The sequence below is a fragment of the Melospiza georgiana genome, chromosome 14, assembly GCF_028018845.1.
Source record: "Melospiza georgiana isolate bMelGeo1 chromosome 14, bMelGeo1.pri, whole genome shotgun sequence".
In the NCBI taxonomy this organism is placed as follows: domain Eukaryota; kingdom Metazoa; phylum Chordata; class Aves; order Passeriformes; family Passerellidae; genus Melospiza; species Melospiza georgiana.
The window spans coordinates 3,798,520-3,870,608 of NC_080443.1; positions in this window are offsets into that span (position 1 = coordinate 3,798,520).

The following is a 72,089-nucleotide window of genomic DNA, read 5'->3' on the forward strand; positions in this document are numbered from 1 at the left end:
TGCCCATAATTAATTTTAAATTAATTTAAACAATATATAATGATCTAACTGATCTCTAGTGATCTAAAGGATCATGAAACAGAGTTTTACTGGTGCCTAACCCTGTGTGACTGATATGAAGTATGCCAGTGCCGCTGATAAAACCAGACACAGAAAATAGATTTAAGCAGTTCTAAAACCATCATTTGTTCTTCTTAATATATTGAAAATGCTTCAACAAGAATTCTACATATATTCAGAATCTGCAGAAAGCAACTTATAAATTTTTAACAGATTCTTAATTTTAAATTCTTTAAATTAAAAAAATGATTTTTAAGCATAGAACCACACTCTTGACTGTGTCATATTAGACAACAACACTGTGAAATATGAGAAGGCATCATGAAATTTGATGATATCAGTGATTCCTAGTGGAAAACAGTAAATTCTCCTTGAACAAAGATAACCTGGATTTACAGCAGAACAACAAAAGACCATCAGATATTGTAGAGACATCCAGGAGTAGCACTTACAATACAAAGATACTACAAAAGCATGGTCACTTGCTAATCCCACATGATATGTTCAGAGAATGTGAAATATTACTCATGCATTTTCACAATGTTTGTATTTTTACAGTGCCCTTGCATAAAACATTGGCAAAACTGAAGGCAACTGAAATTTACCACTGACTTGGAAAAAAATGGGAACCCCATTCTATGTCTAAAACCCACAACATCAAAATATTTCTGTGTTTCTACTTGCATGTTTATTTTAAATTACCCTTATTGAACGTTTCTGCACAGAAGAAATGCTGCAATAATCTCTTCAATAATGATGAACTTTTCCAAGGCCAGTGGAGAATTCAGAGTGGCTGAAGTGGCACTGACCTTCCATCTGCCTCCAGAAGGGCACACCCACTCTGGAGCTGCCACCCATTCACCATGCCAGAACTCATGGCATGAAGGGCCACTTGTGCAAATAATAGATAATATTGGGGATTTCAGTGTGATAATGATTCTTCTGAAGCATATGGTTCAAATGAATTAAATATTCAGAATAATTAGACACTCTAAATTGGAATTTTGATTCTTAGCAGCTTCCTACATTAAGTTTGTAATTCTTTGGGTTTGACATGTGCAAAGTTAAATAAAAAAATTAAAAGTAAAAATAAATTTAAATTAAAAAATAAAAAAATAAAAGTTAAATAAAAATTAAATGGAAATAATGAATGTTTCCATTTTATATTTTCCGTATAAAATGGAAATATTTATTATTTTAGAAATAAAGCATTATACAGATAAGAGTTTCAGCTTTGCTCTATATTTTCATACTCTGTGTAAGTTGGAGAAATGGAGAGTTGGCATCAAGTGACAGAAAAAGTCTTAAGGAAATCTGTATACCCTTTGTGCCATGAAGCATGAAGTAATTGCACTGAAAATAGAGTGTCTGATCCTGCAGACCTTCCATTTCCCCAGCACAACTTCCAAATAATTTGCTTTCACGTGAGTGAAAACCAAAGGAGCTTGGAAATGAAAGTTCACCCAGCCAGTCTGGGAAGTGGATTTCATGAGAACTGCTCACCACACAGATTATCCAGTTTCATTTCTGGTTTTATAGTGAAAATAGAAAACTAGCTTTGATCAAATACCATAATTTGATAATCTGCATAAAAATGCTTCAGGTATAAAATGTGTCTGGAAGTATCTGTGATCATGGGACATCAACATCCTTTAATCCAAAGGCAATTTATCTGTCAGGTGTAAAGAAACTTTGTCTCCATCAAGGTGATTCCTTCTGTCAGTTTTTGTTGTGGGTCTGAGCTGTGACTGCTGCAGGAATTTCCAATGGACATTGCCATGTAATACTGTATGCCCTAAACTACAATTGCTAAAGACAATTATCCCATTTTACCACTCCTATATTATTAATTCCACACAGAGGCAAAAATATCTGAAGGAGGGGATAAGAGTGTGTCAGAGGGATGAAAAACCAAACAAGTTCTTTGCTTCCCCTCAGTGGTGCAGGCAGATGGATGTCACGCTGCCTTCAGAATTCCAAAGAATCTCAGTTATTAGCAGGAATATGGGGGTTTTTTTTAAGTTTTATCTTTCTCCTCACACAGCATGGTTTATTTAAAGTTAATTTAAATTATAGCTTCTGTTGTAGTGGAAGAACAAGAAGGAAAATCCCAGGTACAGACCAGCAATGGGCTGTGAATTCATTCACATAGGAGAGAAGTCAAACCCTGTTTGTTCCTCACGTGGTGCTGCCACTGCCTGGAAGAGCAGGGGTGGGGGTCCCAGTTGTGGGTTTCTCTGGGTCTGGATTGAAGGCACTTGAGGTAGTTCATGTTCACACTCAGGTGGTCATTATTTCTAATCAGTAAAACAGTCTCACTACCGTGAGTTCAGCAGCTTTTCATTAGCAGGCACAAAATGGCCAACAGTCTCTTGTTCCAAGGTCTTTTCAGACTAAACTATCCAACTAAGAACTGACATCTGGATTATTTTCCCTTTTAACTCAATAACTGATGCCACAGAGCCCCCAGTGGGGACTTTTCTGCCCAATTTCAAAATGCCACCCAAACTCATGGAGAAGAAGGAAGAAGAAGCATGAAGAAACCCAGGATGACACCCTGTGTTCTCCATTTTGCTTCCATCCACAACATACTAAAAATCCCAAACCCTCAATTTCTCCCCAAGTGATGCACCTACACTACTCTCTATAATCTATTTCACACTTTTGTGGATTCCAGTCTATCCTCAAGTCTAGGAAACTTTCTCCATGAGGGAGGGTCAGTGTCAGCGCTGCCCTGGGGGTCAGGGCTCCCCAGAGCAGACACAGAAATATTCCTGGTGCCCTGGGTTTGCACAAGCAGGCACAGGGATTCTACTTCATGGAATAACAGTTAAATACATCTTTGCTGATCCTGCCAAAGACCAAGTGCACTCAGCAAGAGCTGAGCTAGAAGTTCTAAATGGCAATAATATTGTTCCCAGGGAGCAAACACATCATCATCCTCCAGCTATGCTGCCTCTTGCTTTCTTTCCAAGCTTTGCTTTCTGTCAGGCTGATGTGAGTACAGCTACATTGCAGCAAGAGCAGTCACTTAGCAACTTCACTGTGCCCACTTGGGAGAGGAGTGTTTCCAGGGAAAAGTTGCTTATTGATCCAAAAGAACTCCCTGCGACTCTGCTGTGCACGCAGATAAGGGCGAGCTTGGCATGGTGATTTATACAGATGATTGATAGATATGCCTGGAATGGATGTGAACGTGTCACTTAAACCCTCTAAAAATAGAGTCATTAAAAATGAAAACCAAACATTTTTGACACTTCTTCAGCATTTAAATAAGTTGATAAGAGACGAAGTACTCAAGGGACAGGAAATTTTGAGGGATGGCACATTTCTCATTGTAGAATCACAGAATGGTGGGGGTTAGAAGGGACCTTAAAGCCCATCCAGTGCCACCCCTGCCATGGCAGGGACACCTTCCCCTACTCCAGCCCCAGTGTCCAGCCTGGCCTTGGGCACTGCCAGGGATCCAGGGGCAGCCCCAGCTGCTCTGGGCACCCTGTGCCAGGGCTGTGCAGTGCTCCCATTCCAAACAGGCACAAATTTGATTTGACCCTCCCTGTGTTGATAATAACTCCTCCCTTGACCCAAACCCTGAACTCCACCCCTGTGATACCCAATAAAAGCCCCACGACCCTGCCTTTACCCATCTTTTGTCTTCATCCCTCTCCTCATCCCCAGAGGTGATAAATGGATTCTGGAGCTTTATAAGATGAAGACTCATTTTGTTCCCATGCCCAGCACCAGCAGCTGCACTCTGCCTGGACATGATGGACTCTGTTGCAATGTGACACAACACAGGGCCTGCCCACCCTGCCAGGGAACAATTCCTCATTGCCAAGATCCCACCCAGCCCTTCCCTCTGGCACTGGGAGCCATTCCTTGGCTCCTGTCCCTCCACTGTCTGATGAAAAATCTCTCAGTCGCTTCCTTCTAGACCCTGGAAGGAGCTGTGGGGTCTCCACACAACTTCTCTCCAGGCTGAGCATCCCCAGCTCTCCCAGCATTTCCTTCCACAGGGGAGGGGCTCCATCCCCTCAGAAACTTCACGGCCTCCTCTGGGTTCTCTGAGCAGCTCCAGGTCCCTTCTGTGCTGGGGTTCCCAGGGCAGCTCTGCAGGTGGGAAATCACTGAGGGGCAAAATCCCCTCTCTAATGTGCTGCTCACACTGCCTTTAATGCTCCCATTTCAATCCTTCCTGAGCATCAAGATCCAGCCATGGCCCCAGAGCCACGGGCAGGGCCTGAGCCCAGCCCAGTCTGTCCCTGTCTGTCTGTCCCTGTGTCCCCCTGTCTGTCCCTGTGTGCAGAGGGCAGAGCAGGCCCAGGCTCTGCTCCAGGCCCAGCCATGGCCCCAGAGCCACGGGCAGGGCCTGAGCCCAGGAGCTGCCCCTGCCCATGCCCAGAGCTCCTGCCCTGGCAGTGCCCAGCCCTGAGCAGATGGGGCACAGAGGCTGTGCAGGCTCCTGCCTGGGGACACTGCAGAGCCACACGGACACACTGCTGTGCCCTGGGCTCTGGGATGGCCCTGCTGGAGCAGGGAGGTGCCACCACAGCAGCCCCTCCAGCCTCACCCAGCCTGGGATTCATGAGATGTGTCTCATCTACCTAGAGGGCAGAATGACATGCAGAGGATAAACCCCAAAATAAAGTTGAGAAAACTCAATTTTTCAATGCTGTGTAAGCAACAGCTGCTGCTGGGGAAGCTGAACAAGGCAGTGTGATCCACTGCCAACATTCTGGTATAGAGCTGTGGTGGAATTGCAGTCATGGAAGGGCTTTAGGTAAGTCAGGATTCATGTGGGAAAAGCCAAACAGAACTATGTCCATGCCATGCTTACTTGGCTTTCCTCATTATCTCTACAGAATACAAGAACCCCCTTTGCCTCTGCGCATGTACAATTTTATACATTCACTTCTACATGGGTATTTTATAACATAAAATCACATAACATTACATATTATATAAAATAAATAAAAAGCAAAGCACCATGACTGAAATCTGACAAACAGAAGTGACTGCATTAACAGCACCATGCTTTTGCACCCTGTGGTATTTCTATTTGCATATTGATGAAGTTGAAGGTCAGATGCCACTAATTACAACCTGTTCACTCTGTCCAACATCCCACCACCAAATAACTCAGGAGTGGACCTCTTAATGCCATTATGCAAATGATACTTAAGTACAGAAATAAATTCAAAATAGTGGCATCAAAAGCAGCATATTAGCAGGAGGTAAATTAATAAATATATTCAAGAAATTGAAATTAAAAATTATTATGCAACATGAGATTAATCATTACTGGATGATATGTAAAAAATAATGATTTTTTTCTCCCTGGTGTAACAGAATAAAACATTCAGTATCTTGGCAGGATGTATTACTCAACATTGCAGCATGGGTCTGATAGAGAATATGTTGAAGCAAAGAGTAAAGAACTATCTTGATATGTAGAAAAGTGAAGAATGGATTTCAAATTATTTGAAAATTGATTGCATTTACGTAAAAAACCTCTAAGAAACCACCCAAAAGAAATGGCCCAAAAAACCCAAAATTCCACAACATCCCACAGTATAGCAGCCTGGTACTGGAGAGAATCAATAATATGATTTCTGCAAATAATCGCTAATATAAATAATAGGTAAATTATTGTTTACCACCAAAAATTAGGTAACTTTCTGATGTAACTCCATGTCATAAAAAAAGTGATTATTATTCCTTTGGTGTAGAATGTGAAAATAAATGGACCTTTTTTTCTACCATCCCTTTTTCTATAAAGAATGAGAGTGTAAACAACTGCACAACTTGAAAGAGAAGATCCCATATGAAAAACATCCCTGGAAACAAGCCCTGAATTTAGACAACCCAGCATTTCCAGCACTTGCTGAGAAGGAGAAAGGAGGGAACACACTTTTTGTCTGATGAAGAGCAATGATGAATACAAAGCTGTGTGGGAAGGAAGCCCTGAAGTCATGGGTGAGATTTCCACTGTGGGGAATGTGATGGAGATGGAAGGAAAGGCACAGGTCAGCATCTGTAGGATGAAGAACAGATTTATCCTGTGGCAAAACCCCAGAAGGAACTTTAGTGATGTGCAGGATGGGGTTAGGGAAGGGTGCAGGGTGTCTGTGCTGCTGGATTCAATCATACAGGAAGGGAAAAATGAGTTACAGCTGGGAACTGGCAAAAACCAGAGAAGCAGAACAGAGACTGGGAGATCATGAAGGAGAAAACAGTGGAACTGCAAAGTGGTGATTGGGTAAAACACTCAGGGAAGAGAGCCTGAAGGCAGCTGAGGGAAAAAATAGATTGCCAGGAGAAAAACAAGTGTGAAGTTAGAGAGTAATGCAAAGAGTCAGGCCACAAAGTAAAAGGATTGATCTGCAGCAGATCAATCTGGCCTTAGTCCTTTGCCCCAGTGTAAAATATAAAGGAGAGCAAACCAAAACAACAAAAATATAAAGGATAGTTCCCCCAAAAAACAACTGTCAGTCAAACCAGCAGAAATATCCACTCTGTTTACATAAATTAAAGCCCAATTGTGCAAGAGCTGTACCTGCTATGAAAACATTAGGCTTTAAAAATTTTATCTCCTGTTCCAATGTCTTTCATAAGAAAGTTTTATTCATTCTCTGGCACCAAGGCTTTCTTCTTTGGTTGTTTGTAAACAAATGTTCAATAAATGTTCAAAATAAACCTTTAAAATGATGAAAGTTGTCAGCAGAACAGAAGCCAAGTGCCATGACAAGAGACCTATGGACTGAAGGGTGGGAGGGGGAATATCACCACAGCTGGAATTCACCATATATCAAACTATTTTTAACATTTGTGTTAAAGCAAAGGGAAAGGCAAATGCTACAGGAAAAGCCTGGGACAATACAAAAATGCCCTCAGCATCTTGATACATGTCAAGAAAGATCACCAGCATTTCTTGAGGATAAATTTCTCCCAGAGTAGAAATCTGTCAAGCAGTTTCCAAAATCAGGAAGGGCACACAGTGCTATGTAAATCTTTGTTTCTAAAGGTAGGAAGCAAAGCAGATTATTTTAGAGTTTCCTGCAGAGGATGGTGGAATAATAAATCACCATCTCAGGATCCTGAATTCTGTAATATTTACCCAAGCAGTCTTACATCTATTTCTCAAAAATACTTTATGAGTAAGAAAAAAAACCCAAAAACCCCACCCCACACTAAGATTTCACCTTAGTCTATGAACTCAACAATTTAGCCAATAATGACTTTGTCCATTTCCCACTTGATATTTCAGTCTTACACCTGTTTTGTCTTTTATCAGTTCCTTTGGATGGAAGACTCAGCAAAGTCCTTAGGAACTAACTACAATTTGTATTCTCCTTCCCTACTATGTTTGCCTTTCTGTAGTATGTAAAACCTTTTAAGTTAATGAAATTATTCTTGCTTTGTTTTTGTCTTTCATTTTATTCAGTGCAAGACAACTAGACAGGCACACTTAATGTAATTCCTTTTATAATAATCAAGGGAAAAAAGTGAAAATTTATTTCCATGTGTTTTGTTTTCATAAGTTTGTTGTATTAAATAGCTGTTATTTTGTTATCAGGCTATCAGAATAAAGTAGAAAAAGTGTTTAATTAACAAATATGATGAACATTTTAGGACTGATAATTTGGAGGCTTTAAAATAATAAGCAAAAATAAAAGCACAAAGTCTTAAAAGATAAGACTTAGCAGTATGGTTTTAATAAAATAGACTTTTCTGGTTTTCATCTAATTCCATCTGCTTTGAATCTTAAGAGGTATCACTGCAGCAATACATTAGATTGAATATCATGGTACAAAAATCTGTCAGAGGAAAGATTTCCCCTCTTGCTGTAAGAGAACTGAATAATCAAGCACTTCTAGACCTGCAATAATAATTTCAACATTTGTTCTTTACTGAGCAAGGACTCATTTCCAAAACCTTTAGCAGTGAATTTTACCTGCACCAGCCCTTTCCAGCCCTTTGCTTTGGTTTACCCTGGGCAGTGATGTTTGAGCTGCTCCCCTGCAGCACACACACGTTTGCCTGTGCTAAGATGAACAACAATCAAATAAATGTGAACAGGCTTTGTCTTCCCTGGCAGAACAGATTAATGTTAGCAAAAGTCACCTTTGCTACAGAAGGTTTGAGTCTCTCGAAGCTTTACATGGACTTCAGAATGATCTGAATGCCTGCAGCTGCTTTCCCCATATTTTTGCATGATTTTCCCACAATCATAAGGCTGCTTCTACTCCAAAACCCTCAGGAAGGAAAATTTTGCCAATATTTGTAAATATTCCTGTGGCTTATTAGAAATTATCACAAGCAATTAAGTAAGGATTTTTTTTAAAGACTTCTGGACACAAGAGTGGCTGAACATACCCAAAACACCTCTAATTAATATGTTGAGACAGAGAAATCCTTTGATGAAATCCCAGTCCCTGAAAGAAGCCTGCAAGAGAAATGGAGTGAGACTATTTACAAGGAACTGCAGTGGCAGGACAAGGGGGAAAAGCTCCCAGTGCCAGAGGGCAGGGCTGGATGGGATACTGGGAATGAGGAATTGTTCCCTGGCAGGGTGGGCAGGCCCTGGCACAGGGTGCCCAGAGCAGCTGGGGCTGCCCCTGGATCCCTGGCAGTGCCCAAGGCCAGGCTGGACACTGGGGCTGGAGCAGCCTGGGACAGGGGAAGGTGTCCCTGCCATGGCTGGGGTGGCACTGGATGGGCTTTGAGGCTTCTCCCCCCTCAAACCATTCTGTGATTCCATGAAAACACATCATGTCCCTCCCAACTGCAGAACCAAGGCAGATCTGAGTATATTTGTGTATTTGGAACTACAAATATACTGTCCTAGCCCAAACCTGATGAGCACAGACTTATTCAAGAGTTGCACCCCCAAACGTGTGACCTGCTTTGTGTTTCATTTCCTTTTCTTTTGCCATCCAAGTACCTCCACTTTACCATGTCCACCCTTTCTAAATCAACCAACCAACCAACCAACCAACCAACCAACCAACGCTACTGCCTTGCTGGTGCCCCAGTGGAGCCCACCCACCCAGACACTTCAGGAGTTCCTCAGTAACTCCCCTCATAATCCAGCAGTTTTTAGTACAGCTTTTTTCCTGCTTGTTTAACAATTCATTCCCACTGTACATAAAGCAGAAAAGAGGAAAGAGGAAGTAGCTGGAATCTTGAAGTGTGAGTGTGCTGGTGTTAGAGCACAAAGTTGCTGTGCTGAGCCCTAATGAATACCCAAGGCAACAAACTTAATCTGTAACAAGAAAGCACTAGAATATTCACTAGAATATTTAAAGAACTAATCCACTGACATGCAATTCATTAATTCTCTCTATTTGATCTTTTCAGACCCTGTGATTGTCTACAGATGGAATGTCACAGTGAGGCACAAGGGAAAGGCAAAGTTACACCTGAGAGCTGGTTGTGCCAGCTGACAACCACAACAACCACAGAGGCACTGAGGCTGCAAACACCTCCAGCAGCAGAATGCAGCCTTTGAGCCAGCAGCACTTTGTTCCCAGCCCTGAGTGCCACATCCAGCCCTTCCTGGGACACCTCCAGGGATGGGCACTCCAAACCTCCCTGGGCACCCCCTGCCCAAGCCTGACCCCCATTTCCACTGTTAAGAGCACACAAACATTAACACAATCTCTCTTTTTCTTGGTAACTCTGGCAGCTCACACTATTATTTCAAACCACAGTTGAAGTAATGCAGAATAAATTTCCATGCATCAGCTGGAAGCAGCCTAAGCAGACTGATTTCAGAAAGCTTAGTAAGGACTTTTATTTGGTGGTAATAACAGAAATGTAGGCCTTGGAGGCTTAGCACTGAAAGAAGGTAGAAAGTGTTTTCTGGTGTATAACAGGATCATTTAAAGCAGCATTGTGATGGCCTCAGTGAGTAACACTTTGCAAAGGTCTCATGGTGTAAAAATATCAAAGATACTGATTATATGAGCTGAAAAGCACTAAAGGACCAAGCTCACTTGAGGAGCATACAAAGAACACTACAACTACCCATAACTGAAACAGCTCTGTTACTATTCTCCTGGGCCTTTGAAATTGAAATTATTTACATAACATTTAAGACTGCCACTTTTATAACAGGGCTAACAAGAAGCACACAGGCATTACACCATTATCCAACAATGCCAGCTGCAAATTAGCACTACAAGCTCCAAGAAAGCTAAAAAGGAACCCTTTCTTTTAGCTTGGAAGTAAAATGTTCATTTGACTTTACACTTTCTGATTGAAGACACTCTCTGTTCTCAAGTGGATATAAGGGTACAAAATGATTTGAAGAGGTGATGTTAGGTACTAAACATAAGCAAGTGCACTGGAATAGGAGAGGCAAGGCTGGGGGATTTTTTTTTAAGTTTGCTAGATAATTTTTTTTTTTTTTTAATGGTGTAATTACATGTCTTTGGTATGAATGTACAGGCCACCCAGTCCAGTTGTTTAACAGAACTCCCTCAGCTGTTACAGAGCTCAGAGTAAGCTGCAGATCCCATTATAAACAAGCTGCCTTGTATTAAATTGCCACACTGAGATGGGAGCTACCAGGTTACCTCACTAGCAAAATAAGGACTTGCTTAACCAGGATAATTAGTTGGATTAGTTGGGTAACACTCTTCATTAAATCTGTTTTGGAGCTTGTGATATTGCTGACATTAGTGGTACTCACAGTCATTAGACACTGTATTTCTATTTTCATCCAAAATAAAAATCCTGCTGTTCAAAACCTTAAACTCTGCCATCCCAGTTCATGGCCAGGATTATACCTGTCTTTTTTAGATTTTAACTGATAAAAGAGAAAATTTATTTTTCACCCAAATGAGCAACTTAAGAGCAAGGGAACAGATGACAATATTTCCTAACCTTGTTTGGCCTAATTATAGATACAGGTACAATAGATATAGATATAGGTACAAAAGATCATAGATTCAAAGCTCATCTCATTCCAATCCCTGCCCTGTGCAGGGCCACCTTCCACTGCCCCAGGTTGCTGCTCAAATCCTGTTAAATATTATGAAATTTCATCTCATCAATCAGAGCAAGAAATTTCTTGCAGCATAAGGTCCTAATCAGATTTTTATTCCAATATTTAAATCATTGTCCTTTGCATTTGAAGTAGAGCAGACAAATACAGGGAGTACCAAATCAACTTGCTTATGACTAATTGCTGAGGCTGATTATGTTGCTTTAAACCTAATTAATTGTACTGACAGGGGTTCACAGAGGCTCCACACTTCCAACAGGCACTGAGGACAAGGTGAGCACAGGGTTCTCAATATCCTGAGGATCCATTGCTGAAACAAATGTTCTTCTCATCTTGGAAGTTATAATTTCAAGAAAAAAGTAACATTTCTTGTTTCCTCAGCAAGAGCACATTTAGTGCTAATATACTAAGAGCCATAACACAGTGAACACAGGTTTTTGGTTTTTTTTAATGTGAAGAAATTAGCTAGCCCCACCATCTGAATAGAAGATATATAAAAATATATAAAATATTGTTTATGTGAGTGAACACTCCAAGTTGTGTTTAAGCCCAGAAGCTGGGCACCCTTCCTGTGCTCCAAAGGTGAAATGCTCCTGTGTTGTAATAAGCCTTTTAGAAACAAAAATAGATGTATTTGAAACAAAAATACCCTCAATGCTACTGTATAGGGGAATAAGGAGAAATCCAATCTCAAGACAATTTTATGAAAGCAGAAAGAAAACAATGGGATTGCTAAGAAAGCAATCAGACACTTTTTTTATGCTGCCTGTCTTGATTTTTAATAGCAATAGCTCTATCTCTCAAGATGCAATTTGATACTGAATATAATTTATTTTTTCCTGAGTTCAAAGAACTTAAATTGTTTCTTATGGAATGTAAAACAAAACAAAAGCCCAAACAAACAAAAAAAGAAAAACATAATTTACATTTAAGCTATGCAAGGAAGAATAAAAACACATGTATTGAAATTGTAAACTCTATTTTCTCTTTTCTGCACACACAAAATGGATGGTGATAATATGTCTCTGGAATCTGCACCCATAATTATTCACACTGTGGTTTAGCAATCTCTTTACTGGAAATCATAGAAATACTGGGTTTTGATTTGATTTTGCATCTTCCTTGGAAGATAACTATTAATCATGGAATCATGATTAACATCCCTGAGCTGGAAGGGACACAGAAGGGTCATCCAAGTTCAGCTCCTGTCCCTGCACTGGTGTAAACCACCAGTGGCTGACATTTCTGGAGAAGAATATTCAATTTGCAAACTACAGAAATCTGAATTCTATTTCCATCAATAATATCGAGAAAACAATGACCCACAACCAGCTAATTCAAAATTTTAGTTTCCAAATTTTAGTTTCTAGAGAACCATTAAAAATACTGTTGAATTTTCCTTTCATTTCCACAAAACACATTTAGTCTTTTGAGTCTTTATTGCTTTTGTAATAGGACACATTATTAACTGAAACACTAAACAAGATGGAAGTAGTGTTAGGTGTTTATTGCTGAGAGCCATTTTCATTAGGAGACTGAAAGTAATGAACCTTTTTACTTTATGGAGATGACACACAAAGAAATGTAATAATTAACCTCCACCAAATTTTTAAATCATGTTTAAAATGAACAAAATTTTCCTTACTGACACTCTGGTTCATCTGAATAGATTATAAACTGCTAAATATGCATTTCTCTCCTCAGATGTGATGGTGTTCACAGGGGTCTTAGGATGAGGGAAGAGACAAAGATCTGACTCCATGTTTCAGAAGGCTGATTTATTATTTTATGAAATATATTACATTAAAACTATACTAAAAGAATAGAAGAAAGGATTTCATCAGAAAGCTAGCTAAGAATAGACAAAGAAGGAATGATAACAAAAGCTTGTGTCTCGGACAGAGAGTCTGAGCCAGCTGACTGTGATTGGCCATTATTTAAAAACAACTACATGAGACCAATCACAGATGCACCTGTTGCATTCCACAGCAGCAGATAATCAGTGCTTACACATTGTTCCTGAGGCATCTCAGCTTCTCAGGAGGAAATATCCTAAGGAAAGGATTTTTCATAAAAGATGTCCGTGACACTCAAAATATTGCATGGTGGATTGAATTTTTTCAAAAGATATTAATTATAAAAATGAATTTTTAAATGCTTCGTGATCTTGTGTGATGTCTCTGTGTGAGGCCATCAGATTCCCATGTTTTGCTGTCTGCTCATTGGTGATACTTAATAAGATATTTCTTCTCTGAAAGCTAAAGACTCCCAACCATTTCCTCTCTTTTGCATGTCCCACTCAGTCCCTCCCAGTCCCTCCCAGTCCCTCCCAGTCCATTGTTCATGGTCTTTAAAACAGAAATGCAGATGTTGTAGCTGTGCTGCAAGAAGAAATACAGTTCTGTAGACACCTACATGCAGAGAAAGATGAATTTTGGGGTGATTTGAGGTGGGTATCGGGGTGGATTGTGCACAATACAGACTGCAGGTTTGCTTTCACACACAGGAGCAATGACCCCACTGTGCTCCCAAAAACCATGTCAGGAGAAAGAGAGCTCCTCTCCTGACTTAGTAAAATTCTAACAACAAATTAATGTGAAAACATGAGCAGCCACAGTTATTAAATTAGCATGTGTGAGGAGTACAACAGCTCTCCTAAGTAACAGAGTCACTACATTTAATGACTATCAATTAAAGAAAAGGAGCCAGAAGCACAAACAGGTATTTGCTCTCTGGGTGATGGACACACAGGGTGCACACCCTGATGAGACCCAGCCCTTTGTGCCACACTGGGAATTTTAACAGGGCTGGCAAAGATGCAGCCCAAGTGCCAAATGACTTCTGAGGTGAACACGAGCAGCACTTAACTTCTGATCTGCAGGTAATTAAATTTATTAGGAATGCAGGCTTGAAGCCTTCTGAAGCCCCTGCAGCCCAGTGAAGACCCTGCAATCAGTGCAAATGAGGCATCCTCGTGCCTTCAGATGTCAGGGTCACTGCTACCTTCTGCATTTGTTCTTTCTGGATATTATTTTATAAATAATACATGCTAGTCTAATTCTGCTCAGACTCTGTCAAACAAAAGTATCTGACATTGTTTGCTTTCTAGAAATGTGATTACTGCTTTGTGTCAGAAAGCTCTGTGGGAAATCTGTTTTTCCTGGTTAATAAAGTACTGAGCACAGTGGAGGGGAGCACGAGTGGAAATTATGCAGAGGAAAATGAGAAAGTGCAAAGCAAGCTTAGAGTGTTATGTGTAGGAAAGTGCTGACATGCATATCACTGGTGATGTAAGAAACTAATCACCAGCCTCTGTTATCACAGCTAAGGTTCACAAAGCTGGAATCTGCTCATTTCCATGCTGATTGTCATGGTCCCTGCCCATTCAGCTGGGGAGCCAGTGGGGTCTTAAGGCTAGAAGAGAAGTCCTGCAGCTTTAACAGTTGTGGCAAGGTGTTTGATTTACTCTCCAGAAGAAGCCTTCTGTAAGGTTTTTCTCTCCCTTGTCCCAGGCTGCTCCAGCCCCAGTGTCCAGCCTGGCCTTGGGCACTGCCAGGGATCCAGGGGCAGCCCCAGCTGCTCTGGGCACCCTGTGCCAGGGCTGTGCAGTGCTCCCATTCCAAAGAGGCACAAATTTGATTTTACCCTCCTTGTGTTGCTAACAACTCCTCCCTTGACCCAAACCCTAAACTCCACCCCTGTGATACCCAATAAAAGCCCCACAACCCTTCCTTTACCTATCTTTGTCTTCATCCCTCTCCTCATCCCCAGAGGTGATAAATGGATTCTGGAGCTTTATAAGATGAAGACTCATTTTGTTCCCATGCCCAGCACCAGCAGCTGCCCTCTCCCTGGACATGATGGACTCTGTTGCAATGTGACACAACACAGGGCCTGCCCACCCTGCCAGGGAACAATTCCTCATTGCCAAGATCCCACCCAGCCCTGCCCTCTGGCACTGGCAGCCATTCCCTGGCTCCTGTCTCTTCAGACTCTTGCAAATAGTTTCTCTCAAACAACCTAGAGGAGGGTAAAAAACTGCAATTCTTACCCATTGTCAGTGGGCAAGAAACTGATCCTTAAACTCTGGATTTCAACAGCTTGATACAAACCACACTGCTCAATATTACATGGCATTTACCAATCAGCACCATCTTAGTAGAGAACATAAATGTGGCAGCTGTGGGTTTCTTAGTGATAGTTATTTACAGATGCCTGAAGGTTCCAAGATCTGGCATTCAACCCTTCCATAGTTTACAATCTATCAGAGCCATTGCCTCAATACTGTCAATGGTAAATTTTGACTTAATCTTCGCATTTACTAAGAAAAAAAAAAGAAAAAAAGTTAGGAACCCAGAGAAGATATAAACTGTTTTATTTCTAATGTGGTTTTATAGCTCCAGTTTGTGCTATTCAGTGCCTGACATTTTGCAAGTCATATGGTGTGTTTCCTCAGGGAAAGTAAATCAGCTGCTCTCCTGGAGTGCAGGCTTCCTAATACACAAAAAAAGTGTTTTGTTTGAGAGCAAAAGTGCTGTACAGTTGTTATGGCAACTGGATTTTAAAAGGAAGTGCATAGTTTTGAGGGGCATCTGCTCGATTCCCAAACAAATTCTTCACCCCAGATGCCCTGGGAGGAATGATTTTTAAATCAGTATCTGGCATGATGCAGAATGACTTCCAGCTGAGGAGCTTGGCACAGCTCCCACTGGCTCCATGGGAAGGGTGATCCCTGTGTTTCAACTCCATGGAAAGGATGATCCTTGTGTTCCATCTCCATGGAAAGGGTAATTCCTGTGTTTCAGCTCCATGGAAAGGATGATCTCTGTGTTTCAGCTCCATAGAAAGGCTGATCCCCATGTTTCAGCTCCATTGAAGGGTGATTCCTGTGTTGCAGCTCCATGGAAAGGATGATCCTCACGTTTCAGCTCCATGGAAGGGGTGATTCCTCTGTTTTAACCCCATGGTAAGGGTGATCCCTATGTTTCAGCCCCATGGAAAGGGTGATCCCTGGGGTGTTGCAGCTCCATGGAAGGGGTGATGCCCATGTTTCAGCACCATGGAAAGGGTGATCCCCCTGTTGCAGCTCCATAGAAATGGTGATCCCTGTGTTTCAGCTCCATGGAAAGGACAATCCTCGGGGTGTTTCAGCTCCATGGAAAGGGCGATCCCTCTATTTCATTTCCATGGAAAGGGTGATCTCTGTGTTTCAGCCCTGTGGAAATGATAATCCCTGTGTTTCAGCTCCATGGAAAGGGTGATCCCCATGTTTCAGCTCCATGGAAGGGGTGATCCCTGTGTTTCAGCTCCATGGACAGGACAATCCCTGGGGTGTTTCATCTCCATGGAAAGGGCGATCCCTCTATTTCATTTCCATGGAAAGGGTGATCCCCATGTTTCAGCTCCATGGAAGGGGTGATCCCCGTGTTTCAGCTCCATGGAAGGGGTGATCCCCGTGTTTCAGCTCCATGGAAGGGGTGATTCCTGTGTTTCAGCTCCATGGACAGGGTGATCCCTGGGGTGTTTCAGCTGGAGCAGCTGCTGCCTGGGCACCCCCAGAGCTCTCTCCTGTGGCTCAGCCCTGCGAACACCAAGGGGCATTGCCAGGGCAGCTGAGGCAGAGAGTGCATGAGATCAACACTTAACAGCACTCAGCAGAAACAGAATATCCTCCCTTCCTGGACAGACACACAAAACTCACTTCAAGTGCAGGGTAAAGTCCTTTAAGCATAAGGGAAAAGCATAAACAGAAATCCATCTGGCATTTGTGTATGTGATGGGCTGGGAATGGTCATGCTGATGGTGGTTGTCACCGTGCTGTCAGAACCTGCCAGAGAAGTTTCAATATGGAGCTGTGAACTAGGAATTGAAAGTTCTTTCATATTTTTAAGAAAGGCTGTAATACTTGAGTCATCCATAATTGACAACATTGACTTACAGCTGTCTTCACTGTGTGCAGTTTTCTGAAATTTCAACACTCTACAGATGAAGTTTTGGGGATGTTTTTTCAGAAATATGCAGCACTGGCATTTACAACAATATTTATGCATAAAGTTACAAATGAAAAATTGTTGACAACTTGTGCCAGGACCAATGGCTTTGTATAGGAAAACAGGTCATGCAAGGACTCAGAACTACAGCTAAAGAGCCCAGATTCCCAAACTTCCAAGGGATACACAGATGTACAAAGCAGTTTTTTCAAAGGGACATTTACCATCAAGCAGAGGCTGGAGAAAAATATAACAGGCAATATAACTGGACATGCCAAGAATCACATCTTATTTTAAATTAAAAATAATTAACTAACCTCTGAAAGCTATGAGTGAACAAGATCAAAAAATACAAATCCTTTTGTATCTTATTAGAACCCAAATGGCTTAAGAGAAGTAAAATACACTATAACAACAATCTGAAGAAGAAAAACTAAATTTGGAATCAAGTATAGCAAGGAGTTCAAAATAGAAGGCCTTGGATGATGGATTACATGGATTACATTACTGCTGAAGCTACATTTCCTTCTCACCTGCTATTGCAAGTGCAGGACTTGAGTTTTGCACAAAACTCCTAAAGTCCTACCAAATGTCCCAGGACTATAGCAAAGCCCTTGTAAGATCACAGAGATTCAACAGGTATGAATAAAGCCAGACAAAGGCATCACTTCTGTGGCTGCTCCATGCCCTTCCCTTTTCACTCCTTTTCAAGGCTGACTTTGTGATTTCAAGGCTGCTGTGAGGGATGGGCACCAGAGTCAGCTGTTTATGCACATAAACAATGGGTATCTTTAAAAATCTATAAATTCTAGGTTGGCCATAAATGCTGCCAGCTCTCTGCACCTGCAGCCAGATTTATAGGAGGAGGAATTGTTCCTTCACAGATGCATCTTAACATGAAAGTGCATTTCATTTACATGACCCTGGAGCCTTGTCCAGACAAGCTCACTTGAGCTTTGCCCAGATGGTGCCCATTTGCTCAGGCATCATTTATTACAATTCCCTGGGGCTGGGGCAGGCAGCCAGCTGGCACAGGCTGCAGAGTTGTGCTGGGGAGATTGCACATCTTCATCACTGCATGGCAAACACAGCAATGACAGTGCTAAACCTGCCAATGTTTGCATCATTCCACTGCTGCTGCTTAACCTGCAGTGTTCAAGCTTGGTTTGTGCCCAAAAAATTTATATATATATATAATTTAAATATATATATAAAATATAAAAATAATATATAATAAAAATACATGTTATATAATATATAAATATACATTATATAATATATAAATATATATTATATGAAATAGATGAATATATAATACAATATATAAATATTTATTCTGCAATTTTTGCCCTCTTGCCCATAAATGTGCCTAAGGATACATGGAACAGGCAAGCTGCAATCCTTTTCCTGCTTTTACTCCAAGGATGTTGGGAAATGTTTCCTCGTGTTGGTTTTTTTCCTTACACCTGTTTAGAAACTTTGGCTTTCCCTTTCCTTTTCCCTATCATGATATTTACTCAATATGTGGATTCCTGTACCCAGTGAGTTTCAGAGCAGTACACATGTTCAGGATCTCGAGCAGTCCCTGTTTCCACAAACTACAAATTGATTTTCCTTCTCTCAAGTTTATTTCCTGAGTCATCTTGACTGCACCTGTCCTACAAGTGAAGCTTCTTGATAAGAGCAAGGGCTTGATGGGCTTCTAATCTAATCTTTGCTGATAATTCCTTTGGTACTAGTGGGGTTGGTTGGTTGGTTTGGGTTTGTTGTTTTTCTTTTCCCTTCTTTTCTTTCTGGAGTTTCTGCTGGTGGGAAAAGTCTGTCTTGATGGGTTTATTTCTTGTGGAGAAGTTGGTTTCTAAGTATTGCATCATACTAATATATATGTTATACATGTGCTAGAACCTTCCTCTTGCTTTTAGTTAATAATTAATTGGGGTTTTTTTTGGTTTTTTTTTTTTGTTCTTTTTTAACTTGTGTTTGCCTCTTGTGAGTTTTCCTAAACTTTTCCTGGTGGATTTCTAGGTTATAGAACATTTGTGGGTCCTGGTGACTGTACTAAACACAGAAGCAGACCTTGGAGAATCTATTCAAGGGACTTTTCGAACAGAAAAATTGAACCCATGGAGTGGTTGCTTAGAGGAAAACACAAAGTTGTTTTTTAAAAATGCTGCGCACGAAAAGCCCCTTGTTCATGCTTTATAATAGTATTGTAATTCTGAGTTGTTGTCAGTTATATGTAACTGGGGAAAGGTAATTGGATTTGTTACTTGAGTTCAACAAATTGCACATGGATTGATAATTAGTTTGTGACCTCAGATAACAAATTCAATACATTAGCACTTCTCTCATGAGCATTATTTTTTGAAGGTTAGGGCTGCAGAATGTACATTTTTTAACAATTGTTTGCAAGCACTTCAAGTAAATAATGAAATACCACAGACTGAATATAACTTATTTTGACTCCTAACCGTTCATTCCTTTCCTTGAGAGGTTATGAAGCATTAATTAACATTTTTTATTGCTATAGAAGTACTGTAAAGGCAAAGTTTATTGTAAGTACAGTTCAGTTATAGTTTCAGGATGGGGAGCAGTTTTGGGCACTCCTTTCATCTGTGCTGCTGATGTCTTATCTGTGAGGGGGTGGATGTGTTTGTTGGGTTTTTGGCAGTATTTTCATGTAGGAATATGTTTCAGTAAAGCAAAAACAAACACACAGATCTCCTGAAAATTTGTTTTCCTTGAGCACTTGAGCTTTTGGGGTTTTTTTTTAAGCTTAATAATTTCATTTTTTTATTGCTACATTCCTGGGGTTTTACTTCTGGTAGCAGTGTAAATGCTTTTGTAACGTCAATGGAAGGGTTTCATATTCCTGGTGACACAGTAACAGCCCCAGAGGAGCCATTACCATCACATTGCAGGCTCTGGAGCTGTTTCAGTGTCAATGAAGTGTCTCTCAGACTTCCATCCGTGTGCTAACAGCCCCAGAGGAGTCATTTCGTGTCACTCGGAGAGCCTGAGCACTTATGATGTCAATGCAAGTGCAATTTTCATGCCTGGCTACGTGCTGGGGGAAAAACTCCACAGCTGTGATGAAATATGGGCTTTACCTGTGACGAGTTATTGTGGCTGCTCTGTACAAGGTTTGAGCATGTGATAAATGAGTAATGAAATGGTTGACTCTCACAATTAAAGGGCAAATATTATGTATATGCTGGGAGAAGGAGTCCATGGACAGAACTTTGGGAGGGGCTGAAGGGTTAAAAGGCGAAACCTCCATTGTGTGGGTGAGCACATGGTGGGAAAAATCCTCTGCTCCCGGTGCTGTAATATTTTCTCTATTCAGTCTTCTGTTGTATTTTTGATAAAGTTTTAATAAACCATTTAAATTTTTGCCAGTGAGTAGCATTTTTCAGAAACATGAGCCTTAAAAGAAGAGGAATCTGCAGCCTCTGAGGTTTGTGTTTGGGCAGTTGGAAACATTAAATTAGTCAGGAATTTGAGTACTCCTGCACAATGTAATGCCAACACACTGTAAATCTGTTCTGTGGATGCAGTGGAGCAGTGACCACTGTTATTACTGCACTGCAGAAATGGGGAAAGGTGCAGCCCTGACAGAAAGGGATCTTGGAAATACCAGAAAGTTATTTTTACAGTAAAATGTTTGTAGGCTTGTTTTGTACAATGAAAGACAGGTGCATAATTCAAGTTTTTTTGATTTTAACAAGGAAAACATAATATCCTTTTATGAGCCCTTTAAATACTGTTATTTTTTATTTAAATGCACTTTTTATCCCCTGCACTAATCTACATGGAAACTTAGAAGCTATACCTGTTGACTACATATTTTTTTCTTTTTATTTCACCTTTTGAAAATCTTACCATCTTAATCAATGGTTCTAATGAGCCTTATAGGTACTACTGAAAAACATATCCCAGCATCACAGGTTGAAAACTATTTTTTTTCAATGTTTCAAATCCAACACTTTGTTCATGCACTCCAAAGTTAATTGCTTTTTATGCACTATTAAAGGGAGTGAGATGTCCTTTTTATAGGAAGAAACAGAGGTACAAACAAAACGTTCCTTTCTTTCAGTCACTTTGTCATTTACTTCTGTTATTGCTGCAGAGACTCTCACAGTTGAAAATATGGAAAGTAAAAGTTAAAATAATTGTCAGTACACATAAAGGGTGTTGGTTTTTTTCACCCTTTGTGCAATTCCCTTAAGTGTTTTCTAGATTTTGATGCAACTTTTGGATACTTAAGCTGTGAGCTCCCATGTCTTAACCATATTCCTCTTGCATGCCCTTTCTATTTTTTGTTGTTTGTACTTTCTTATAGCAGACTCAGCTGGGCAGTTTTCTCAAACTTGGGATCATGTTATTTGAAATATGAAAAGTGAGACTTTCATGGTATGAATTTAACCCCCTAAGAGAAGTAGGATTCATATAACTAAAGAAAAAAATGGTGAAGTTCTTCTCACCATCTTCTAAATCAAATGTTTGGAAGCCTTTTGATCATACTTTGCTGAGGATGGAGTCCCTCATCCCAGCAGATCTGGACCCTCACAGTGCTGGTGCCTGGACTCTGGTGCTCCATCAGGCATGGCAGCAGATTGCTGGCTGCCACCACTCTCAGAAAGGAAAAAGCCACTCTCTTCTGAAGTGTCATAAGGGAAGAAAGAGGTTGGAAGTGAGTTTAATCTGGCACTACAAGTGCCTGGAAATTAACAGAACACTTCTTCAAAGGGATAGAACTGGGGAAAACAGTTTCCAAGTAAGTAATAGCAAGATAAATGCTTTGATATTGCTTTTTATAACGACCTCGCTGTGCTAGCAGTGAGAGACCAAACACAACCTCTGACCTGGGTGTTTTTCTGGTTTCATTAGATGGTAGCACTGTCTGGCAGTTTGTCTCAAACGTGCACAGGGCCATGGTGACTGCAGACTGCCTCCTCCTGTCACTGAGCACAGGCACACGTGTGGAGCTGAAGCAGTGGGTCTGTGCTGTTCCTCTGCTGTGCTGTTTTGACACTTGTCAACCAATTAGTGAGATTCTGCATCCAGAGCTTTACAGGCTTCTCTCTTCATCTTGAGCACTTCTGTGCCTCGAACAAAATAGCTTCAAGTTCTTTCTGAGGACTTCTATCTATGTTTTGTTTCTGCTTCTGAGATGTTTTTTGAAATCTCTCCTGGTTTAGTTCTGACACATTTCACTGTTGCTATTTACTGATAGCCCCAGGGGCAGCAAGTACAGGTGTTGTTAAACATTGGTTTAGTGCTGATTACAATCCTAGCAAGTGGCTGCTGTAGCTGCCTGTTTGGAATGTGTTTTGCTCTGGAACCCTTTGATATAAAAATAAAAATGTGCTGCAGTTCCTTTAAAAAGAAATAGACCTTAGTTTGTATATTTTTGAATTTTATGAGGATCTTCAGACCACTCTTATTTGACAGCCAGCATAAATCTTTGAGAGAATAGGTCCTGCTGGATACGCAGGTGAGCACTAAGGATGTTACTCACCAAAAGTTTTTGAGCATGTTAAATGAAAGTGTTGCAGGAATGTAATCCAAGTAACAATAAAACAAATGGGAGTTGTCCACTGAAGTTCTCTCTTTCTATACCCTCACTTCTTGAGTTTGCATTTGCTTCTAAGGACTGCTGTGTAGGACTTTGCCCTGTAGAATATCAGTTTTTTCCTTGAATACTTGGGGGTGGAAAAATCTGCAATATCTCTGAACCAGACATGAAACAATTGTCCAATGTGCTGTCCCACCCAGGTCCCACTGCTCATCCCTCACTGCAGCTATTTTGGTACTTTCACTGTCCTTATTCTCTGCTCACTGTGGCTGCTTCCATCTCTCTCCTCCCTTGTCAAAACTAATTTGTTGTGATTGGGATTCTTTATTGGATCACTGATGGACCTGAAGTCCCCCAGTGTCTCAGTTGTGTATCCCTGGGGCAAGGAGAGAGGGAATGGGGACTGTGGTCAGTTCATCACATCTCTGCTGTTCCTTCTTCCTCATGGAGAGGAGATCTTTGCCTGCCCCAGCAGCACACAGTGCTCCATGAGCGAGTCCTTCCTGAGGGCTGCAGGACCCTTCTCCATGGAGTGTGGTCCTTCAGGAACAGGCTGCTCCAGCATGGCACACCCAGGGTCACAGCTCCTGCCAGTAAACCTGCTCTTGTGTGGGCTTCTCTCTCCATAGTCTGCAGGTCCTGCCAGGAGCTGCTCCAGTGTGGGATTCCTGGGGTCAGAGCCTCCTCCAGGCACCCCCTGCTCCTGTGTAGGGCCTGCAGGGGCTGGGGGGCATCTGTGATCCATGCTGTTCCCCAGGGCTGCAGGGGATGATATCTGCTCCATGCTGTTCTCTAGGGGATGATCTCTGCTCCATGCTGTTCTGCAGGGGATGATCTCTGCTCCATGCTGTGCTGCAGGGGATGATCTCTGGTCCCTGCTGTTCCCCAGGGCTCCAGGGGATGATCTCTGCTCCATGCTGAGCCCAGGGCTGGGGGTCTCAGCTGCCTCTCTCTGGCTGCACCCCGGGCTCGGGGGTCTCAGCTCCTGGAGCAGCTCCTTCCCTGGGGGGCTGCAGAGCTGTTTCCATCCCTTGTTCTTTCTCTCTCCTGGCTGCAATTCTGCAGGGTTTCCCCCCTTCTTTAATGGCACCAGAGGTGCTGTTGCTGATGGACCCACCCTCTGGAGCCACCTGGGACTGGCTCTGCCAGACCTGGGGGAAGCTTCCAGCAGATTCTCACAGAAGAAGCCCCCCAGCTACCAAAGCCTTCCCACACAAACACAATATCATGCTGTTAGACTGTCAGTGTGCAAACTCTTATTCTGAGGGTTAGGTGCAATTTCGAGTGCTCTTTGCCTCAAGTGTTTATTCCTTGCTTTTACAGTAATTCTAACAGTGATGTTTTAATTTGTAGAGAGCAGCACAGAAATGCTGTGTGTTTGCAGGTGTAAGGATTGGTGCATTTTGTGATTCCCCATTTAGTGGCTTCTGTTGGGGGACTGCAGAAGCCTGGCCAGGCTGGGCAGTAATTACATTTGTGCTTAAAGGCAATGATAAAGGCAGACGTGGCAGACACAGCTCTGCAGAGTGACCTTGGAGAGGGCTGCCAGAGGCCCTGTGCTGTGGCACTGACCTTGTGATAAACACAGTCACTCTCCTGTGGAAATTAAAGAAGTTTAATAAAGGACAATAGGAGACAAGGACCACAGAGCAAAGGTTATTACAGATGGTGCATCTCGGCACTCAGCCAAGAGCACACTATTGTGCTTGTGGGGTTCCTGGATGAAGGGAGGAATGATGCATCTGACTCCAGGTTCTCAGAAGGCTAATTTATTATTTTAAGGTATTATATGATATTAAAGAATACTATACTATACTAAAGAATACAGAAAGGATACTTACAGAATGCTGAAAAGATAATAATGGAAACTTGTGACTCTTTCCAGAGTCTGACACAGCTTGGCCCTGATTGGCCAAAGAGTGAAAACAACTCCCAGCAGAACCCAATGGAACAATCACCTGTGGGTAAACAATCTCCAAACACATTCCACATGAGCACAACACAGGAGAAGCAAATGAGATAAGAATTGTTTTCCTTTTCTCTGAGGCTTGTCAGCTTCCCAGGAGAAAAATCCTGGGCAAAGGGATTTTTCAGAGAATGTGAATGCCACAGCACCCTGTTATCTTCGGGGATACCCCTTAAATAACTTTTCCCTTCCATCAGCCTGTTGTATATTCATAGATCTTTATGCATAGTAAACTTTTCCCCACACTAGTTTCCATGTTCTAAGAATTGTTTAGCCTGGCTTCTCCTTGGGTCTGCCTTTTCAGAACCTGCAGATTCCTTGGTTGTGGTTTTAGTTCATTCTTATCACCTACAGTTTTTGGGCCTTGGTACACTCTGCCTTCAGAGGGTGAGTGCTGATGGTTGGCAGATGTGTCCAGGTGTGCTCATCCTGTGTGCATTGGGTGTTATCCCATCCCAGCAGGCATTTAACACATACTTACATCAGCTATTTCACTACTATGTCTAAATTTAACTAACAACAGAAATAAAAACTATATCTTTATAGCAAAGTTACTTTAACATCACACTTATAGAATCCATTTTAATATTTGCTAAAAGCCAATATTATACTATATAAGAGACCTCATTACCTGTGATGGCCATGCCTGGGCCCTGAGATGATCAGGTTTTGGAGGAGCAGTGTGCAGGGGGCTCCTCATGGCTGTCAGGTTCCCATGCACTCATTACCATGCTCTGTGTGCTGGACTGTGTGAGAACAAGGAAGATCCTTGAGGCATATCAGCCTGTCTGGCTGGAGGTATTAGAGACCTTGACAGACTAAAGCAGTGTATTAAGAGCTTTCACTCTGATGATCCTCTTAAAAATGAGACTTCAGAATATCTAGTGCATAGCATGATTCATCTAAGACATCAAATAACATATGTTCTTAGCCTTTGATGGCAGTCCTGGTGTTATGCTTCAGCTGAAAAGTAAAATTAGTCATAAGTTTTTAAAATGCCAAATTTCTCTGCAGTAGTTTTGCATGTACATCTTGTGAAGAGGTTGATTTCTGTAATCAGTCATTGAAGCAGTGAAGTGCTGCTGAAGAGATTTTTAGGATAAAATATAAAAACACTACCCAAATTATAAGCTTGTTTTTCATGCTGAAAAGTAATTGAATTAAATAATCCTTTATAATGGGTTTTTTTTGTGTCTGAGGTCTGTTATACTGCAGGTCCTGTCCCTTGACAGCAAAACATTTACTTGTCCTTAGCACCATCTTGTGAATCCCTGGCAGAGTAAATCCTTCCTAGGACAGCATGAGCTTGGGGATATTTTTATGAGAGGTAAAGCTGACTTTCCAGAATCTCCAACTTCATTTTTCCTTGTCCTCAGGTACAGAATGTTCTAAACTGGAAGGGACCCACCAGGCTCATCCTGGCCCTGCACAGACACCCCAACAATCCCACCCTGTGCATCCCTGAGAGAACTGTCCAAATTCCCTGCCTAGGAAACCCATTAGGATACCATGTTTGTGAATTTAATGCAAAGTTAGCATAAGATTGATGCTGTTCCCAGAAGATATCTAAGTACTTGATCTCCTTCCATAATGCTATCTTCCCAAATAATCTCCCTGTCTGGTAACTGACTGCTCTGCATTTGGCAGCTCAGAGGTAATGTGTGATTTTTGTCAAGTTTATGTAACAGAAATATCTTCAGTCTGATAGTTATGCACTGTTTGTCAGAAAAGAGCTTGAATAAATTACCACATGTTTTGTGAAGGCATTTTCTCCTCACTTAAAACATAAACACACTGAAAATCACTTGATTCAAAGGTGCTTTACCTGTTGAACTTGTCCTTCAGGCAATACCAGTTGTAAAACACAATTGCAATTCAAGAAATTCATTCACTCTAAGTGGTGTTGATCTTGTAATTTCTGATTTTAGGCAGTTATGAAGAATGAAATGCTAAAGACTATAATTATTTCATAAAGTAACAGTGAGGGAAACGCTGGAGGAATTGATCCAAAAAGAAAAAAAGGGCAAACCAATATTTTGGCTGTAACATTTTACTCAAAACTTTTACTTACAGTTATTAACATTTTATTCATCAGAGCACTATTGTAGTTCTCTGCTGACAACAACAAAGATATCAGCCTTTATGCCAAATCTTTTATTAGAAGACCCTAATTCACTGGTGGTTTGAGAGAGAAATATTTTCATTAAAGGCATGGAGTAGATTTTAAGATTCTCAGGGAAAAAAAGTGGCTTGTATAAAAAATTAAGTTAGAGACACTAAAAGCTTGTGATGGGCACTCATCATTGAACTTTGTTTTGTATGCAATGTGAGCTTAGGTCTATTTGTTTAAATTAGGACTTTGTTGGTATAATTTGAATGACCAAATTTCAATGCAGGCCAGTATCAGTTACAAATCTGGTTTGTTGTTTGCATTTGTTGTCTCAGTGGAGATCTTATATACCAGATTTTTTAGTCCTGTGAAATCTAGATTTGACAGATTTGCTCTGAAATTACCTGATGTATTTCATGCATCCTGGAGGAATACATTTAAAAAGATATCCACGCTGTGCTTTCTGTCCCTGCAGTAATAATGGGCTGAGTGTTTAGCTTTGAAGAGTTCTTTGTTTTATTTTCACAAGCAATTTTCTCCCTGTGGAAAAAACACAGTTTTAATATTATGGGCTCTGAAGGAACCTTGGACTTGAAAAAGGCTGTTGAAGGTTATGTGGTGCTTTATATCTGCATCAAAATACCTGAAGGGGACACACACTCCCTGAATTTTGTAAAGAAATGTGCTGGGTTTAAAACATCTGGTTGAGTGCTAAATGAATATTTGTCTTGCCAGTTGTATGGGTCTGGAGACCCTGAAAGGCAACTGAGGCAAAGATTCTACGATAATGGTTGGCAAATATTTTGAATGTACATATGGGTGTTCCAAAAAGTAACAGCTGCAGCAGATTGGGGTTTGGAAGCATTTAATAACTTATGATAAAAGAAGCTCATCTCAAAAATAAACCATGGCCTGCAGGTGTCTGTAGCTGTGTTGTCTGGCTTGAGCCAACAATATCCTGTAAACAGGAATTTTGCTGTTTTTGGCTCTCATCCTCAGCTTTACACCCATAACAGTAGTAGAGGAATGTTTGAGTATAAATATTTGTAAGTTTGGTAATTAATCATATGATAAGTGAAGACAAGGAAAGCAAAACTGATTCTATTGGCTTGAATTAATTATGATTTCACCTAAAGCAGAATTTCCACCAGCTGTTTAATGCTATATAGCTCATGCCTGTGAAATTGGCCATTTATTACCTTTAAACATGAGTAGAGAAAGTCATAAAACTTAGCTGGCAATTAACATAGCTTTCATATCTCAGCATTTAGTGATATGCCAAGATAGTGTGTGCACTGCACTTAGATAAAATTCAGTAAATCATAATAAGTTATGGCAATATTCCTTGTAAAACTTGCCTCTTCATTAGAAATATCTGATTATCATATATTGCTTTTCATAGATTCTTGAGGGCTTTATCTGACAAATCTTATGGGAAAACAAAATTTAGTTCAATGCTCAGCTCCTGTCAGTTCTGACTTGAGGTCATGGTGCTTCAGCTGGTGGTTGAGTAAATTCAGATTTTATTTCTGACATGAGTTTGTTTGCTGTGAGGGGATATATTAAAGACAGTGGCGCATTAATATTTTTCATTACTTAATAATGTGCTCTCAGCTGTAGTAAGAAGCAAAAATAGGAGACTCTTACTTCTGGCACCCACATGTGTGCAAAAAGTGCTCAGGTGCACATTGGCTTCATTTTGAACCATGAGTTGGTGCCCTTTGAGCAAATCTGGAAATTTATAGCCCAGCCTAGTCCTGTTAGGGTTGAGATATTAACAAAAAAGGGAAGTCAATTGTCCATATTTTTACTAAATATATTTGACCTATAATGCTGGAAATAAAGGTTACACTATTAAATCATTCATTTCTGCATTCTTATGGTATTTGCTTCATTTTCCCTTAAAAGGAATAAGTCCAGATTTTTACAACATCTGGAATATTTATAGCAATTAGTTCTGGACAGGTTGCACTGTCATTCTAAGTTGCAAAGTCCAAACACAAACAAATTGGGAATAGAAATGATTTAGTCAATGAGAAAGTAGTTTATCTTACTCACTTGAATTGGAAAGCTATCAAACCTGATAGGTGTGGCTGGTTTATTAAAATAGAGATTTTTATAAGTGCTGAATCTTTTAAGCATGAATATTAAACAACTGATGTAATATTGTTCAGTAAGATTGCTTTCTTTGAATAGAATATACAGCAATATATAGGAGTTGTTGATAAAAGAATGCAGATTAAAATACACAATTACTTGTAAAATGTGTGTTCTTATGAAATAAATGGACCAATTATAATGCTAAGGCCACTCGTGTGGAAAAAAGGTTTATCTTTCAAACTATCTTGTAGACATAAAGGTTGCTGTCAACATCACTCTGTTAAGTCATTTGACAATTTTTGCTTTCAACTCTAATAATATTGAAAAGCATTTAGAGGGCCTACTTTAGTGGATTTCCAACATCATAAATAAGAACTATGTATATTAGTTGTCTCAAGTTGCTTATTATTGGCATAGATATCGACACCAAAGACAATGAGCTGTGCCAAACCCACTGCATTATGTCCATACAGTGATCAGTAACTGCTCAAATACAGACTTTAGAAAAAGGTTCAGGAAGAGAGGACTTTTCAACTATGGAAATGTCAGTGTTTCCATTGAAGCTGCTGTAATTTTCTAGCATGGGAAAGCTAATTGGTAGTTTCAGGTGTGTTACATTGATGGTAGTAAAACATGTCACACACACACACACAAATTGATAATCACAGAATCCCAGGAGGTTTGGCTTGGAGGGGACCTTTAAATACAGCCAGTGCCACCCCTGCCATGGCAGGGACACCTCCCACTGTCCCAGGCTGCTCCAGCCCCAGTGTCCAGCCTGGCCTTGGGCACTGCCAGGGATCCAGGGGCAGCCCCAGCTGCTCTGGGCACCCTGTGCCCGGGCCTGCCCACCCTCACAGGGAACAATTCCTCATTGCCAAGATCCCACCCAGCCCTGCCCTCTGGCACTGGCAGCCATTCCCTGGCTCCTGTCCCTCCAGCCCTTGGCAATTGTCTCTCTCCATCTTTCCTGCAGCTCCTTCAGGCCCTGCAAGGCCACCCTGAGCTCAGCCAAAGCTTCTCCTGTGCAGGTGAGCAATGGCAGCTGTGCCAGCCTTTCCTCCCAGCAGAGCTGCTCCATCCCTCTGCTCATCCTCATGCTATGTGGTGTAGCAATAAAATAAATATTCCTTGACTTTTTGATGACAGCATCACTCAATAATGGAATCCTAAGGAACACTTGCATTGTGCCCTTGTCCATGTAGGTGTACAAACCCGTGCTACTCTTCAATAGTGGAATACACAAGCCTTGAAATCCATTTAAATCTTTGGAGTTGCCCTTTTCCTCTACCTGATCAAGAAAGTTTGATTGCTCAAGTTCAGAATAAAGGACAAGAAAAGTATATATTATGGAAAGGTATTTTAAACAGCTTGTTAGAAGGAAAAAAGATTTCTTTGTGAAATTCCCCTCCATTTTTCAGCAATTACTTATTGTAGCTTTTGTCTGTGTAATGTATATTTTAAGGGTTTTTTTTTAAATTTAAGTGTTCAGTAAGGTATTTAATTGGTTGTCTGCACTGATCAGGGGTTTGCTTTTGGCTGGCAAAAATTCATGTGCTCAGATAATGTTCTTTGTTATCTTGAACAGTCTGATTATGTTGTTTTATGTCCCTGCATGTCCCTGCCACCTGAGACTGGCTGCTGAGCTGTGGATGTGAGGGCTACAGAGTAAATGTCTTTAAATCAGAAATGTGAAATGCAGAAAAACCAGCAGTTTAAACTAGTCAGGAGTGCATCAGCAATTTAACAGCTTTTGTGTAAACAGGGGTTTGCAGCTGGCCAGGAATTGAGATAAATGGTAAAGCAAGTGTGCTTGAAAGCTTTTCTCTGACAATCCCTAGACAAAGGCAGCCTTTGTGACCTCTTCATGTCTTGTTTTCACAGCAAACCCAGGGAGACACAGAAGTGGGCTTGCAGAGCAGGGCTGGAATGCCTGGGAGTGTTTCCCTCTGAATGTTGCTGTTCAGTAATTTATTGTTTGAAATGTCTCCCTGCACGTGGGACCAAGGCAGGCTCAGAGCAGCAAAGGAATCACTTATGATGTGTGATAACAGCATATCTCAACACTTGTGTTCTCATCACTTTTCTGCTCTTTTTAAATAGAGGAATTTAGTAACTGTGCAGTTCTTCTCTGGTTCAAAGCAGATTAGAAGAACTGGAGTCAGTGGAACTGTTTTCAGCTCCCACATGCGTGTCCCAGAGTTAAAAACAGGCCATATTTTTAGGTAGAACTTGAGTATAAAATATTAATCTGCATGCCTGAGTAGCAAAGATGTTCAAGCAAAGTCTGTCTGTTGTTGATACCATAAGTGTGGATATGTAATAGCAGTTTACTAGCAGAAGAAATGGGTAAAGATATTGCCCCTGTGGATTTCTGATGCTATTCCAAACTAGTTTTTCATTACTTGAGGTAATTGGAGCAGCTCTTTTTGCCAGTATAGTTCTATACCAAAATACTTTCCTGGCCTACAGGCTGGAAGATGGAACAGTTTGCATTTTGCAGTATTAAAATTACAATATTTTAAAAGAGAAAGTTTTATCCATAACTGTGAACAGTTCAGTTTGAGAGACGCAGCTTTCAGTGTTTCTTTCTTGTGTAGGAGGACACAGAAATGGGTAATGTAGAATGTAATCTTAGCCCCCAACAAGTTGCAGCTGGAACCAATTACTAAAGATTAGGAGCAGGCCTGATCTTAACAGGCAACACCTGTAGCCAATAAGAACAGTGTTATAAAAGAGTGGATTGGTAGGAACTGGAGTCAGATGGCTGCTGCAAGGACCAGGGACAGTCAGTGCCTAGAGGAGCTGCCTGTGAGAAACCTCAAGGAGGTATGAAACTCTAGCACTATGGAATCCTTGCACCATAATGATAAGAGAATTATTGTAATATTTAAGACAACAGTCTCCGGTTGCTTTTTACATTCATGTTCCAATATTAATCCATGCAATTATTTGGTTTGTGAGCTTTCAGCTGATAATATTTGCAGCCAGTAGAAATTTGCTTTGTTTTTTGCAAGTCAGAGTTGCTTCAGGTTAGCTGAGAATGTTGGCCTGCAAAACTTCTAGGCTCCTCTTGAAGCCTTGAGAATTTCTACCCTAGAGGAGATAAGCTTCTAGAGGAAGACACCCAAGAGATGCCAGAGCTTTAAAATAGTGGTTTACAAACAATAGTAAATTAGTGTATACTTCTGGATTTAATTTTTCTGATTAATATACTGGTTTTTAAATCATCATGACTTTTTATATAGATGCTTTCAAATGCAAATTAGTGTAAGCAAGGGGGAGAATATGTACAGTGAACACAAAAAACGGCAGTTATGCACTGTGTAGGATCTCCTGTGAGAAGGAGCTGCTGGTAGGAGGATAATCCTTCCAAAGAAATCCCCAATGAGCCATATTTTGTCCAGCTAGATGTTACCTCTCTCTATGGACATACATATATGAAATGATTTTCACTACTGTTCCTGGGATGTATAATGCACAGACCTGATGTGTGTAAAATCCTTCTCTAATGCTCTGAGGTGGTAATTTATAGTTCTATTTGATGTTTAGGTAAGATGCTTGCTCTATCAAATATGGTGATTAGTCCCTGTTGAATATAAGAGAGGGATTTCTGGCAGCAGAATTCTGTTTGACTGTAAAGCCTTGGAGGCTGGGAAGAAATCCGTCATACAAAAAATGTCTCTATATAGTTGCTCATCCACCAGATTCTAAAATGAACCTCTAAGCTGTCAAGAAGTACAATATGATAAAAGCAGGAATGATGAAAAGGAAATGGCACCTTGCAGCTGACCGTGTAAAAGCCTAAATTCCTCCTGGGACTTCTGCATATAAAAGATAGGTTTCACTACTTTTCTAAGAACACTGGATCACATTAACTTATTCAAATAAGAGGTCAGATCACAGTGTTTAGGTTTAAAGCTGTCTCACACAGCCCTTGATAAGAAAAAATTGACAAATCACACTTTTGAATAAACTCATTTTAATCCTTTTCTTCCTTTTGAAGTAATAAAAAATATCCCTGTCATGCAGTTGCCATTGCACTTAATAGCTGTCATTTAGTGAAATGGAAAAATGATATCAGAACATAATGCCTTCAAATATGGCTAATAGCGTTTTACATGAGGAAAAATACTTTTATTTTACATGAATATGGCTGTTAGTCTATGATTATTATTGAGAATTTTACTGCTTTGCCTATTGCAGCAGAGTGATAAGAGCAGCTATAACTCCTGTCATCTGTGTATAAAGACAGAGATTACTTTTATGTTCTATATAATTTTAAGTGCTTGACAAATTCTTGGCCAATTATCACTTTACATCATTTTTATTTGGTACAGTAAGCAAAATATCCCAAACTGTATTTTAAAACAATGCAGTGATTTTTGTGTTTGGATCTTCTGTGTTAAATGTGTTTTTATCTCAGAGCACATCCTTCTTGCTGAGATTTATGGCAGTGCCCTTGTACAAACAGATATTAATGAATTTTAAATTACAGTGGGTTACATGTGGCATTACAGATGATAACCAAACCAAATGAGTTCTTGGTGATTAAAGTTACTGATGCTTCTAATGAACCTGAGTGCACTGGACATAACCTGCACAGATCCTCTGAGCTGCAAATCTGTGCTGGTCCAGAGATGGCCACACAAAGTGAATAAAACTCCACCTGGAGCCTGGGCTGACATCTGGAAGAACTCCAGACAGATCTAACTGGGATCCACTCAAGGAAAATAAAAAAAATTGCTGAGCCATGCAAAAGGCATCATTGGAAGGCTAAGCATGCTCAGGTGCTCGCTCCAGGCACTACTTTCTCTGGAGTTTGCAGGGATATTTCACTAATGGGGCTACTAAAAGATTTTACCTTCTTTGTGACAGACATGACTGTATTCCAAAGTGGGGAATTACACTCTGATTTGTAGTTAATATGTAGCAGATAAACTCTTAATTATTGGAGGGTTCTCTCTCCCCTTAAATAATCTGAAGCTCGGTTATTGGGAGTGGTTTCAGGAGCACATGGAATGCTTAGTCATGGCAGGGTCTGGCTGGGAATTGAGCATGGCATTACTCCAGCCCACAGCTGACTTTTCTTGGAGCATATGCCTGAAACCTCCAGGTTTTATTTTGTAAGTGATAGTTAAAAATAAAAACAGCAGAAAGAAATGAGAGATGTCTTAAAGCATGAAGGGAATGCTAATAATACTTCTGAGCAATGCTTAAAGAAAGGTGTTTGCTTAGAATGGGGGACTTCAGTCCTGTGCACTGTTTATTCCATGAACCTCAATCAGCTTGTTGTTGCTCTCTGATGTGTCCATGTTGTTGCTTGTGTGATGCCACAAAATCATTATTATGGGTAGTTGATAGTTTAATGCAGGTGAAATTGGCTGTTCTCATGAATTTCTGGAGATGCTGATTTCTAGAATATTTCTGATGCAGTTTCTGTTCATTGCAAAAAAGGGGGCAAATCCCTCATGTTCTTTTGGGTTTGTAAAGTCTGACTTGGAGGAAAAGGATGAATGGAATGTGCAATATGGAAGAATGCTAACCAGAGATAATGAACAGTAACTACTGAGATCTCCAGTCAGGGTGTGTTGTTATTCAGTGTTTTTCAAAAAATGAATTTAAATTGTCTTCTGTATTTATCATTCATCCACTGCCTCCAGCAATATTGTTTTGCATTTAGTTGGTAAGATAAGATGCCAAAGGATTTTAGATAAACAGGTATCCTTTACTTTAAATAATGCTCTAAATCTGAACTTATAGCTTGTATATTAAAATATCAGTGACATCATGTTTTGTTAATAGGTAGGAAAGTTTAAGGATGATTGGAGTGTGCATAAACTTTCCTATCTGTTAATTAATTTTTTTCACGATGTCACAAATGTCAAATATGAAACCTTAAGCTACAGTGCCGCTTTCTAATGCAATATGTTCCCCTTGTGACTGCAAGTATGGGATAAAAGGATTTGCTGTTCATCATAGGCCAAATTAAATTTTAATTGCTTGTGAAAATACAAATGTCAAAAGCAAATCTTCAACCTTAGATTATGATCCTTTGTCACAGATGTTATGTTCCCATTTAAAAGTAAAATAAGTGTTTTCTTCACTTGAAGTATGTTTTCCACAGAATATCCTAAAGTTCTATTTCAAAACACTGGGCTGTGATGTGTGTTGTTGATAGCAGAGGATAATCTCAATTTGTTGATGATATTAGTAGCTGTTATCCTTAATATGTCAGGTTTTTGATGTCCTATCAACATGCCAGGACATCAAATGGAGCATGAAGTATAGCTGCTTAAATGACATAGTGTGCACAGAGCCCCTGAGCAACAGGAGGCAAAGGAGAATTTTCTTATTAGATATAAATTAATGCAACTTCAGTCCTTACTGCCAAATTAAGGAATGGATGCAAAGTTTTTTTTCTTAATTATAATTGTTACTTATTTTGTGCTATTGCAAGCTGTCTTAATCAGAAATGCTGGTTCAAAACCACAGGTCCTGACAGGTTGATCTGCTTGAGCTGTCAGTGTGTGCTGGGACCCCAAAGCCCTGCCCTGGGCTGGGGGCAGCAGGGGAGGGGGTTCTGCCCCTCAGTGATTTCCCACCTGCAGAGCTGCCCCAGCCTGGCCCAGCACAGGAGGGACCTGGAGCTGCTCAGAGAGCCCAGAGGAGGCTCCAGGATGGGCAGAGGGATGGAGCAGCTCTGCTGGGAGGAAAGGCTGGCACAGCTGCCATTGCTCACCTGCACAGGAGAAGCTTTGGCTGAGCTCAGGGTGGCCTTGCAGGGCCTGAAGGAGCTGCAGGAAGGATGGAGAGAGACAATTGCCAGGGGATGCAGGGACAGGAGCCAGGGAATGGCTGCCAGTGCCAGAGGGCAGGGCTGGCTGGGATGTTGGCAATGAGGAATTGTTCCCTGTGAGGGTGGGCAGGCCCTGGCACAGGGTGCCCAGAGCAGCTGGGGCTGCCCCTGCATCCCTGGCAGTGCCCAAGGCCAGGCTGGACATTGTGGCTGGGAGCAGCCTGGGGTGGTGGAAAGTGGGTGGAATGGATGAGCTTTAAAGTCCCTCCCAACCCAAACCATTCTGTGATTTCCCATAAAATACAACTCAGTAACTCTTTCATACCAGAAACTGCTGGTTCCTTATGATTCCACCAAGAATGTCATCAAAATGTCATATTTAAAATGCTGTTTCCTGCAAGTAAAGCAGTTAAGAACAAGAGAGATTAACTTAGACCCTTTCAGGAACTGGGAATTCCTGATCCAGCACTGAACAAGGCTTTGCTCAGGGCACAGCCTTCTGTGCAGATTCTGACCACAAAGGGGACCTGCTTTTTCCCTCTTCAGAGATTGGATGTGGGTTTTGTTGATAGGAAAGAACTCATTTATCATTTGTTCTTTCACGCAGCGATCATGGTCACATAACTATTTGCTGAAATCTGATAAAGGCAAAAGCTACAAGTTGTGTTATTGCTGGAACAGTGAGAGCAGTGTACAGAGACTTCTGTATTAAAGCTGACCCTTGCTGTGCACTGCTCTTTGGACTGGCATCACTACAGCAGCTATGACTTTTGTGAATGGAAGAAAATAAGGAATATTATTTTTAAGTCTTTGGAAAAACAGACATGAACATAATGATTTTGTTTGATTCAATTATCATTCAAATATGGCATGTAATTGTAAAACGTAGAGAACTATGAAAGTGGAAATTTATAATGATGCAGTCTTAATTTTATTAATTTAATCCATAAAGCAGATATTACACTGAGACAGACATCAAATTAAAACTCTCAGACTCTAATTAGCTTTAGAAGTCTCTTATGTCTAATTTATATGGCTGTCATAATTAATTTAAATACTGACTTCAACCTGGTCATGATGCAGAAAACTCCATTCCGTGGCAGCCGTTAAAGAAATATTAAGTGTGATCTTGTTTTTTAACCTTGCTTTAATTTACTGTACTATGTCCAGTTGGCTCACGTGAGTTGGACCACATTAAGGTCCTTTATAGGACAAAGATCTTGGAAAGTGGACCACACCACAGACTATAAGGATTGCTTGGCCAGTCATGCAGAAGGAATGTATTGAAGTAGAGAATAAAATGTCCTTTGCATGACACCATGAAGTCATTATTTCTGAGCTTGTGAAGATAGATTTGTGCTCTTTTGCTTAAAGGGAGGCAGGAGCAGGACTTCAGTGTCTGTGGACCAGAGTCAGTAAAGGATCACAGAAACATGTGTGGAATTATCAGGATCAGCTGTTGTACAATGATTAAAGCTCTCTTGATGTGCAGAGTTCTCATTCTGTGCATGCCATAAATGCAGCAGGTTTTGAGCAGTTCAGTGCCCATCATGCAAAAATTTAATCCAAATTATAGAATCCATTAATTATTCCAGCTAGCCTCCCAACACAACCCAGTTATATAGGTATTATCTGTCTAAGCCCTGTTGATTGGGCATAAAAAAATATTTATGGGTTCTTTGTACTAAAGGCTTGTGGAGGAGTAAGTCGCAGCGGCCAACTGTTAAATTCTCCAGTTAGGTAATTCTATAATGCAACAGGTAGAATAATCACCCAGAAAATTGAAAATTTTGTTTATTACTTAGCATTTGGACAGTGCTGTCAGGGATGCCCAGGATGGGGGTGTTGGGGTGCAGGGACAGGAGCTGATCAAAGATCCGTGTGGCTCCCTTCCAACTTGGGATGTTTGGTGAAGTCAGGGTGAGAAGGCAACTGGGGCTAAGTGCCCAGGGTTAGTGCTGGGGATTCAGGGGACAGCAGGGTGGGCACAGCCTGTTTGAATAACCTGGTGAGGTCTCTAATGGTAAACTCTGAGCACAGGAACCTGGCTGTGCCCTGACACCTGTCCTAGTTGCTCCAGCTTGGCTTTGTGTTGGCCTCTTGCTGTCTCTTGCCTTTGTATATGTTCCTGAGGGTGTGTGCCATCAAGAACTGTCTTTTTCTCCATGGAATTGTATTGAAATAAACATATAGCAATCTGTTCCTTAAAAGTTTTAAGTAGATAGATATAGATTCCAGTTGTACTTAAATCTAGTTAGAGATTTGAGGCCTTGAGATTTGCACATAGAACCTGGTTAATCTAGCCCTTAAAGAGTCCTGTTAGGCTGCTTTAAATTCCACCCTCAAGTGATGTGAAGCTGCATCAAATATCTCCAGCTATTTCCAAATGGAAAAATTAGGAAAGAATAATTGGTGAATTATTACTTTGATGGTTACTAGATACTCTATAAGTAGTTGTGTTGAATTCTCCAGCAGTTTCAGAATGTCTTTCCTTAGCTTATATGAACTTTAAAATAGTATTAAGGTTGAGGCAAGTGTTTAGAAGTTGAGGCAAGTGTTTAGAAATTTAGGTTTATATTTAAATTGGGATACTTATCTGCATCCTGGTTTCTTTTTTTCTGATCCACCAGAAAGCAAGAATTAAATCTGTCTGGTCTGACCTTATTACAATCTTTCTATAATGTATGAATCTTTAAAAACTGGAAAAATCCTTTTAATCCTGTGCTTAAATGGAAAAAAAAACCCCAACTCTCATTTTGAGAGAGACTGTATAACAGTGGATTAGGTAATTGTGTGAGAATGAGTTTAGAAAAGCCAAGGCAACATAAAGACAGTCATATAAGACTAATTATCACTTCTTTTGCATATGATAGCTGGCACATTTTTCCACTGAAAATATGGATACTAAGCATCAGAATAGAAGGGAAGGGAAAAACAACTGCAGAAGCATGTAAAAGCTGTATTCTTCCTTGCTAGATGCAATAAAGAGCTGGCACATGAGGAGCCATTCATCGTGGAAATGAATGGAGTAATTTGTTAAACTTATTTCACAGATGTGAAAAGAAGTTTAATTGTCTTCATTTAAGTTTATATAGGCTTTTTCAACTTCCCTTGTTTTCACTGAAATTGCTTCCCTTCAGACTGAGGGGGAGGAAAACCCACCACATTTATTTTTAGATCTATTGCAGCTGACTTGGTTTTTGATGGAATAGTTAATTTGGATCAATTTATGGTGACACAGCATCTGACTTGAGTTGAAAAAGGGAGGTGATTTGGTTGGTGCCTGGCAATTCAGGTAACAGGGACAATGTTTTTGTCATATCAACTGGTGTGAATAAAAGTTGACTCCTTAAACCTTTCTATCCAGTTAATAGTCTTGACTGTTATAGTTGACTGTTTTTTTTCAAAAATAGTCAAATATGGACACTTTTCTTCCCAGTATGAAATGATTTTTTTTCTTACCCACATTACCTTGAATACAGTAAGAAAACACCTTGAGAGAAGGAATAGTTAAGGGGACTTGCACTTACTGATTTTTATTTATTTTTTTAAGGAGATATCAGTGACTGAGTTCATGCTGTTGTGAGAAACATTTAAAAATTAAGACATTTGTCTCTATGGAGGATGCATTTTGGCCAAGCCAGCGTGGCCTATTTCCCTCTCATCTGTAGCTGTCTTTTAGAAAGGGCAAAGAAAAGCTTAAACTGTCTCATAAAAGAGCCATGTTGCTTCCCTTACCTTTCTGATTTAAAATTCATGCTTCTTCATGGCAATCTTAAAATGCTTTTCAAGGCTGGTTCAAATCATATTCTTTCTACACCTTTTAATCTATTATTGCCACACAGCTTATCACTCTGCCAAGCTGAGCTCGCTCTCCAAGTCTCAGAACTCATTCCAAATGTCAAGAACATTCCTTTTCCTAGAACAAGTCTGTTATGCTTAGAACAAAATAAAAACACTGCCATCCTCTAAATTTTCCAAGAGTTCCACAGAGAAATTCAAAATGTTTACTGGGGAAATGATCTATGACCTTTAATGAGTCTAGTACTTCCCCTTTGGTTATCCAGGGGAAGCATGGAAAGCTTGCATCAGGAGGAAATACCTAACATCAGGAAAAAATTCTACAGGAATTCAGGGTACGATTTTTTTTCAGAATACTAGGGGCACAAATTCTAATTTGAGAAACTGATATTTGTCAAATACTGTAGATCCAGGAGAGGAGCTCATTCAAGCTGGTGGAGGACTCATAGAACCATTGGGGTTGGTAAATCCCTGCCAGGCCATGGAGTCCCAGCTGTGCCCAGTGCCCACCTTGTCCCCAGCCCAGAGCCCTGAGTGCCACCTCCAGCCCTTCCCGGGACACCTGCAGGGATGGGCACTGCAAAGCTCCCTGGGCAGCCCCTGCCAAGGCCTGAGCAGCCTTTCCATGGGCAAATCCCTGCTGGTGCCCACCCTGAGCCCAGCCTGAGGCCGTTCCCTCTGCTCCTGTCCCTGTTCCTGGGAGCACAGCCCGGCCCCCCGGCTGTCCCCTCCTGGCAGGGAGTTGTGCAGAGCCACAAGGGCCCCCTGAGCCTCCTTTGCTCCAGGCTCAGCCCCTTCCCAGCTCCCTCAGGCCCTGCTGGGGCTCCAGCCCCTTGCCCAGCTCCGTTCCCTGCCCTGGATACGCTGCAGCCCCTGCAGGGCTCTGGTGGCCATGACAGGCCCAGCAGCGGCCGCAGCCCTCGGGGTCCCTCAGCAGGGCCAGCCCAGGGGCCGGGCCCTGCCCTGGGCCTGCTGCCACCCCAGGGCTGGCACAGCCCAGGTGCCACTGGCCTCTGGCACTGCTGCCTTTGTGCCCAGCCCTGTCACAGCACCCCCAGGGCCTTTGCCACCAGCAGCTTTCCAGCCCAGCTCCATGGGTTTGGGGTGACCCCAGGGCAGGAGCTGGCACTTGGCTCTGCTGTCCCTCAGCCCATGGATCCAGCCTGGCCAGATCCCTCTGCAGAGCCTTCCTGCCCTCCAGCAGATCCACACTCCCACCCAACCTGATGTTAGCTGCAAACTGCCTGAGGGTGCCCCCAGTTCCCTCATCCTGATCATCCGTAAAGACCCTGAACAGGACTGGGTCCAGTAGTGGTCCCTGGAGAACCTCATTGTGTGCCAGCAGGATTTGGAACCACCCCACCATCACTGGTGTAATAATGGAACTTCCCCAGCACATGAGCTGTAAGGCTCAGGTTGGTGGAGCACAGCAGGCAGTGAGGTTCAGGAAGTGCGCAGGGAATGTATTTTTTTCCATCATAAGAGCAGAAGTGCATATGTTTCTTTGTAGTTGCTGGAAACATGAGGGATGATCTGAGTAACTTAGCAGTGGGAGGGATAAAGGAAACAAACTCTGACTGTTGCAGTTAGCAGAGGAGTGGAATTTGAAAAGCTGATGGTAAATAAATGAATCATTGGGAAGTAATGAACCTTGTTAATTTATTCCTACAACATGATTTCATAATTTTTGATGTTTTAGTCCTAAAACACACAGAAACCTGCAGCTCATTATTTTATCAGTGACATGACCTCTCAAGACTATTGGTATTTCAGAGATGGATACCACTTCAATCACACAGGGAAATGCTGTAGGTAGCACATATAAAATTCCTTTGGTGTGCCCCTGTGACTCTGGAGTGCAGTGGAACTGGCAGCCTGCATTGTTACACTTGTCATGATGTACGTGAGAAGTGTTCTGTGCAGGATCATGGGGGGGTCATGGCATTGGCAACCAAAAAAAGCAACTGGAGAGAAGAATGAAACCCCACATGTAAAAGCTCTTAGAGGAAAGGAGTTTTGCAAGTCTCCATGAAGCCATTGTAACTGAGGTCTAAAGTTAGCATTAAAGATAATAATGTAAATGCAAGTCTCTAGTGCTTATTCAGAGAATTTAAAAAGGATGTATTAATATCTATAGCTATAGCCAGCTGCTGCCATGCGTAGTCCAGGCACGCTTTTGAATTTAGGGTTTTTTTTAATTGCTTTTTAATTCAAAGAGATGTGAATATTGAAATGTTTAGCCTATATTTTCATAACTGTTATCTATAAGATAAAATAAGGGCAGAGAAACACCTTACAGAGAAAACTGGTGGGAAAAAGGATGGACTTCAGTGGCTGGGCTAAACCTGCCTCACCATGCAGCTTTTAGACACAGGTGAGATGGAAAAATTGAAAGACTTCTTTCTGTGTCAGTGGTTTGATAACCTGCCAAAAGGCCAGTGATTTTTAGCACACAACTTCATATAAGATCATATAGAAGCTGTGGTTGCCCCTGGATTCCTGGAAGTGTCCAAGGCCAGGCTGGATAGAGCTTGGAGACCATGCCATGATGAGGAGGATAGAATATAAGAAAATAAAGGTAGTGTAGAAGGTAATCTTACCCCTAAGGAGGTGCAGCTGGGCCAATTATCAAAGATTAGGAACAGGCCTCACTTTACCAGGCCACAGCTGTAAGCAATAAGAAGAGTGCTATTAAAGAGTGGGGTGGCTGGGTGAGAAGGGAATTGGAGTCAGTGGCTGCTTTGTAAAGGAGAAAGAGTCAGTGCTCTGAGGAGCTGCCCATGAGAAACACCAAGAAGGTATGGAACTCTTGTGATAAGGAGCAACAATATGGAACCCCTGGAACAAGATGACAACAGGATGGTGGGACAGTGTTCCTGTCCATGGGTGGGTGGCACTGGATGAGCTTTAAGGTCCCTTCCAACCCAAACCATTTTGTGATTCTGGCAATTTCCTTCCCTTCTGTCCAAGGAGATGCTTTAAAGCTGCTGTAAAAGGCACACGCTTTTCCTCAGCCAAATTTGTCTACCTGTAGCACTTCAGAAAAGCTCTGCGGTGTTGTGAATCCATTAGAGGAGTGCTAAGGAATAGGAAATAATTTCACATTGCCTCAGGTTGAAACATCTGGTTCAAGTGCAAATTGCATTTGTATTGTCTTACAGCTCCCGGAAGCAGCACATGGGGGAGGGGAAAGTCTGGCACACTTTTCCTAAAATTCATTTCCATTTTGAGTTTTTACAGAGCAGTTCTGAGTTCACAGCTCCTCTCCACGGTCCAGTGCACTGCCTGGAAGGTTTTGTTTGCAAAGCTTTGTTTGCAGCTGCCTTTGGCTGTGAGTGTGACCTGTGGTGCTGCTCCCCTTGGCAGGATCTGGAGATTGTGGAGCTCTCTGCTGTCCCTCACCGAGCTCCTTCCTCATCAGTTCACTGTCAGGACATAGGTGCTTTGCTAAATTAATCAGAAACATGTGTGAATGTTGTGAATTCAAAAAGTTCCTTCTTAAAAAAAAAAAAAAAAAACAAAACCAGAAAACAAAAAAACCCAAATCAAATATTTTTTGAGAATACAATGAATCTGAGAGCAATTATTCAAATAGTGTTTTTTTTTTCTTGTGTCACTGCTCATCTACCTTGTACACTGCAGTAATAGATAATTTCTGCTGTGCCCTCTTTGAAGGAGTTCTAAGTTGTTAAAAAGTCAAAACAATTAAATGTGTTCTTTCTTTTTCTTCATTACTTAAATAGACAACAACTATTTATTAAAAAAACCTGCAAATCTATTTTTAACAAACAACTTTGTTGTTTTGGGTTTAGGCCAGTGTTGGGCATTTCTTTTTAAGAGGGAATTTAAAAATTACAAACAAAATCATGCTTAGAAGCACATCTTGCAGGTTAATACTTGATATTTCCAGCTTAATTTTAAAATGGCATTGTTTAGTTAAGGTGCAGGGATTCAAAATTAATTTTTAAAACATTTTTTTATTGTAACTTGATATGCCTCAGTGGTGTTTTGGTTGTTTTATTAAACGAACAAATTTTTCTCTAGACTTCAATCAAAATATGAAGGCACAGGGAATCAAACACCACTAATAAAGACCTAAATTTGTATTCATATATAAAAATCTGCATGAATTTAGGAAATAGGAAAAACTAGGATCAAAAAGTGTTCTCTCTTATAAAAATTTCAGTTTCTTATGGATGCTGTTAAGGATTCCCCAAGCCATGACCTCTTACTATTAAATATCTTCCACTAGCATTATTTACCATAAGTTTTCTGTTCTATCAAATGTGAATTTTCACCCAATCTATAGCATCTGGATTTTTTAAATATATATCTATATCTCTTTGTTGTTGCTCTTTTGCCTGGTGTGAATACCATCAGGGCTTGGACTGTTATTTAGGGACAATTATAATCAAATTCTTTTCATCAACATATTTGCACCAAAATATATATATACTGGATAAAATACCATAGATACCCAAAATAGGCTTATCCTCTGTGTATCCTGTATTTAAAATCCTAACAGCACAACATAGGGAACTCCATGTGTGCCTTGTCTTTTGACTTGTTGCTTTCAGGCCAAAATTAGGTTGTCTTTGAATATTAGTGGCAAATGATTATTACTGTGAATTATCTCCTTATGCTTACCAGACTTAGAGAATCAAAAGAGAGATAATTTAGAGTTTAAGAATATAGTGCTCAATTCCCTTTGGAATACTTCAAAAAATTAAAGAAATTAAGAATCAATGTAATAATAAACTAGAGATAGAAAGGAGTGGTTAAGAATGCAAAAGTAGCTGAAAATGATGTTAAACATACTTTGCTCTACCCTGCATGAGATTTTTTTTTTTGGGTGTCCATTTTAAACTTTTTAAAAATTATTTTTGGGTTTTATTTGTTTTCCTTGTTTTTTAAGTTGTGGATTTTTTAAAATCTTGCTGTCTTACTTTCACACATCTCTGTCTGGACAATAAAGTGTTCATGCTGATGCTTCAGTAACTGCTGGCTCTCACTGATTTGAATTCTGTGCCCCTCTGGTTTTATTTTAATGAATAGCCCATGGGCTGTGTGCAAGCCATGTACTCCCAAACAAAACCACTCGTGCCATCTGGGAGGTGTTTTTCTCCTATTGTAAAAACGGGTTCAGTAGGACTATAAATTTGTTTTCTGCCTGCAGTATTCTTTTTGGCTTCAAATGGGAAAAAGGTATTGCCATTTAAGTAAGAATTAAATCAGTAGATGGTGCTATAATCTTAGTTTTAGCTTGTTAGTACGAGTCTGGAGAGGCTTGCTTCATGATTTCTTTCCACCTTTGAAAAGGAGACTTATAAATATGTAATCAACATGATGTCGTAATTATTTTACATGTTTGACATTTCAAATACTTTAATATGGTCTTTACTCAGAAGGCAATGCTATATTTAGGTTTAATTCTTGATGAGAATCTGCTGGACAAGCAGCTGGTGTGATTGTGAAGAAAATGCAGGTTTGATTGTGCCCACTGTGGCTTTTTCCAGAGCTGTGCATTGGGTTTGCTGTGCTTCCACCCAGCCTGTCTGCCAGAGTGTGTGAGAGAAGGAAATCTCTGTTTCCTGAGGCTGCTCATTTCCCTGGAACCCAGGAGATCTCTGCATGCTCAGTTCCTCTCTTTCTCCTCTCCTTTTCTCAGAGGGGAGAGGGAAGAAGGGGTTTTTGGAGGTTTGACCGAGGTGTTTGTGCTCTTCAGAGAATGCAGCCTGTTGCTCAGATGGCCCTTTGGGAAGGGGAGGGTTTTGTACCCCCTCACTGTATGATGTGTGTGATCTGACCTTAAACCCCATATATTTAAATATATGAAGCTGGAAGCAGTGGGAGTGATGAGGATTCAGTCACCAATTGCAAATGGATTGAGAATTTAGGAAAGGCAGTGGCAAGCAGAGGCTGCATCTGGTGAGGAACCAGACTGTGCTAACAGATTTATCCTGAGTATCTTCAGTCTGTGTAACGTGAGAGCTGTAAAACAGCACAGGTACCAGCAAGGAATGGGAAATGTAAACCGAAAACCAAATATTCCTAGAGTATTTCTATTTCTAGAACCTCACTATTTCAGAGACTCTCGTGGCAGACCCTGAGCAGGTGCTCTGGATGTGAATCCTTGTGCAGGGCTGGAAACCCACAGGACAAACTGGGCAGGAAAATTTCTAGCAAGAGTTTCTGTCACACTTCAGTGTAACCTCTTTGGATGAATTTCTCTCCTCACCTTGTAACTTTGCACGAACCCTGCAGTGCTCCTACCCCTCTGCAGGCACACATCAAGCAGAGACCACAATTCCTGTTCTGCAGGTGGCAGAGCTGTGGGAGGGTGTGGGGCTTCCACAAGGGTACAGTTTCATAGATGTGCTCCTGCATTGGTGGCAGGTGGCATTAGAGATGGAAAGAATTGACTCCTACCTTGTTTTGCATTTCTTATCCTGGTTCTTTGTCTTTACAGACTTGGTTCTTGCAGGAAGGGTGACAGTGATAATTTCTGTAAGCCTCTTTCAAATAGGACTCAGGGTATGGAAACTTTCATATTAATGGCAAACATTAAGTTAAGTTACACATCTCCTGGTCAATGACACATAATTGTGTAAGTTATTTATTCTGGTGTAGTACGAGTGCTTGCAAAGCAATTTTTATTGAAGAATTACTGTAATTTAATATATAATGTTCCTGTTCTAGAATGATCCAAACTTTGTTTTTCTCAAAAATAAAGCAACAAAAAAGAACAAGAAAAAATCCCACCAAAATTACAACAGAAAAAAAAAACAAAAAAAAAAAAACAACAAACCCAAAACCAAATAAATAAAAAAACCCACAAAACAAACACAAAACCAACCCAAAAAGCATTAAATGCTGCTAGTTCTGGAATGCCGTGTTTCCTAATGTAAGTTTTGGGTGAAGAATCAGATATACCAATCTTTCCTGGTGTGTAGAGCCTGGAATATGGTGTCCAGCCCTGAGGTCCCAAACACAGGAATTGCTTGAGCAAGCCCAGAGGAGGCTCCAGGATGGGCAGAGGGATGGAGCAGCTCTGCTGGGAGGAAAGGCTGGCACAGCTGCCATTGCTCACCTGCACAGGAGAAGCTTTGGCTGAGCTCAGGGTGGCCCTGCAGGGCCTGAAGGAGCTGCAGGAAAGATGGAGAGAGACAATTGCCAAGGGCTGGAGGGACAGGAGCCAGGGAATGGCTGCCAGTGCCAGAGGGCAGGGCTGGGTGGGATGTTGGCAATGAGGAATTGTTCCCTGTGAGGGTGGGCAGGCCCTGGCACAGGGTGCCCAGAGCAGCTGGGGCTGCCCCTGGATCCCTGGCAGTGCCCAAGGCCAGGCTGGACACTGGGGCTGGAGCAGCCTGGGACAGTGGGAGGTGTCCCTGCCATGGCAGGGGTGGAATGAAAACCATTCCAACCCAAACCATTCTGTGATTCTACATCAGAACAATTTCCAGTTTTCTTTGAAGAACAAGTAGGAATGTGGAGCAGTTCAAAGGACAAGATCAGTGTGTTCCCTCAGCACAGTGGCTGTGTGCTTGAGCAGGGAATGCAGTTTAGAGACCCTTATTTGTGACAGTAGCTGCAAGGACACTGAGCAGGTCCTTGTACCTTTGATTATTAAACCATTGCATTTTTATGCTGAGATGTGGATAGCTGTGAATGCAGAACTATTTTAACTGTGGGGGAGCCTTAATACAGCTCCTAAATGGGCACTGAAGATCTTCTCAAGGGTATGTGGAGTCTCCTCTGTACCACTTAATTGCTGCAAAGACTTGGGAGGGCCACAAAGCCAGCACACATTATAAAGTACAAGATTATTTTCCCTCCGAAGATCTTCACTTGTGGGATGATCCTGAAGGGAGCATGTGACTTGCACTAATTTTTGCTAAAGAAACAGGGGCTGTAGACACAACACAAATGTAATACAAATTCTAACCTGCAAAGGCTAACAGTATGAAATTTGTGTTTTGTTTTATTTTATGTTGCTGATAGATTTTTTTTTTTTATTTTTTATGAGAGTTCCAGATTGCTCCCAAGCAAAGATACATTGCAATAACACACAAGTACATTGCATTGTTAGGAAGTGGCTCATTATAACCTCATCTTATCATACAAACCACCAGCTCAGGGATACATTAAAGCACTTAGAATGTGCCTTATGGGCCTGCACAAGAAACAGATTAATGCTTGTGAAATCATATTTTAATTTTTAAATATTCTTTCAAGATGAAAGGAATCCTCTTAGTGCCATGGGTAAGCAATATTTTAAATCTGTGTGATTGTAATGTGGTTATTAATTTAATGTATTATTCTCATACAAAAACACATATTACCCTGGGTCTGCTTTAAAGTGACAATATTGCAGGCACTGAGCATTCCTTTTCTGAGCAAATACAGCAACACAGTCAATCAAAGCAAGGCAATTAGTTTGGTTTACTTTTATGCAGCAATATGCATCCTGATGCACTGAAAAGCACTTAATTGTTCTTAATACAGTTGTATTTCATATGACATGGCCAAATGTAAAAAACTTTGTACACTGGGGGAAAAAAACAAAGATAAGCCTGAAACCTTTGAGATCATGTGATGTAACTACACAATATCCCTCTCCACTCTGTGAAAACAAAAGGAGGCTCCTGAAATACATTATCCTAGTTAGAAATGGAATTAAAAATCTAAATAAGCAGTAGGTGTTTTTAAATTCTTCTTTTTATCTCCAGAATTATCACTTCTGAATTAGAATAGAGAGCACCAGGCACTGAAGCCCAAAATTTGGTATTTCTTCTGAGCATTCTAGGCTGCTGCAGATAGACAGTTAATGCCTCCATTTATTCCAAAGAATAAAGGACAGAGAAAAAAAATCAAAACAACAGCAACAACAATGAAAAGCAAACCAAAAAATTTTAAAAATCCAGGAAACCCAACCTTGCAGGATTTGTAAATGGTTTGCAAATGGTTCAGAGGAAAAAACAGCTGAACTTCTAGAATTTATAAGAGTTGCAGCTGTTGGCAAGTAAGCAGCCTTTTGCAAGTTATCCATGGAAGGATATGGCCTCAGTTGTCTAGAGCTGTAGGAAAGAATGTAATTATAGAGAAGATAATATTAAATTCAGAATTAATCTTGCCAGTGAATCCCAAGAATGTAAAAATCTGAGTTCCTTGATTGCATGTTGTTGATCCTGATCAGGATCTTGTTGATTCTGGTTTGTCCTTCTGCTGAACATCAGGCAAGGAAGCGCAGCTGAAGTGAACAATCAATTTTGTAAAGGTGCCACTGAAATTGAAATAGATGTGAGTGATACTTAAACATAATAAAAATTCTCTGTTCCTTCTTCATATTGTCAGATGGCACTCATGAGGGAAATGTTTACTGTACAAACAGCAACTTGTTTACCAATATTTTATATTTGAACCACTTCTGTTAGGAAAGAGCAAAAATAAATACTTCTGGTGTTCTGAGGAAGCTCTTTAGTCACAAATTTCTGCTGAATAAGAGAGAGTTGTTTTGTTTTTTTTTCCTGAAAGACTACAATAATCTAACTTTTGACTAAGACTTTAAATCTTCATCTTCAAAGAATGATTTAAATAGCATTACTATAAGAAAAGATAGTCAGGTTTTTTTGTGTGCCCTCCCCAAACCTCCCTTTCCATTGTCTCTGATGGACAATGAGAATTGTCCTGGAATAAGGGTGGGACTTGCAGGAGGAACTCTCTGGGTGCCTCATTGTTTTTAATTCTAATTCTCTTGCTAACAATTTTATGCAAGGTGCCAGGTTGCTGTAAGAATCCAAGGAAAGAAATGATTGGCATCCCACATCTCTAAAAATTAAGGAAATATTAATGGATCAGTGTAAAGGGTGAGGAATTAAGATCATTAGAATAAGTAGAGCCTGAATTCCACATTTCCTCATTCACACAATTAAAGGATAGCACTGTAATACTCTTGAAAAAAAAATTTCCTTTTCTTGTCTTTGCATATCTTTTTCAGACTTAAATTCATTATAGGAGGAGCTTTAGGTATGGGAGTATGACCTGAAAGGAAAGAGAGAATTGATTTCCTGTTCCTTTTGTTTTGAAAAAATTTAAGCTTGTTATTTAAGTGATCACTGAATTCCTTTAGAAGTATGACAAACTTCAGCAATTTACATCTATTTTACTAAATTACTGTGTCATTTAAAGCTCTTCACATTACTTGTTAAACACACAAAAAATCCCCTCCTCTTGTAGATTCAGTCTATCATGGGCTAAAGGCATAACCAGAGTAATTACACATTACAGGATTGTAAGAGTATTCACATACAGCACATAACTTACAACAGCATCACTTCTTAGTGCCTGTGGGTGTTCAAAACTGAGTAAAATTTCTGCTCTGAAGTAGTTCAGGATTCAGATATTTGATCTACATTATAGTAGAAAAACATTAATTTTCAAGTCATATAAAGGAAACACAAACGATACATGAAAAGTTTTTAATACATTTTTTAATACATTATTTTAAAAATTTCATTATTATCTTAGCATACTCTATTTTTATTCAGTTCAAAGTATTAGGAAAGTAAAATCTCTACCTCAAATCTGTTACTTGTGGTGATTTGAGCAATATTTTTCTTTTGTATAGACTAAAAGTAAATAAATAATGCCTGGTTATTGTATAGCAGATATTTCAGCTGTGCACAATGAGCAGAAGTTGATTGTCATTACCCCTTTTATAGATGAAAAATCTTAATCCAGGAATCTGTTTGAACATCAGAAGGCACATTTATCTTCACAGCCTGGTTCTCCAGGAGCTGAGCTTTGTTGCTGATTACTTTGAGCTTTCAGGGAAGCTCTCAGTACCTTCTTGATTAGGTTTCCCCTTTGGTGGAAAAGAGAGTTTATTGTTAAGAAATTTTGACATCTTTTGTCACGAGCATGAGAATGGAATTCTAATAAATTCTAAATAAATTTTGGGGAAATACATACAAATTGCTGGTATTATGCAAACACTTAATCACTTTTTTCAGTGTCATGAGACCTGAGGAAATTGGATGTAAAATCCACTAAAGTTTTGGTTTTGGTGGCAGTGCCCAAACCCTGTTAAGAGCTGTTCAGTGCACAACAGACTGGCATGCCAAATGTGGGGACTCTCAGCATTCCTGGCCTCAGTTTGTCAGGCAGGGTGAGTCCTGAGGAATCATCTGAAGCTGGATATCCCCACAGCATTTCTGAGAGAGAGTCAGCATTTCTAGTGCTGGATTGTCACAGGCAGTGAGACTGGGCTGAGGGGAAGAACTGCCTGTGATGCTGTCACAGTTTCCAAAGGCTGAAGCCCTGCCTTCAAACTGATGTGCAAAGTGAGGGCAGAGTTTTGATTTTACTGCATTTGTAATTTTTCTTGATTAAAAGCCTTTTTCTGCCAGTGCTTAATCAGTCACACCTTTTTAGCATTCTGTGACTATGCTCCTGGGAATTTTTAAATGTTCTGAAAGTCTTAATTTAGGCAGTGGATGTGCTCAGATACATTGATCTGTGCTGAGGGTTGAGGGAAATCATTGTAGGAGTACCAGAAAGTGCAGGGAGATCACCAACAGTCTCCATTCATTTGTGTCACGCATCAAAAGACACCAGAGGACTGTGTAGGAATCTCCTTCAGCTCCAGTATCCATCCCTCAGGTGGAGTTTTCAGTAATGCAGCTCCTCAGAAATCAGTTCAATAATTATTTCTGCACATTGATTTAATTTCTCTATCAGCACACCGTCATTCTTGCAGGGAGCCTAACTGGCTTCCATTGCAAAACAGAAGATGAATAGGAATAGGTCAATGCTTGTCCAATCCATGTGATGAATATTTTGTTGAAGTCAGTTTATAATAGGGCAGAACAGAATTTCTCTCCTTTAGTGTATGGATTATGGTAAATAATTCACTTATTTGCCACTAAGATGTCCAGAGTATAAACAAAATTAGAAGTAGAAAGAAAAAGCTTGGTAGTATGTCAGAGATCAGCTAAGCAACCATACTCTTGAATTATTGATATGGCTTATGTAAAGATGGAACCTGGAAAATGGAAAAGAAAAGGCCATTATTTATTTATTCTACTGAAGAGTAGCACATGTAAGTGGAAATACAGGTGGGGTCAGAACTGTAGTTCTATCATCTTTTGTGTTTTAAAATAATTAAAAATTAAACTGACAAATCAAATTTATTGAATGTACTTAAAATTTATAAGAATATTCTTATAAATAAGAATATTTATAAATTTAAAGTTAAAAATAAGAATAATTAATAAGAAATTCTCAGTTAAAAATTCTGATGAAGTTTCTGTAAATATCTCAATTACACTGATGGGGTCTTGAGGCATTGTGTTGGTTTTCTTTGTATACTGCCATAAACCAGAAAATGCAACTGCCGTGCTGTCTGAACACTTTCTAAACATACGTATTTTCATATAATGTATTAGTGTATATTGTATTTTTCTCTCTAAAATACTGACATTGTTGTGGAGAGTGGCTTTTTGTGGTTAAAGAATCTTGATGTGAATTTCTGCTGTGCTGGGGATCCGGAGCTGGACCCAGAGGTACCTCCAGGGTTGGGCACAGGGGCAGGATCCCCCTGACCTGCTGCCAGGGCTCTGCTGTCCCCAGGGCACTCTGCTGGCTCAGGGACAGCTCTGTGTCCCCAGCACCCCCAGCTCCTTCCCCCAGAGCTGCTCCAGCTGGTGCTGGGCTTGCTCCTGCCCAGGAGCAGGACCTGCATTTGCCTTGGTTGAACTCCAGATGTTTTTTCCCTGCCCATCTCCCAAAGCTGTTGAGGCCTCTGAAGGGCTTGGGGAGCCCTTGGGGATCAGCTACTCCTCCCACATTTGTGTCACCAGTGAATCTGCTGAGGAGATGTTGAGGTGTCAGTGGGTCTGGGGTGTGCAAGGAGACACGAGCAGTTGTGGGTTGCTCCAAGGTTGTTTATACATGAATACATCGTGCAATGGTATGAAAGGCAAAGAGTTCAAGGTGTTTAAGTCCATGCAAAAGCTTGCTGGCATAGAGTCCCAGGTTCCATTTAGGAACAGCAGCAGTTGTTCCCTGGCCTAGAGTCTCATGTCCCAAGCAGCAGGGATGAGCCTGATGTTCTGAAAAGCAGCAGGCACCACAACCTCCTTCTTCCTTCTTTTCTTCTTGTGGTTTCTTCTTCCTGTTCTTCTTGTGGTTGCTGATGTGTTGATGCTGTGGTGGTCAATGATGATGAAGATGATCCTTGCACCCACTATGGAGCTTTTTATTTATAAAACATCCAACCAGCTAAAAATACGATTCTAAAACATTCTTTTTAGACCAATCTGAAATTGATTCTAATGTGCAAAGGTAGTACACAGGATCACAGAATCAAAGAAGTTCAAGACTGGAAGAGACCTATAAGATCATCAAGTCCAGCTGATGTTCTAACTGTTCAACTAGATCATGGCAGCAAGTGCTACATCCAGTCTTTTTTTGAATTCTTTACAAAAGTAGTGCTGGTTCTTACCTCAAAACAACCTATGTAATATTATCTATTTACACAAATGTACTCTGTTTTCTTACTTAAAATTTACATGAATGGTTTATCTGTCTATGAGAATAGTTCTATCTATTTCTGCATCTAGTTTTATCTGTTTTACTTGAATAATTCTATCTATTCTAGTGCCAAGGTTCTGCTGGTTTTATGTCTAGGTCCAAGTTACTGAACTTAAAGCTAGGCCTTAGGGCCTTTGCTAGCTAATAGAGTTTCTTAAGGCACTTAAAATGTATCTCTACTTACTTAAGACTTAAACCTACACTTCTAATTCATATCTATGTGGCTTAATATATCTTAATTTCTCTAAAGGCTTAAATTCAACCTCTGTATTTCTTTCTCTCTCTGAAGGATTCAGAGAGGCTTCTGACTCACATACTCCAACAAGGAGGCACCAAGACCTTCATCCCACCATTGATGAATAAGTTAAACAATGCTGGGACCATTATTGAACCTTGGGGGACACTATTAGTAACTGGTCTCTGAGCAGACCCTCTGGGATCTGCTGTTCAATAACGTTGCTAAGGCTGCAGATGAAGTTTTTTCTGTGTTTTTCCTCTGTGTGTGTGTATATATATATATATTTTAATATATTTTTACCCTTAAATAATTAAGGTGGGAGAGGAAGAACTTCAGGACACAGGTTATGCTGTACAGCAAGACTCAAGTTTCCAGTGTGATTATTCTTCTGAGTAAACATTTGATATATTGTGTGGTTCATTCACTTCTAGATGTGACTGGATTGTCTGTGTGTTTCTCAGCCTAATAAGAGGTTGATGAAAAGATATTTTCACCAGCTTCCCCTCAGGATGGAGTACTTTATGCCTTTTAGTGCAGAGGTCCCGTGTTTGACCCCTATTTCTGCTGACCTGCTTGGGTCTCATTATCTTCGGGAGTTTGTAAAGATAGGTGTTTCACTTGCTGAGTGGTAGGAAGAAGTCAGGCATACAAATAATCTAAATCAGGAGAGCTGTGCCCAGTGAAAATGAGGATATTTGTGTCAGTGTGTGTGGATGTGACAGCCTGGTCAGAGAGCCAGAAGATGGGATTTGTTTGCTCACAGTAGACTTGTGAGACTTTTTAGGGAGTTGAGGAGAAACGATGATACCTTGTTAGTATAAACAACCTGCGGGTGGTGTTTTCCTGCTCTGTTCTTCTGTTCTTCTCAAGGACTGTTTGTGAGAAAGATGTTTTTTTAATTAGCCAATTAAGTAGAATGTTGCACCTATCTAGAAAAGAAGAGAATTTTCGTATTAAAGCTGCTGTTGTGCAAACCAGCCTTCTGGTGAATCTGTGTCATTTCTTGCTCAATGGTGACAAGTATGTTACAGGGTTATACCATATGGTTGAAAGAGAGTGTGCTTCTTACCTATATTTTAAAGAGAATTCTTCAGCTGCTGTTCTGTGAACAATAAAATCAGTAACACAATGGCTTATGACACAAAAATTACTGTGGTGTCAACTTCTCTTGTGCATCAGGGTTGGTTGTGTTTAAGAATTTTAGTTTCCTTACATATTTTCATCTTTTACTCCTTTTTTAATTAACAAAGCTAACTTTGTCCAAGTGCTTCATTAGAGATTTCTTTGGTATTTTCTTCTCCCTTCAACCTATCCCTCACATCAGCTTGTCCTGTGCAGAGACTATCAGCGATCATGATTTGTTTTCTGTTCCCATTATTTATTTCAAAATGGTACATTAAATGTGCAATTCACATGTGTATACTTTGTATTTTCCTGTCCTTTTTGTCTTGTTGCTAAAGGGCTCTGCCAGCAGAAATATGACTGATAGAGGAGATAGATCCATGCACTGTTACTAATGGTGTAAATGTTACACTATTTTGTCAACAGAGCTCCATTGTTGAGAGCAATTTCTCTCACTGTGTCAATATAGATGCCGTGCTGTGTTGATATTAATGGATCTGCCAGGAAAGGCATTTAATTAATCAGTTCCCAGAGTAAACTCTGTCAACTTTAATTTCCTAGCTAACAGTAATGCTTGGACCAGCATGGTGGGTCAGTCAACAAATGTTGTAGTTAGTTAGATTCATGTTGGAAAAACCTTGGTTCAGGACCTCAAAATGGTGCTGAGGTCAGCAATTTGTTTCCTTCTTTCTGTGACCGTGTTTCAGCAGTCTGACAGCTCTGACATTTGTACAAAGAAAGAAAAGAGTGATCTGCAGTGTTCCAGCAGGCCAGAGCAGCCTCTGCCACACTCTGGAGGAAAACTAGGATTGCATTCAGTCACCTGTAGATCAGGGAGTGTTTTACTGTTCAGTGTAAAAGGACTGTTAATTGCGAATAAACTTTGTATATACCTAATGTGGGGAGTGTGTGTGTGTGGTAGCTACGTGCCTGTAAAGTATTTAAAATGCTTCTGCTTTCTTCTTGAAATTCTGAATTTAATAAATTTTGATCTCCTCTATCAGGACAGCCAGGTTGGTGGAATGGCACAAAGATGATATTCATGTACACAGTCTTTATCATGCAAAGCATCTTATTTGTATTGTCAAGTGAGGAAACTACCTCATTATTCAAGCATGCTTTATTTTGGCTGTGAAGTCTCCAGAAAATTAATATTTCTTGAGATAAAAATAGTATCTTAAATATTTGTCCTTCACATGTTTACCCTGACTCACAATGATATACATTTCAGTGTAATTTATACAAACACTAACTAGTCTTTTTAAACCCTTAGAATTTTAACATCCTGTCATTATCTGTTATATCTGGTTATTTACTCTTGGATACTGATGAATGGTTTTGCATTTTATCTTTGTCATAGCTAACAGGACTTTTCTGTTTGATTTTCAGTTGGTTTGGCATGGTGACATCTCAGCTCTGACCAAATTCCTGTGTGACTGGAAAGGGGAAAAAGGGTCTGGGACCTAATATGTTAATTTTATAATTTAAGATTTTTACTCTTTGTGAAGGCTATTTAATCCTATGGTAAAGAATACATGCTTTAGGCTTGCCTTTATGATTTCTTTTAGAAGTAAAAAAATCAGAATACCTGTCCTGTTAGAATTTAGTTGAAAACAAAACCCAAATTAACAAAAAATCTTCCCCTCCAAAAAACCAAATAATTTTTTAAGTCTTGTTTGGCTATTTGTAGTATCAAAAGCCTTTTCCAGACAGTGCAGAGGGCGAATTCTCTTACAAGTGCAGCAGTGGACATGCTCATGGAACCTGGGGTCATGACTGTTCTACTAAAATCTACTATAAAGTACATTTTGCCCACCAAATGAAGTAATAAATGAAATTCTCTGTCTCTTGGCTTCTATTCCCTCCAACAAGTACATTATTTATTGACAGGAAAACTGAGCTAAATGCATTTTATCTGCAGAATTACGGATGGGCATTGTTAAATTGCAGTGTTTTTTTTAGCAAATTGAATTAAAGGGCTCACCATCGTTTGTATTGATGGAAAGTAATAAGAACTTTAATAAAACTGCTTTGTTACCAGAGGAAAGTAAGGTATTTCCTGAAAAATGTGTTTTATTGACAGAAGAGAAATACAATCTTGGAGGAAAGTGCAGGTCAACAGAGTATTGTACAAACCTTGAAAACTCTTTCTGGTGAAAAATTGCGCCTCTAATTCTACTTCCACTTGTTAAAGGACTGTGCTGGATGTGATGATTTCACCCAACAAAAGGAGTGCCACGCTCAGGTGACACTAATAGGTGTCATTCCCTCGAAGCCAGTGGAGCCAGGCTGGCTTAGAGTGGATAAATATTTGTCAAGTTGAGCTTATGAAGATCGAAAGTTTTGTATTTCTACAAAGCATATTCTTTTTTTGGAAGGTGAAGGGCAATTTAGGAGACAAGGATGAAAATACTACACCGTGTCTGCCTCTGTGTGGTGTTAGTATTTTGTTGTGTAGCTTAGTTTAATTCACCTCTAATTCTGAACTAGGATGGTCTAATTATAACAACTTAAATGTTATTACACTAAAAATATATTGGATGACTATTTTCTCATATAATCCATTTTGAAGGTTTAAAATTGAATTCATATTTGCCCACTGTGTCTCAGCAAAGAGAGCACACTTTAGAATGGAATGAAAATCTCCAGCAGAAGTGCTGCACCACTATTACATTTTTCTTCAAATGTGTGTATCTAAGATATACATTCTCAGAACCATGAAAGGTGACTGTCCCAGTGTATTAGGTAGTGATCCAACTCATGTATTAAAATAACAGTACTATTATAAAGTTGAACTAAGGTGGGTCATTTTGGTCTCCTAATCTTTTGATTGCAGTTCTTCTCTTGCATCCTCGAAGTCCTTCAGGGACTTCATTGTTCTGCTTTCAGAAACGAGGACAAGTGTGTTATAAAAATCTTCAGCTGGAAATACTGCAAAGGAAACCCTGTTAATGTAATATGAAATGGAGATGAAGATAAGGTGATGGAGAGGAGTGTTGATGAATATACTATTGGGATTGAGTGCTTGTGAACTCAATATTTTTTGCATTCCTGTTTTCTAATGAAGTTCAAATTTTCATTTTACCAGCGTCTGTGGAATTATAGAAGTTAAGCTTGAAGCATTAGAAGAATTGTTCTGGGGAACTGGTGGAAACAGTTTTTCCAAGGAACATTGCAATCTAATCTCATCTCATCTGGGCAACCAAGTGGCTTGTTGAGTACAGTTTAGTAGCCCCTTCACCCTTTGCAGAACTGAGTAGACTTCATGTGCAATAGAATTCGTTGCAGATAAAGGTACTTAAGGGTGTGGACTGAATTACTGGATGTGAGAATTGAAAACAGTTAGTAGTCACTTCTGTGTTTAAAGTAACTTTAAATGTTTAAATTTTACAACCACCACTGGACAGTCTTCTCAGTTAGAAAGCAAGCTTTCTTTTGGAAGTAGCAAAAACATCTCCTTAATTTTCAGATATCCCAAGAGATTAGATACTGCAGTATGTTCTGTTCTATTAATATTTTTTATAATGCATTTAAGACTTGTTGTTAGGGCATGTGGGAAAAACCAATTGTAACAGGAAATGGGGATCAAAATGAAAATTCTACCAGGTACATCCAAAGTGTATTGCCTGTTGTGAGCCCGCCAGTACAACAGCAGTGCCTTTGGTGTAAAGTGTTTAAGAATAAGGGGAAAAAACCTTGCAGAAGTGAAGCTGGGGAAAGGAGTGATAACATGCGAGGGGAGCAGCTCTGCAAAGCCCCAGGGCAGGGCAGGAGCTGCTCCAGGTGCTGGAGCTGAGATCCCCCGAGCCTGAGATGCAGGACCAGAGATCATCCCCTGCAGCCCTGGGGAACAGCATGGATCACAGATCCCCCTGCAGCCCTGGGGAACAGCATGGATCACAGATCCCCCTGCAGCCCTGGGGAACAGCATGGATCACAGATCCCCCTGCAGCCCTGGGGAACAGCATGGATCACAGATCCCCCTGCAGCCCTGGGGAACAGCATGGATCACAGATCCCCCTGCAGCCCTGGGGAACAGCATGGATCACAGATCCCCCTGCAGCCCCCACACAGGAGCAAGGGGTGCCTGAAGGAGGCTCTGACCCTGGGATAAGGGCTCAAGTTGGAGAAGTTCATGTAGGATCACCTCCCATGGGAATGACCCCACTGTGGAGCAGAGGAAGAGTGTGAGGACTCCTCCCCATGAGGAGGAAGGAGCAGCAGAGATAACATGGGCTGAGCTTGCCACAGTCCCCATTCTCCATCCCCCTTGTGCCACTGGAGGGGAAGAGGAGGCAGAGATACAGTTTGGACCCCTTCATAATAGAGCTCTGGAGGGGTTGAAGCATGTCCAGGACTGGGGAAGGGGCTGGAGCCCCATCAGGAGCTGGGCAGGGGCTGAGCCTGGAGCAAAGGAGGCTCAGGGGGCCCTTGTGGCTCTGCACAACTCCCTGCCAGGAGGGGACAGCCGGGGGGCCGGGCTGTGCTCCCAGGGAACAAGGCACAAGAGAAGCCTCACGCTGTGCCAGGGAGGTTTAAAATTGGATGCTAGGAGATATTTATCCATGGAAGGAGTGGTCAAGCATTGGAACAGGCTGCCCAGGGAGGTGATGGAGTCCACATCCCTGGAGGTGTCCAAAAAACTTGTGGATGTGGCACTTGAGGACGTGGTTTAGTGGTGAACATGGTGGTGCTGCTGGTTACCATTCGGCTTTGATGATCTTGGAGGTCTTTTCCATCTCAGTGTTTTTATGAATCTATAATTCTACTGTGATTTAATTAAATTACTTTCCACCTAGTTGAGTCTGTTTTCCTTGTGGCAGTAACTGGGGAGTGATATCTCCCCATCATTATTTTGACTCATGAGGTTTTCGGTATATTTTCTCTCCCCATCCACCTGAGGAGGGGCAGCAACACCTGGCTGGGCACTTAGCATTCAGCCAGAGTCAATCCACCATAAGGAAAGCTCCTAGAGAATTAAAATTTTGTTTTTATGTTTCATAAAGTACTATGATAGTGCAGAATGAGTGATATAATTGTTTTGTTATACTGGTTTTGTGAAAAGTCTACAGAAAGAAGTCAGAGTTGCATTTGGATGCCATATTATGAACCAATTAAATTGGGTGATTAGAAAGTGAGAATAAATTGGTTTGTTAATGTGTGTCTGTGGAGGGAATACTTTGCCTGTTGCAGTGGACATCCAAACAGCTACCCAAAACCTACAAGCTTTAATACATAACAGCTTTCCAAATGACTTGCTCAGTGCTGTGTCAATGCCACAGTGGTAATGATGCCTCATGCTGCTCCTAAGCAGTGGTTAAAGCCAGTATTTAAATGACCATATTGAGTGCTACTGAAAATCAGCATCCTGTGGGTGGCAGTTCCAAAAGTTCTCAGTGCACCAAAGCCTTCAGCAGCGCTCACCCTCTGCAGGACCAACTCTTACCTTCTGCTCAGAATGGGAAATTAGTGTGGCTATAAACCTTTAATCTCCTTTCATTCCTTAGAAATAAAAACACAAAGCCACAACAATTAAAAGTAGAAGTGGCTGAAAGCCATGATTATGCAAATCCCCTTAGGTGTCATGTTAAAATTTACTTAAAGACTGCCAGAAGTGGGAAGAGAGAGGATTCCAGGAAGAACCCAGAAAGGATTTCCTTGGCCAGTAGCCATGACTGAGTTGAGATAGGAACCAGCTGTGCTGCTGGGCTGCAGCTGGAATAGGAAGGAGAACAAGGAAGAGGGGACAGGTGGCAATGGAGGATGTTGGATGGAGCTTTTTCACAAGAAGGAATGAAGAGAGGGATATCTAGAAGTCTACAGAAGGGCATGTAATGGCAGGAACAAATGGAAAACAAAAGGAAAAAACCTGAATCACGCAGAATTTTTTAAAAGGCAAAAAAGCAAAGGAACAAGAGAATTGTATAAGTACTATAGCTTCAAATATACCTGAATGTAAAGAGGAAAATGTAAAGATAATTATTTAATTGGAATTATTGGTGAATTGAGTTAAAAGTGATTAAAATTAGGCCTATAAATGACACTGAGCTTGGGTATTGGGTTTTTGGGGGCTTTTTTTCTCGTTATCTATCTAAAGCTATCCAAAACTCAGCTCCTGCTCCATGGAGTACCATGGATCAGGATTCCAGTCTATTGGTACACTCTCTGTATCCCTTTATATATATATTTGGCCTCTACTCTCCAAATAATTTTTATCATTGAATTTTCCTTCTGCAAGTCTGGTGCAGATCTATGTAAGATGTAAATTAAAAGTCCCATTCTCCTGCTTTTCGTGCTGTTTTGCAATTGTGTGAGTGGTGTGTATGAGCAGTGGGAGCAATAATTACATGGAAAGCTAAAATTATGAGGAACCTGAATTATGAAATTCATCCTTTGCAGAAGGCTCTTGGACCATGGTCCAGGCAAGGAGTCAAATGATTGGAGGGAAAGATCCTTGTATCACAGAACAAGTTGAGAAATGAGGAGTAGTAAGAAGCAGGTTTATTTTGATAGAAGTGGAGTTGTTAAAGGCTGTATTTATCATGTTGTCATTGTCGTGTTTGTTGATATGATAGCATATGGGCCTGTCCTTTCATTTGTTATGGAAAATGATCCTGAGTTCATGATTCTGTATCTGCCTTGCTCCTAGTGTTGCTCTGATTTTTTTTTTAAGATTTTCTAAGCTTTCTGATGTTTACATTCTTGTAGTAAACATTCTCACACACTTTCTGTAAATAACTCAGTTTTGCATTCTTTTATTGAAGAGGAGAAACTTGATGGACTGTTAGTTTGTTCAGTGTCATTGGAGAGGTGGCACTTTTACCTTCCAATCCACTGTCATTTTTAGAAAACTATAAATGTTTGCACTAGAAAAGAAACCTCTCTTTTCTTCACCTTGAGAGCAGTGGTGTGTGTGCTTGTGTTCTTTCGTGTCCTGTAGTGACATTCCTAGGCCTGACATTTCCAGCAATGCTCTTGAGCATGTGTGGTAGATCCATCTGCCATGGAAATTCTTGCCAGTCTTTCCCTTGTTCAGGTCTAGGCATCATTTTGCCATGGTTTGAGATTCTGCACAAGAACAGCTTTCACAACTGTTCTCCAGATCCCGAGATACTGGTAGGACTCCTGGCCTATCATAGAGTACTTGAATATTCTCATATCAGAGTGTTCTGGTTTGAAAGCAAAACCAGAAAGTTAGACACTCCAAGTCAGAAACACAATTTACTTGGAAAAGGGAAAAGAAAACCAAAATACATGCAATAATTAAAAAAGAAGAACCACTGACAGAGTCAGAATACAACCTGACACCCTGTTGGTCAGGGTGTTGGTAGCAGTCCAGTTGGATTGGTGGCTGCTGTTCTGGAGTGGCAGATGTGGTTCTGGTGGAGCAGTGATCCTGTAGAAAGGGTGTAGTCTTCCTCTGAAGATCCAGTGGAAAAGACAGCCATTCCTCTGGGAATCCAGTGGAAAGACTGTTCTGTCCCAAACCCCAGATTATATCCAGGTGGGAATGCTCAGCTCCTCCCCTCTGGGCAGAGCATCTCACAATGGGCTGGTATCATCCTGTGAGTCATGTGGTGGGTCCATTAAACAGAGATGGCTCCCAAAAGAGGTTATCTCTGAGCCATGCAGAAAGGCGTTGATGGAGATAAGGAAAAAACAATGCCCCTCCTGGTTTCAACTGCTCTTGAGGATAGGAATAGAATACATCTTTATATTGTAACCTAGGACACAGAGCTAATAGATATTGCTGCATAAGTGTCTCCTTCATGGTGGTAAAATGAATGAAACATTTTTTGAAACATTAAATCTGAAAATTTGAGTGCTTTGCTAGTGTTCTTTTTATTGCAAGGTAGCCCATTTTCATCTTCATAAAATTAAATGCTTACATGTACCATATAATTAAATTTAGGTCTAGCAGAGGATTTGATCTGTGAGTTTATTAACTTTTGGCTGCATTACTATTTAATTGCTTTGGAAATTTTATCAGACTAAAATGTGTCCAGGACACATTTATCAATGAAAAAAATTGAAAATGTTGATATAAAAGGAATGGTAAAATTTAAACCCCAGATAATCTCTATGCTTCACAGTAAATTACAGAGGGAGGGGGAACATGAGTCTGCCTCCATTTCTGCTATTAAATCCTAACCACTATTTCCAAAATGTCAGAAGTAGAAGAACCATAATTTTGTTTTGTTGCCCAAGATTTTTACAACATAATGCTGAGGGAAGTCCTATTCAAATTTTTTTACATAAAACTAGAAACTTGATGGTTTTGACAGGAATAAATTTAATTAAATATAAATATTAAGAAACAAAAGTCTAAAATTATGCAATATTACTAAATGTACTTTCTAAATTTATGTTCTGTGTATCACATGGTGCCCTGGAAGGAATTCTTTCATCTTCTTTTTCCTTTGGTGATGTTTTCTAAGCTGCTATGAATGAACTTGGTCTTTTTTTTTTTTATTTTGAAGTTATTCTTTCACTGATCTATTTTGCTTCCACTAAAATTTGTTGTACCCTGGCAAGCATTTTCCTACACAGATCTGGAATTGCTTTTGAAATGTCCAATCTGCATGAGTTTCCCCTTGGCAATAGTGGGGTTCTTGATCAAAATTTTGATCAAGCCTCACCACAATCTTGCATCATGCAGTCCTCATAGTGGTGTCTTTAAGGTTGGAAACCTTAGCAAACTTTCCAGGTGTGCAGTAGAGCAAATAACAGCCATGATAATCACATGGAGCAAGTTTTCATAGACAAATAAATAGATATATAACTTACCAATTCTCAAGCACATCTCAGAGTGTGTGCACACTTCTGCATGTGCTCAGGAGACCTCACAAGGGAGCTGCTAGAAACCATTTGAGGCACCCCTGCACATGATACAGTGTAATACAATGATTTCCACATAAAAATTATTTAGTTCTCATAGGAACACTGACATGAACTTCTTATTGTATTTACATCTTTGTTTCTCGATATTCTCTTTCAATTTTTTTTTTTTTTTAATCCTTCTAATGCTGTAAACCTTTTAGCTCTCAACCATCTTGAGGCTGATACCCGTGAGGTGCTCTGGGATGCCTTGGTAGATGATGAGTCTTTAGAAGAAGTGAAAGTTGTTATGATTGTTGTCCTGTTTCTGATTTAGAGCTTATCTGCCCCCATTATGAAGCCACATACAGGACTCTACTGTTAAGATTATGACAGACTTTCTATTGTAAACCTCATTTTTAGACTTAAAGCATGAGTAAGAATATATTTTTGAGTGCTGATTCACTTTATGGGGATTTTTGAAGGAGTTTTGAATGAGTTAGAGATGGGACACCTGAGGGGTTTTTTTGATGATGCAGTTTATTTTTCTTATCTTCTACGTAGGCAGGAGGGGTGAGTTAGGCTCACATCTTCACCACATGGTTCAAAAGGTCACAAGACCTTTAGTTACAGGACCTTTTATTGACCAATAAAACACTGCCAACAAGGATATTTATGTTTTTGACCCCATCCTTAAATATTTCATTTTATGGCTCCATGCTACAGTGTAAGCTTTCTTAGCCAATCATGTTACAACACACAAACCTACAGTGCTGCATTCTAAACTCCTTGTTCACCTTTGTAACTAGTTTTATTTTTTTCCATATCTAAAACTCTAAAACTTTAAAGTTTCCTTAACTTAATGTGTCTCTGCTTTAAACTATAAATCCACATTCTTGCTTCTGTCACCTAAATTTGGAAGCCATCTCCAAGGTCTCAGATCAAATCTTGTGTTTAATTCTAAGCTTTGCCATACAGGCCCAAAGTTCTGAGAGTTCCCTGCATTTCAGATTCCACCAGTACTCCCGTATTTTTCATATACTGCAAGCAAAACAGCAGAAAGTAACAACTATTTGTTTTCAAACTGGATTTTTTGCCTTACAGCAAATCATTATATTTAGTATGTTATAATTCAGTAGATGTATTTGCCTAAGTCTCAAGTAGTTATCTCTTGGGTTGCTGCCAAAGGTTTTTAAGGATAGGAAGGGGCTGTATTTCCAGAAACTGTTTGTTGGGATTTTTAAAATAAGAACATGAAAAGAAGATATTGGAATATAATTCAGCTGTAACCTAATTCAAAATAGTGACATTTTGGAATATGTCCCTATTTTGGAATATAGAGAGAGTTTCAACTCTCTCTCTATATACATACTAAAAAAACCTATAGAAATGTGTATGTGTATATATATATATATCACAAAACTATATAGATATATATGTATATAACTATATATATATAAACTATAGAACTATATATATAACTCTATTCCAAATTTCAAAATGTCACTATTTTGAATTAAGTTAGAGGTGAATTATATTCCACTATTTTCTTTTCACGTTCTTATTTAAACAACTTAAAAAATTGTTATATATCAAACTTAAAAACTATATAAATATATGTATATATGAAAATATGTACTTGCTGCTATTTCTACAGAGTTAATGTAGCTAACCTTGATATGGAGAAAAGTCATGTATGGTCTGGGAAAGCTGTCTTAAAAATATGTATGACTTAATTTCCATGATAATATTACTTTAATTAATAACTTAAAGTGATGTGGTCAAGTGTGCAAATGTTTCAAAATTACAAGTATCATATAGTTCCCTACCATCTGGGTTCTTGAATTTGAAATTTAGGCAATGAAAATATTTGAACTTTGAGGTGAATCTGAGCTTGAAATTATTCAATGTATGTGGCATAATTTCTGAGTGACATAATCATGAAGCAATGTGGATCAGCTCAGTCAGGAAAAGGTCAGCATTTGTGGGTTTAAATCTCCTGAAGTATATTTTTTTTCACATGTAGTCTGTCTTCAAAGTGCCAGTCAGCTCATACCTTGTGCCCAGGTGAGCTCAGGTTAGCTCCAAACCCTTTGCACATCACATCTGTTTGGAAGTCTGAGCCTGCAGACTTTGGAATTAAATGCAGTGCCATTGCCTTACATTTGATTTCAGATACTTTTTAAAAAAACTGTTAAATTTTAAACGCCTTGCATGATAAATATTAATCTTTTTATTAAATACATTTTACTTTATATTTGACTACAAGCTGTACTTGTAAAAAGACTGTACTTCCAGCACTGTGAGAGAGACACACATTAGGATATTTCATTCCTTGGAGAAATAGATTTATATTCTATTATAAAGTTAACTGATTTTGTCTGTATTATAGTTCTGTCTTTATAGCATTGCTTTTTAGCCAATACACTGTGAATTATCTCACACTCATTCTTCTCTCTTAACAGCCACACTGCTGATAAAAACCTTAAAAGTTACTTTGATATCTCTTTTGCCCAATGGCAAAGCTCAGCTGTACTCACTGGCGTTCCTGAACAGAAGTTTAAACATTACTCCATTAAAAGATTTCTCTTTATAGGGACTAGGAAAACCTCCCAAGGAGTGCATATCATCAATTCCAATGTTTTTGATCTTATTGTTAAAAAAATATGAACATTTTGGGAAGCAAAATCCCCTATTTCACTTCCATGTGGCAAGAATCTTTTTCTTTTAACATGAGTAATACATTTTCTTGGAATAAGCCAAACTTCTTCAAACTCCAACTCTGGGGCCAGCCAGGAGGGACCTGGAGCTGCTCAGAGAGCCCAGAGGAGGCTCCAGGATGGGCAGAGGGATGGAGCAGCTCTGCTGGGAGGAAAGGCTGGCACAGCTGCCATTGCTCACCTGCACAGGAGAAGCTTTGGCTGAGCTCAGGGTGGCCTTGCAGGGCCTGGAGGAGCTGCAGGAAAGATGGAGAGAGACAATTGCCAAGGGCTGGAGGGACAGGAGCCAGGGAATGGCTGCCAGTGCCAGAGGGCAGGGCTGGCTGGGACCTTGGTGTGAGAGATGAGTGATGTGATGATTGACTCTCACAATTAACAGACAAATAGCATGTAAGGATTTTAGGAAATAAGTGCTGTTACTTAATCACTCTTTACAAGCTTCCTTAGTGATAATCTTCCTTAGGGTATATTATGGTTCCTTCAAACATGTAAAGTTCTCACCTCCTGATGAGCAGTTGAAATGGTGTAAAGTTGTGGTTTAGAGTACTGAAAAATAGAAGAACCTATTAATGATGGAATTTTGTGGTCTGGAAAGGGAATGATCTAGGATAGGCTGCATTGCAGGCTTTAGGTGATAATTTGTTTTGGTTGATTCCCGCATGTCTCCAGTCAAACTCTCCAAAAGGCAGAGTTTTAAACAGGACAGGATGGAGAATCTTTCTGTTTCAATTCATTCAGTCAATTACCATGATATATTTTTCTATGAATTGTAATTTTTGAATTATGTCTTTAATGTGGGATTTAAATTTTGTTTTAGCTTCAAAAATTAGGCCATTTTAAGGTGTCCAGATCTGAACAATCCCAGCACTCTGCAAGTTGTGTAGTCTGAAAATTAATGTTTTAGCTGAATATATATTCAACTCTAGCTGTGTGATATCTCATTTAGAATTATTTGGTTTAGTACCATTAAAGTCTTCATGTTTTCCAAGCTAGTTATACAGCAACAGTGTATAAGCCATGCAATTTATCAATATTTATTCATTATCCAAATGGCAGACTACTTGTCATAATTAATTATTGAAGTAATAAATAGTCTTATTAATAAAAATGGATGACAAGAACAGAATGATTTCCTTGATAAAGACTGATGACAGATTCTAGTATCTGACACGACACCCAGAGCACTGTGCAGATTGAATCTAAAGCCTCCTGCATGGATAATAAATTGTTATTTCAGAGAATAAAATGATTGATACATTTGCTTTGTGTGGAAAAAGCACCTGGGAAAAGGTTCTACTCCCTAAGTTATTTAGGCAGACCATGGTGAAATTTTCTTTCCTTGTGACAAATTTAACTTTCCAAGGAAGTGACAGCTCTTTGGCAGGGAGAGAGAGGAATTGATGCCTGCTTGGGGTCCTTGACCTACAGATTCTCCTCGAAGTCACATTCATTTGGAAATCTCCTGGCACTGCTCCTTTGGCAGCACACAGAGGAGGGGCTGTGCCAGAGGCTGCTGGGACAAATGAAGCCTGGCACACATTCTGGGGACACTTTGCTGTTATTGCTGCATGGCTGAGGTGGCCTCTTGTGGGGGTCCCAGCTGTTGGTTTCTCTGGGTCTGGATTGAAGGCACTTGAGGTAGTTCATGTTCACACTCAGGTGTTCATTATTTATCAGTAAAACAGTTTCACTACGGTGACTTCAGCACCTTTTCATTAGAAGGCACAAAATGGCCAACAATCTCTTGTTCCAAGGTCTTTTAAGACCAAACTCTCCAACTAAGAGCTGACACCTGGATTATTTTCCCTTTTAACCCAATAACTGATCCCACAGAGCCCCCAGTGGGGACTTTTCTGCCCAATATCAAAATGCCACCCAAACCCATGGAGACGAAGGAAGAAGAAGCATGAAGAAACCCAGGATGACACCCTGTGCCCTCCATCTTGCTGCCATCCACAACACACTAAAAACCCCAAACCCTCAATTTCTCACCCAGTGACACACCTACACTGCTCTCTATAATCTATTTCACACTCTTGTGGGTTCCAGTCTGTCTTGAAGTCTGGGAAACTTTCTCCAGAGTGAGGGTCAGAGTCAGCGCTGCCCTGGGGGTCAGGGCACCCCAGAGCAGACACAGAAATATTCCCTGTGTGCCCTGGGTTTGCACAGCCTCTGCTTCAAACTCGTTGTGGTTTTTCCCTTGGTTGGAGCTTACCTTGGTGCTTTGGTGACAAAGCAGCCCCAGAGGCTGAGCAGTGTTTGTTGGCTTGGAAATGGCTGGGCGGGGGAAAGGAAGGGCTTTTGTGCAGAATAAGAGATTAATAAACAAAACCAAACCAACAAAAAACCCCAAACCAAACAGAAACCGAAAAAAGCCCACCCCAAACAAAAAAACCCCACCAAACAAGAAAACAAATTCCCAAAAACCCCCAAACCCAATGAAAGCGATAAAAAACCCACCCCAAAAAACCAAGCAAACCTGAAACAAACACAAAAAACCAACAAAACAATCTCAAACTAAACCATATCTCTGGAAATGTTTTATTCATAACCAGTATTATTGAAGATTAAATCTAAACATTACATTTCAAAAACCTTCTGAAGGAAGATATATACATACCATAAAATGCCTGGCATTTGGTTTGCTTAGCTTAGAGAAAATAGTATCTTTTGTTGTCTTTGGTGTACCTTTTCCCATTTTTCTGTATTTTACTTGAACTTAAGGGAATTTCATATATATATAAATTCTGACATTTGCAATGGACTGTGACATGGAAGTCCTATATAATTTTCTCTTAATTACTTTCTTAATAGCCTATTTAATGTAGTCTATAAAATCAGTCTTACCATCAACAAAGTCATGATATGGAGATTTATAACAGTTCTTACTGAGTCTTGTTCAGTTGCTGAGCCTGAGATCAACAATATTATAAAGAAACAACAGTAGAATGTGCTATCCTCCTGAGTGTCCATCTAATTAATTTATGATTTTTATGCTGTAATCTGCACTTTGCACTAATTCTGACTCATGCTTCTATAATCATGCATAAAATGTAGTTGCACTTCTGCTGGAATTTTGGGTTTAGGCCAAACAGATGAGTAAAGCACCAAGAAATTACTCTGTGTAGTAAGACATGAAAAAGAAATCATTATTGTCAGGTTAGACACACTGCTCTCTGGAACTGACTTTGCATCTGACCCACTGATTTGCTGCCTAGTTGCATATAATTATTCTGAGAATGGCAATGTTTTTCTGGCTCATTGATGATGGATATGCCAAGCCAAATCCTATCACAGTCAACTGCATCCAGTCTTTAAGTGACAAGTCATCCATCTGGAAGGACTCAGATGATGGTCAGAAATGATACAAGAATAAACATGGCAGAACTTTACATCTGTTTAATATCAATTTCTTTTTCAACAACAAGTGGAAGGGAGTAGGGGAGAACTGACTACTTTTAAAACTGCTCCCTATGTGGATGATCAATAACATAACCACACAATAAATTCTAATAGTGAATTGTAATTTTGGCAGTTACATGCTGTATGCATCATGACAACAGTTCTGTAGGAATTTTATGCTTTTCAAAGTTCAAATAAACTTATATAATAATAATAAAAACTTATAATAAAAGTTCAAATTCAGGTGATCAGCTTCAAAGGAATTCTGTCAAAACTGTCTACCTCTGCAGAGCAATAGCTGTAACATAAAAGGCAGCTAAGGGCAATGAGGATTTTGTTAGGCATACACCTGGGAGTGGAAAGATGTGATATTGTTTTATCTTAACTCCACACCTGAAACCACAGAGTTCAGAGCTGGACATTGTTTGGTTTGACTGATACTAGAATTAAAGATCTTCAGGGTCCTAATACAGTTATTCTTGTCTTCACACTCAAATAATTTTGGCAGCAGGGTGGGTGAACATTTATTTCCCCTGCAGAGAATTGCCCAGTTGAGCACATGAAGAGTTCAGTGTAGAATTTCTGTACCGTAGAGGGTTGGTTTTGTTTATTACTTGGTTTGGTTTGAATACCAGCAATTCAAAGTGAAATCTAGATTTCTTTTCAGTCTTTGTGTTTCTAAAACCTTTTTCAGTAAGATATTGCTTGCATTTAATAATGAAAGCTATTTAGAATTCTGTTGGGTTTAGCTGCAGTAAATTGTATAGCATTCTTCCAAAAGAGACAATCAAATAGTTTGAACTTTTCAACAAAGAATCGAAGGAAAAGGAGCAGAATTACATGATGCTGAAGTGAAGCATGCTGCAGAAATCAAGCTGAAGAAGCTGATGAGAACTTATTAATATCTGCTCTAAAGTCTGAACATCTCAAAGAATTCCATTTAATATGAAACCTTCCATCACCTGATTGTTGTTTAGCAGGCGAGAGGAAATCCAGGAAATTGCCAGAATTCATTTTTCTGTATAGGATTAAAACCAGCAGAAGTTTAAAAATGCCTTAGGAGCACCAAGAGACTGAGAATGAAGTGATGATCAGGCAGGTAACAGGTGGCCTCGTGCAGGGCTGTCCAGATTGGTTTAAATGCTGTGAGAGAAGTGTGTTGTGAGTCAGCTCACAGCATCATGAATATAGAAGAGCTAAATACCCTCATTTGGAGCCCTTTTAGAAAGCTCTCCCTGTAAATTTTGTTTATACAGTTTCAACATGCACTCAGATGAAACACCCTATTTTCATGTTTTTAAAGTAAATTACCCTGAATAGAGGGAAGATGATTTGCAATGTAATTAGGCTAAAGTGAAATCCAAGTTTCATACAAAGGTCAAGTTATCCTCTAGTTCATAATTTACAAAGTTTTTACCTTTTCTATCAGTCTATAGCCTTTGAAGTGCTGTTTCATATTAAAACTGATGCAATTATGCAGAGCTTCACTTGTTAATAGCACCAGTGGGAATGAGGGATTCATTTTTCCTGGATTGTATGACACTGCTTTTGCAAACCACAGACACAGAATTTTTCAAATGGTACAGTTCTGTGTCTGTTGACAAATGTATCCATCTAACAGACAGACATGAATCACACAGTGGCATACTTGGAAAAACTGGACAGAAGCTGCTTCTTAAATTTCTTCAGACAGTGCTTGAGAAGGTGGAGGCATCTCTTGTACTGATTAAAAGAGGGAGAGTTACACTATATGTAAATTAAAACATGCTCGTGCTCTTTTTCTTGTATATCCACAAAAGATTCCATTTTGCAATTACTCAGATTTTGGAATCTTGCTCTGTTATTATGCAGCTGCAGAGCAGCTGAATGTGAACTAAATGAGGATAGTGGAGTCCTGCATCTTGCTTTAGCCTTGAATTTTCAACCTTTTCTCCCTTCCCACCATCATCTGTACTCCAAGATGCTTCTGTGGTGCTTCCTCTGCTTGCTACCTAAGAGCAGATGAAATGCTGTGTACATATTGAATGATCCACAAGGAAAACTACCTGCATTTTTAAAATCCTATTTACAGAAGGATGAAATTTAGTATTTGCATAGTTAATCAGTTTGGGTTGTTAAAGAATTTAGAGGGCTAACTTATTGATTGGCTTGTGCTTTCTGGATAGCTACTGAGTGATTTGTCTTGGTAGATATCAGTCTGGCATAGTTCTTGTTCCACAAATTCAGGATCTAGGAGGACCAGACCTCCTCACATTATTTTGAGCATTAAAAAATCCTGTATTCATGGAGTTCAGCCTGAGTTTAGGAGCAGGGCTTAAGTGCATTTGACACATCCAACTAAATTTCCTGCTGGTTTTTATTTTTGAGGCTTTTTGGTTGTTGGTTTTTTGTTTGGGATTTTTGGGAGACAAATAAAAATTTAAGCCTGTGTTATATGACTGTATTAATATGACATGGGAATCTTCTTCCCCAATTCATAAATACACCTTATAGCTCTTGATCATGACAACTGATCCAAAGACATTTTCCACAGCTAATATTCATCCATGGTTGAAATCCTCCAAAGTAGAAATGTTATCATCACTTGCATACATCTTTCATACTTTAAAAATAATAATTAAATGAAATTCGTTGAACGCTCACTTTTTTCATTTTGAAGTGTGGCTGGATAGGTACAATCTGATTTCCTTAATTATTCTACAAATTCAGAGTAATATAGGAAGACTGCTGTAATATTTTTTATCCTCAGGGATATTTAGTTCTTCTAAAGCAATTTAAGCAG